General features: G+C 40.8%; 1 protein-coding gene across 2 annotated transcripts; it reads right to left on the bottom strand.

Moving 5' to 3' along the window:
• Nucleotides 1-40,431: 40,431 nt before the first annotated feature.
• ist1 (IST1 factor associated with ESCRT-III) lies at nucleotides 40,432-58,589 on the bottom strand. Of its 2 annotated transcripts, none has more exons than XM_068049222.1 (10): nucleotides 58,498-58,589; nucleotides 55,349-55,462; nucleotides 54,865-55,045; nucleotides 53,370-53,457; nucleotides 50,753-50,836; nucleotides 49,471-49,581; nucleotides 48,146-48,295; nucleotides 46,483-46,590; nucleotides 43,078-43,129; nucleotides 40,432-42,958 (listed from the first exon to the last, which is right to left on the bottom strand). In XM_068049222.1, exons 2-10 carry the CDS (start codon nucleotides 55,434-55,436, stop codon nucleotides 42,747-42,749), a joined length of 1,074 nt encoding a protein of 357 aa, XP_067905323.1. In that variant the 5' UTR covers nucleotides 55,437-55,462; nucleotides 58,498-58,589; the 3' UTR covers nucleotides 40,432-42,746. The 2 variants fall into 2 exon arrangements, with proteins under 2 accessions (XP_067905323.1, XP_067905324.1); XM_068049223.1 differs by lacking the exon at nucleotides 53,370-53,457 and adding an exon at nucleotides 53,219-53,306.
• Nucleotides 58,590-69,226: the final 10,637 nt, after the last annotated feature.

The following is a 69,226-nucleotide window of genomic DNA, read 5'->3' as shown; positions in this document are numbered from 1 at the left end:
AGTAACAAAGCCAAATCAAAGTCCAACATAAGTCTTAATTTACAAAAATTGTGCCAAACTACTTCCCATTGCTGTGCTCCCTATAAGTGCCTAGATGTGCTTTTATAATACCCTGCCTAGTTCTATGTATAGGTGCCACCTGAGAGTTAGGTTCATGAGAAGTGACTGGCTGCTGCTCTTGAGATGGAAGTGGTCCTCTGATGACAGCTGAGTTCTGGGATAGACCTGCTCTGGGCTGTACTTCTTGTGTGACTGCCTCTCATGTGCTCTTTGAGGGGCTAGGCCAGAGACATGACATGTGCTGCTATTCTGAGAAACAACAAACTCACATTAGTCAAGTCCAGCCATGCCAATGCTACCAGGCCCAGCTTCTGAATGACCATTGATCAATGGCCCAGCAGATCGCATGGCTCCCTCCAGATCCTACGGTATTTCAGTCATGTAACAGTTTTTTACATTTCAAGGTCAAAAAGCATTTAACTTTCATCATTAAAGTACTTCTCATGTGCAGAAAGTGTCTCAAAGTGCCATACAATTAGGAGGAGAATATGATGGAAAACAATCATATTCCAGATGGGAGCTGCTATGATCATAAGAAATAGGAGCAGGAGTAGGCCATACAGCTCATTGAGACTGCTCTGCCATTCAATAACATCATGGATGAACTTCTACACCAACTCCACTTTCCTTCCCTAATTCCCCTTTCCCTTGACTCACCTAGTGTCCAAAAATCCATCTATCTCCACCTTGAATAAACTCATCGACTGAGCATTCACAACCCTCTGGGGTAGAGAATTCCAAAGATCCACTATTCTCCGAGGGAAGAAATTCCTCCTCACCTCAATCCCAAATGGCCGATACCCAATCATGAGACTAGGCCCCTTAGTTCCAGACACCCCGGCCAGGGAAAACAGTCTTTCAGCATCTACCCTGTCAAGTCCTACAAGACTATTATACATTTCAATGAGATTATCTCTCATGCTTCTAAACACCAGAGAATATAGGTCCATTATATTCAATCTTCCTCATAGGACAGCTCTTTCATCTCAGGAATCAATCTAGTGAATCTTCATTGCACCTCCTCTAAGCCAAGTATATCCTTCCTTAGGTACAGAGACCAAAACTGTATACACAGTCTCAACACAGCTCTATATAATTGCAGCAAGTCTTCCTCACTCTTATACTCCAACCCCCTTGCTATAAAGGCTAGCTTACCATTTGCCATTCTAATTGCTTGCTGTACCTGCATGTTAACTTTGTGATTCGTGTAAACAGACCTCAAAATCCTTCTGAACATTACTAAACTCTCACCTTTTAAAAATATACCGCTTTTCCATTCTTCCTACTAAAGTGGATAATTTCACATTTCCTCATTTTATACTCCATCTCCACTTCTTACCTAATCACCTAATCAGTCTAAATCCCTTTGCAGCCTCTTTGCATCCTCCTCACAGTTTACTTTCCCACCTGACTTTGCATCATTAACAAACTTGAATACGTTCTATTCAATCCCCTCATCTAAATCATTGACATAGATTGTAAATAGCTGAGGCCCAAACATTTATCATTCTGGCACTCACCCACTCCTTGCCATCCCAAAAATAAGCCATTTATTCCTACTTTCTTTTTTCTGTCCATTAACCAAACCTCAATCCATGCTAAAATTTTACCCACAATCCCATGAGGCCCAATTCATGTGTCACAATCTCTTATGTGGCACCTTATCGAATGCCTTCTGAAAATCCAAATATATTGCTCCCATTGGTTCCTCCTTATCTGCCCTGCTAGTTATATTCTCAAAAAACTAATAGATTTGTCAAACCCACTTTCTCTTCCATAAAACCATGTTGACTTTACCCAATCATATTGCGATTTTGTAAGTGCTCTGTTACCATGTCCTTAATAATCAATTTTTGCATTTTCCCTCTAACTGATGTCTGGCGAACTGGCCTATTGTTCTCTGTTTTCTCTCTCCCTCCTTGTTTAAACAATGGGGTTACATATGCTACCTTCCAATCCACAAAGACCGTTCTAGGGCTCACGCAACAATCAGGGAAATAGTCATGTGTTGCATAAGTTCTCTGCTTTGCAGCAAATAAGGAAAAACTGCACGTTTATAGTAAAAGCAAAATAATAGTGTTGGGTTCACTATTTTCTGCAATATTATCAGAAAAGCAGGGTGAGCTTGGATAATCATATGTGAAATGTTAAGGATTTTGCAGGGTTTGTATTTTCTTTAAGGCCCAGGATTTAAGACAATCTGACTTTAATTGATATGAAAATGCACCAGATGATTTCACTTTAGTATTTTGGATTAAAAACTGCCTGACTTAATCTTCAGTGTTATTCATTTTTGCTAGGGCCCAAGAAATGTGTCTTGCAGTTGCACAGTTTAAATCATAGATGGCACAGTGATACTGTGGCAATGTGTATTGTAATGAACATGTACATAAAACAAATGGTGACCTCCTTGGATCAATCAATGTGAACTGGTTCTATGCTGTACAGTAAAAAACACTTCACATTTCCTTCGACCGTACTCAGTTGGGCCTATATATACCTCCAGTCTCACACTATGCGATTGGCTCTTAATACCCTCTGAAATGGCTTGCAAGGCACTTAGTTGCAAAAACAATCCTATCACTATCATGACAGCACCATCACCACAATGGCTGCAGTGGTTCAATCAGGTGCACCACCACCTTTTCAGGACCATTATGAAAGGCCACTAAATAAGCCCTTGTCATATCCTATGAACAAATTTAAGAAAGCTCAAGGGCCAATCAATGTTAATTTCTTAGACTAACTTTGTTTCCTGTTGACAGGTATGCTCATAACACTTATTGATAATGGATAATAACTAATTCACCGATTTCATGCTCCCCTCTTCTCCATCCCTTTCCAGACCTCTTTCTCTACCCAGTGTTAATTGTTTTAGAAACTGGATAAACATTTATATGAAGCCAGTAAATTACCATTATGACATTAAGTTAATGAAAAAGTTTGGTTGGTGTCAGTGGAAGAATGAGAGATCTGGATAAACTTCCAAATAGATGGAGGCATTTGAAAACATGGATGAGAATTTTAAAAATTGGGGCTTTGCTTAACTGGGAGCCAATGTAGGTCGGCAATCATGGGTGATGGGTCAACGGGATTTGGCGTGAGTAAGGAGACGGGCAGCGGAGTTTTGGATGAGCTTAAGTTTATAAATGGGGGAAAGATGGGAGGCTGGCCAGGAGTGTGTTGGAATAGTCAAGCCTAGAGGTAACAAAGGCATGGATGAGGGTTTCAGCAGCACATGAGCTGAGGCAGGGGCAGAGTCAGGCAATATTACGGAGGTGGAAATATGTGCTCATAGTGATGGCATAAATACATGGTTGAAAGCTCATCTTGGAATCACATATGACACTAAGGTTGTAATTAGTCTGGTTCAGCCCCAGACAGTTGGCAGGGAGAGGGGTGGAGTTGGTGGCTAGGAAACAGAGTTCATAGCAAAGACTGAAGACGATGGTTTCAGTCTTTCCAATATTTATTTGGAGGAAATTTCTGCTCATCCAGTACTGGATGTCGGACAAGTAGTGTGACAACTAGAAACAGTGGAGGCAAAAACAAAAAGTGCTGGAAATACTCGGCAGGTCTGGCAGCATCTGTGGAGAGAGAAGCAAAGTTAATGCTTCAGGTCTGTGACCTTTCATCAGAACCTGATGACTTGAAACATTAATTTTGCTTCTCTCTCCACAGATGCTGCCAGACCTGCTGAGTATTTCCAGCACTTTTTGTCTTTGTTTCAGATTTCCAGCATCTGCAGTATTTTGCTTTTATTAGACACAGTCGAGGGTTTGGGAGAGGTGGTGGTGAAGTAGATCTGGGTGTTGTTAGCATACATTTGGAACCTGACTTTTTTTTCAGATGATATCGCCAAGGGGCAGCATGTAGATGAGAAATAGGAGGGGACCAAGGATAGATCCTTGGCAGACACTTAGAGATATTATATTCTAATCTGAATAGAATGATATGAGCTCCCCAAATTTTCAGTACCTCAGATTTCTACGGATAGGATTAAATCCTAGGGTCCTGCTAATTAGTTTTTAATAAATCTATTTATGCCAGAACAAATTTAATTCATTGAGAGAGTATCACTAATCCATTCATTGTGTTCTACCCTGGAGCAGGTCTGAACTCACGCCTCATGCCTGAGATTCTTGAGCCACTTATTAGGGAATGGTAGTTGACGGTTTCCAATGCCTTCCAATGTTTTTAACTGCGCCTTCAGAGTACTTTCCCCTAAGTGCAATCAAGGCTAAAGAGCCCCAACTTCCCTTTATAATGAAGGGGGCACTTACACCAATTGGACACAAGTAACCTTGCTGGACTTCAATTTGTTCACTGGAGCTGTCTTGAGTGGAGACTGAACCCAATCATTTGACTCAGAGAGGGGGATTAGTACCACTGAAGCAGTGGTCACTCTTTTCAGATGCAAGTACCTGTTGGAGATCATCCTGATATTTAGGGATCTTATTCCAGTGTCCACTTGCTGAGGCTGTCTGCAGTGGGGATCAAACCCTGACTCAAAAGACATGAATGCTACCACTAAGTCAAAGGCTCACTCCTTATTGTTAATTATGAATTTATAATAAATAGCCTTTCTTTCCATTAAGAACTGTACATCATACATGCTCGATATCTGCCTGTCACAGACTCGCTAGTGGAAAAATAAAAAACAAAATTCAGGATAACTGTTATATTGTTATTTAATATGTAAAGGATTTGGAAACACTGATTGAAAGGCAATTCTTCTGAACTTGCAAGAGTTTTACAGTTTAAAATTTTAATTCTTGCTGACATCCAGAAAGTTGGGAACAACTTTAAATCTCAGGAAATATGAGTGAGTAGTCACACACAGGTGAATCAAAAGGACACAGGTATCAATGGTCCCAAATTAAACCAACTCAGTAAAATGCTACTTGCAGTTGGGTCCAGCTACTGTTCCCCAGCAAGTGGCTCAAGAATCTCATCTGTGAGGCTTGAGTTAGGACCTGCCTTAGGGCAGAACACAATGGATAGATTAGTGATACTATCTCAATAAATTAAAATAAATTGAATGTATATTCCTAGGAATGGCATAAATAGACTTATAAAAAATGTTTCAATTCATATATTTCCAAATTGTGAAATATTAGCCTCCCTTTTTATATTCCTGTTTATTATACCAATACCTGGCTGGTGGCTTCCTCTCGGGCCTCTTGACTTGTCACCAATGACAATCTGCAATTTGCCCTTCTCTCTATGGCGAAGCAATTCCTATTTACTTGACATTGCTTTCCACAGCTTGGCTGTGATTGCACAGAAAATCATGCGTGCAAACCTAATCCTACTAATGCCATGGCATGAGTTTATTTAGTGACAAAGCCAGATCATCAGACTGTCCCATATCAGAAATAATGTGAACTTTCAAATTCAAATCTTTTGTCTGATTGCTCAACCAGATTACATCACCTGGATAGATTTCAATGGAGCACTTTCAAAGGTTACTATTTGAAATTCTACACAGCACATTGGGAATCAGTGCCATGCTTGCTTCCTAGCCCAGACTGAACTGTTCATACTTTTAAAATTTGTCCAGTTTGAATCAATTTAATTCCCAAGGGTCACATTTGCCCATTCCATTAAGGTGAAACATAAGAATTATACCTGCTAACAAATGTTCCTGAAAAATAGATGTATTGCACTGTTTGGAAGTCTGAATCCAAACAATGGACAGAGATTCAAAAATATTCTGCATCTATAATGTGCATTTAGGTTTGTCCATTTAGTACTATGGAGGTATTGGTTGCTTACTATAGAGGAGCAGGACACGAGCAACACCGGCATGATGGCCAGAAGTCCCAGAAGATTGCTCCATGCTCTCGGCACTGAAGATGTAATCAAGTGTATCATGAAATTCAAATGCAGCAGATGCTAAAATTTAATGGTAGCTAGTGAAACCAGGAAAGCCAATCACATATCCCAGACTTGAGTCTATAATTGCAGTCTTGTAGAAATTTACAAACCTGGAAGTAATCACAAACATAATCAATTTAGATTTCCAATAGTTTTGAAAAATAAAGTTTTACTGTTAAATGCATCAATCGATATTGTCATACTGGAGTCTTTGGTCTGTCATGCAGGCCCCCACCTACCAAGAATGAGGCACATTAATTATGCCACATGGACATTAAATTTCAAATTGTTTCTGGGAAGAAGAGAAGGCCTGTTACAAGCAATTGCCAGGCCCCTGGCCGGAAAGACATTTTTGCATATTAGCAGAAAGTGCTGGAACAAAGGAGCTATCCCCTGCTCCCATACAATACACAGAACAGACCCGGTCAAACCAGTCAGTCATGTGACCACCCTGCTGGCCAACTTGGGAAGTTTTAAATTGTAGAGACAGTGTTTGATCTGATAGAAAGCTCTTTGCTCCTGGACTGGAAAAGACCTCCTCTCCTCATGTATGCTCCCATCTCTTTCTCATGGAACTCCACAACCCACTGAAGACTTATGAACCCCAAGAGAGAGAAAAGTCTCCTACAGTGAACAAGGTTTAAGAAGAATACTGGGCCCCAACGAAAAGCAAGACCGTACCTTCAATCAATGACTCTACAGCGAGCTCGAAGCACAGTAACAAAAAACCCTCCTCAGAGATTGTCTTCAACTTTTTCACTTTATTTTTTCTTCTGCTCTTTTCTGTTCCTATCTGCATGTGGGTATCGTGTATGCATGCTAGCGTGGGCACGTCATATATCGATAGGCGTTAACCGAATTAGAGTTTTTAAGTTTAAGTTTAATAAATTTCACTTTTCTTCTTTAAACCTAAGAAAGCCTGTTTGTGCTCATTTCTTTGCCTTATAATTGGACAGCGGTGAATAAGAATTCACCAAGGGGGAGCTCAAAACACAGTGTTTAAAAATAAAACCTTGTTACAATAAGACCAGGTGAAGGCTGAAAGAGGCCCCTAGACCTTTTTCTCACCTGTCGTAACAGGTCTTTAAAGGCTTAAGTCAGTATAATTATTATAGTCAATAAAAAATGGGCATAGAGTCACCATTGTGTCATGCCAGCTCAGAATGGCTCTGGTAGAGATGTAGGAGCATCTTGTGTCTTTTGGGTGTAAATGATCCTTTGACAATATTCAAAGAACAGTCTCCCAGTATCCTAGCCAACACTACACCCCAGACCAACCCAATCAAACACAGATTTACTGATTATTTGCTGTTTGTGAGATAAATTCACAGATTGGCTGCCACATTTGCCCACATAACAATAGTGAGTACACTTCAAAAGTGATTCCTGTTGGATGTAAAGCACTTTCAGATGTCCTGAGCATGTGACTAGGCACTATATAAATACAATTCTTTCGTTCCCTCTCTTTTCTTTCCTCTCTGCCTCATGGGCAATGGAGTGCTTTTGAAACATAGTGCTGGATTTTGTTCTGCCCCCAGGCATCAGGGTCCGTGGTGGGGGACCCTGAAGATGCCTCCGGGAGAGGGCCAGCACGCACCCTGATGCCTCTGGGAGAGGGCCCGGCCCGATATTACGGGTGGCGGCAAGGCCTCGTGGCTGCCCTCCCGCCCCCTCCGCTGCTTGGCAACGGGACCCCCATTTGAATATTTAAATAAATTAAAATGAATGAATAAATGATACTTACGCGACTGCCTCATGTCCCACTGCGATCTGCGGCCCGGTGGTCGGCACTCCTGTGCCTTCGGATCCCTGTCCGGGGAAACGATGCACCACACTGGTGAGGAAGGGGGAGGAGATAAGTTTCTCAGTGCAGGGGGTGGGGACGGAATGGGGTCAAAGTAACATCATTGGTGTAGGGGATCGTGGGAAGGGTCGGAGGTTAAAGTTTATGCAATTTGGAGGGGGGGGTGGGGGAAGGTCAGATGGACAAGGTAAGTGTTTTGGGGAGAGGGGGCAAATAATTAATTTAATTGTTATTTGTGGGAGGGAAAGGGGCAGAAGAAATGTATTTAATTATTTTTATTTACTTGAGCTTTAAATATTTAAATTTCCCAGTAGGGGTCAAAGCCCTTTAAAAATGGCATCAGCGCCTGCGCACAGACAGCTGACGCCATTGCCCGGACAGACAGCCAGTCCCCTCGACGAGATTGGGGGGTGGGGGCGGCCCCCCCCAAGTGTTTAAGTCAGCTACCGCATGGAAGATTGGGGAGGTTCTGTGACATGTGCCACTGTTTTTTTTCACCCACCACTGACATCAGTGGTGGGCACGGAAGATTCAGCCCATAGTCATTGTTGAAAAGAGCGAGAGGTTCTAACTCTCACAAAATGCATTGGGTTAAATAAATATCAGTAAATATAACAAGTACAGTAGAGGCTTGTGCAGAAGTAGAAGAATGATTTCACATCATTGTGCTTGTAAATTTAGCAGAGACCATGTTCAAAGTGCAACGCCTTGCACAATTTCTTTGAGAAGCAAGTAACAAATTGATGCATCATATTAAATTGTTGTCATAACTCTTGATATTAATCGTAGCATAATGCATTAAATTTAGTAGATGGTTGTCATTTAGATAACTCTTAGCGCGCAAATCAGGGACTTTGCCTGATTAATAGTGTAGTTACCGGGAAAAAAAAGGCATGAGAGTTTAATAGACTGCTTATGCGAATTGGAGCTTAAGGTAAGAAAAGCAGAAAAGGTTGCAATAACACAGAGTTGATGCCATAGAAGTGAATGGAAAATGGATAGTCTTAATCAGAAATACTGCCATATTTATCTTAACAAGTGTTTTTCCACATTTAGCCTGGTTGACATAGAAACGAGTAGTTTCTCAGGTACTTGGTAACAGACTTAAAAATAAGAGATTTAAAACTGGAGCATTTTGGAGCCAATTTCTAAGATGAATGGCTTCCATTAGTACCAGTGAGTAAACAGATATCATTCGCAACCCATTCTCCAGATACAGTTCAAGGAACTTCTATTTATTCAGGCTGAGTCGATAGTAATTACTTTCTGCCCCATACACATTTAAATTGTGGAGTGGCATTAAATCCTTGAAGTAGGTTAAAACATTGCTTAAAGTACAATTTTAAAACATGACTCCAGCTGCTACTTTCTTCTTAATCAGAAATGAAATTTATCTTTTTGAAAAGAAATATATTTGGACTTTTTGCTCTAGACCTGGAGTTTACACTCACTCCAACCTATGTTAGGGCAGAAGTGTAAAATGCTTCATCTCTAATGGGTCATATTGCCTGCCAAAAAATAATTCTGGCACAGACCCAGGTAGTAAAACCTTATGTCCCCTGATTTCTATACATCTTCTACAAGAAGTGGGGCATAAGCATTTGATTAACAACCCAGTTACCTGTCCCAATTTTACAGGTAGTCCTTTATAAGTCTAGTTCCAAGCACTGCTCGTTTTATTTACAGTCCAAATGCACTCCAGCTGCACAGGATAATAGTCATATCAATCAGGTTCCGCTTGCCCCAGAAGTACTTCAATCTTTTCTGTTTTAGGCATTTTCCCTGAAAGAGGACATAATACCTATAGTCTGAGTGAATCTGGATAGATTGGTAACAACCATTTCTGTTCACTATCTCTGTATTGGGTTAAATAGCACTTCAAATTATTTTTTTCATTTTTCTTTTAACATGCTACATTCTTAAATGTATCTAAATTCAATTGTTTTCTGCAGTTACGATTGTTGTGTTTTATAACTGTAGGATTAATATCACGATAATGTCTTTAGTCAAAAATATGGCAAACCCTCTGATGGTTCAGCTGGTTAATAAAACGTTTAGTTGAACAATATTAGACCAGGGAGGTTCCATCTTGGTGCTGAAGTATCTGATCTCAGTTGGGGTACTAATAGGAATGTTACAATTAGCCTTAGTTCCCTTGTGTTGGGAGGGGAGAATTGGCCAGGATCCTGATCACTATCCCGTGGTCTCTACTGGGTGGCACAGTGGCGCAGTGGCTAGCACCGCAGCCTCACAGCTCCAGCGACCCATGTTCGGTTCTGGGTACTGCCTGTACGGAGTTTGCAAGTTCTCCCTGTAACCGTGTGGGTTTCCTCCGGGTGCTCCAGTTTCCTCCCACATGCCAAAGACTTGCGGGTTGATTGGTAAATTGGCCATTGTTAAAAAAAAAATTTGCCCCTAATATAGGTAGGTGGTAGGAGAATTGAGGGAAGGTGGGGATGTGAGAGGGAAAAAATGGGATTAATGTAGGATTAGTATAAATGGGTGGTTGACAGTTGGTGCAGACTTGTTGGGCTGAAGGACCTGTTTCAGTGCTGTATCTCTCCATGGTTCTATATCCCCACAGCAGGTGTGGACTGTATTGAGATCAGCTCCACAATTAAGTAGCCAGTTGGTACTCACTGTCAAGACTGACACATGAATACTTTGGTGAGGTGCTAGAGGATGATTGGGACCACAGCCCAGCAAGGAGTAAATGATTTCAGGAGAGAATTGGTTAAGAAAGGGATTAGAAACTTATATTTAGTTATAAAATAGCTCTCTCTCAGTTTCTGATTAACAGTTGAGATTATGAAAAACTGTAGTTTGCCATTAGATACCGTAAATACAGTATTTTACAATGTGGAGTAGAGACATCTAGTGGTAGTAAAAGTGTAGGAACATAGGAGCAGGAGTAGGCCATTCAGGCCATCGAGCCTGCCCCACCATTCAATATGATCATGGCTGATCATCCACTTCAATGCCTTTTTCCCACACTATCCTCTTATCTCCTTGTGTCATTTGTATTTAGAAATCTGTCAATCTCTGGTTTAAACATATTCAATAACTGAGCTTCCACAGCCCTCTGGAGTAGAGAATTCCAAAGATTCACAACCCTCTGAGTATAGAAATTTCTCCTCATCTCTGTCCTAAGTGGATCCCCTCCTTATTTTGAAATTGTGTCCCCTGGTTCCAGACTCCCCAACCAGGGGAAACATCTTACTGTCATCTATCCTGTCTATCCCTTTAAGTATTTTGTAGGTTTCAATGAGATCACCTCTCATTCTTCGAATCTCTAGAGAATACAGGCCCAGTTTCTGGACACAAAACTGCACACAATACTCCAAGTGTGGTCTAACCAAGGTTCTATACAATTGAAGCAAGACTTCACTGCTCCTGTACTCAACTCCTCTTGCGATAAAGGCTAACATACCATTAGCCTTCCTAATTGCTTGCTGCACCTGCATGTTAGCTTTCAGTGACTTATTGACAAGGACACTCAGGTCCCTTTGTACAGCTACATTTTCTAATCTCTTCCATTTAAGAAATACTCTGCACATTTGTTCCTCCTACCAAAGTGGATAACCTCACATTTTTCCACATGTATTCCATCTGCCACGTTCTTGCCCACTCACTAAGTCTGTTCAAATTCCCTTGAAGCCGCTTTTCACCTTCTTCACAACACACATTCCCATCTAGTTTCCTGTCATCCGCGAACTTGGAAATATTAGATTTGGTCCCCATCCAAATAATTGATATACATTGTGAACAACTGGGGCCCAAGTACTGATCCCAGCAGTACCCCTGTAGTCACAGTCTGCCAACACGAGAACGACCCATTTATTCCTACTCTCTGCTTTCTGCCTGTTAATCAATCCTTAATGCAAGCCAGTATATTACCTCCTATTCCATGTGCTTTAATTTTGCTAACCAACCTCCTGAGGGGGACTTTATCAAAAGCCTTCTGAAAATCCAAGTATACCATGCCCACTGACTCCCTTTATCAATTCTGTTAGCAACATCCTCAAAAAACTCCAACAGGTTCGTCAAACATGATTTCCCATTCATAAATCCATGTTGACTATCCCCAATCAGATCATTATTATCCAAGTGTCGATTTATCACATCCTTTAGAATAGATTCTAGCATTTTCCCAATGACTGATGTAAGGCTAACAGGTCTGTAATTCCTTGTTTTCTCTCTCTCTCCCTTCTTAAATAGTGGGGTGACATTTGCAACCTTCCAATCTGCAGGAACCGCTCCAGAATCGATAGAATTTTGTAAGATGATCACCAAAGCATCCACCATCTCCATAGCTATCTCTTTCAACACTCTAGGATGTAGAATATTAGGTCCTGGGGACTTATCAACCTTCATCCCCATTAATTTCTCCAATACAACCTTCTTACCAATACTAATTTCCTTCAATTCCTCATTCCCCCAATCCCTTGGAACTCTAATTCTGGGAGATTTCTTGTATCTTCCTCAGTGAAGACAGACACAAAATTATCATTTAGCTTCTCTGCCATTTCTCTATTCCCCATTATAAATTCTCCTGACTCTGCTTGTAATGGAACCACATTTGTCTTAGCCAATCGTTTCCTTTTTACATACCTGTAGAAGCTTTTACAGAGCGTTTTTATATTTTTTGCTAGCTTACATTCATATTCTATTCTCCCTTACTTTATCAGTTTCTTCATCCTCCTTTGCTGTATTCTAAAATCCTCCCAATCCTCAGGTTTCCTACTATTTCTGGCAACTTTATAGGTCTTATCTTTTAATTTTATACAATCCTTAACTTCCTTTGTTCTCCATGTTTGGGGTTTTTGTGCCTTGGAGGAATGTATAGTTGCTGTAAAGTATGTAATGTTTCTTGAAAGTCTATCCCTTGCCTATGTACTGTCATACTTCAATCCACCTCAGCCAATTTGCCCCTCATACCTTCATAATTTCCTTTGTTCAAACTTAACACCCTGGCTTCAGATTGAACTACCTCACTTTCAAACATAATGGAAAATTCTAAATATTATTATGGTCACTCATCCCTAAAGTTTCTTTCACAACAAGATTATTAATTAGCCCTTTCTCATTACATAAAACTAAAATAGCCTATTCTCTAGTCGGTTCCTCAACGTACTGCTCTGGAAAACCATCCCTAACACACTCCAGAAACCCGTTCTCCATTGCTCATTAGGTTTACCCAGTCTATATGCAGATTGAAGTCACGCATTACCCATGCCACATGCTACTCTAATCTCTGATTAATACCATGCCCCACACTGCCACTACTGTTTGGTGGCCTATAAACAACTCCTACCAATGTTTGCTGCTCCTTGTTATTTCTTAGCTCCACCCAAACAGATTTCACATTTTGTTCTTCCGATCTGAGATCCTCCCTTACAAATGTACTGATCCCATCCCTTATTATCAGCGCAACACCACCTCCTTTTCCTTTTTGCCTGTCCTTCCTAAATGTTGAATATCCTTGAATATTCAGTTCTCGGTCTTGGTCACCCTGTAGCCACGTTTCCGTAATAGCAATTAAATCATACCCATTTACCTTATTTGTGCCTTTAAATCATCTACCTTTTTGCGAATGCTGCATGCATTCAGGTAGAGTGCCCTTAACCTTGTCTTCTTGACATTATTCTGCATTCTAAGCCTAGTTGATGCTCTCCTTTGTTTCGCCTGCCTTCTAATGTCTCTTGCTACTTTTCTACCTCATGTTACCAGCTTTACTTCCTTCCAATTTGAGCTACTCCTCAGGTTCCCATCCCCTTGACAAGCTAGTTTAAACCCTCGCCGACAGTACTAGCAAATCTCCCTGTGAGGATATTAGTTCTGGTCCTGTTAAGGTGTAGCCCGTCCATCTTGTACAGGTCCCACCTGCCCCAGAACCGGTCCCAATGCCTCAGAAATCTGATTCCCTCCCTCCTACACCAATTCTCCAGCTATGTGTTCAATCGATCAATCTTCCTATTCCTATGCTCACTAGTACATGGCATTGGGAGTAATCCTGAGATTACTGCTTTGGATGTCCTGCTTTTTAATTTCCTTCCTAACTCCCTAAAGTCTGCTTTCAGGACCTCATCCCTCTTCCTACCTATGTCATTGGTACCAATGTGTACCACGACCTCTGGCTGTTCACCCTCCTTCAGAAGGATGTCCTGCAACCTCTCCATGACATCCTTGACCCTGGCACCAGGGAGGCAACACACCATCCTGGAGTCACATTTACTGCCACAGAAACGCCTGTCTGATCCCCTGACTATCGAATCCCCTATCACTATTGCTTTTCCACTCTTCTTCCTCCCCTCCTGGGCAGCTGAGCCACCCGTGGTGCCGCAGACTGCTCTGGCTGCACTCCCCTGAGGAACCATCTCTCTCACCAGTATCCAAAATGGAAAACCGATTAGCAAGGAAGATAGACTCAGGGGACTCCTGCCCTGCCTGCCTCCCTATATAGACCAGCCCGAAAATCCTGAATCATGACTTTGAGCATCAACACAACACTGTGAAACTAAGCCATGGGATAGTAGCGTACAAATGTTTAACACGCTCACCTAAATTGTCTTCCTCTGCTACTTTAGTTTAAAATAAATGGGTTAAAACCTCAGGTAAAATAGATGAATAAACTATTTCAGACAAACATATTAGATGTTAGTGTAGCAGCACCCCCATCACCACCACCCGTCCCTGGGCCCCAGCATAATTCCAGAGCTAACATTACTGTAACATGTTGTTTTCTGCAGCATGCTGTTTTAGGATTAACACTTAACATTTAAATCATCAGCAAAGGTCTAGCTTACCAATGTAATGAATATCTTGAACATTGTGTTGTATGTCATTGCCAAACAGTATAAGTCATGGTCTAATGCTTACTCTTCATTTTTGGTGTGGTGTGGTTCAAATGATAACTGATGATCGCTGAACATTTCACTGCAGTCAGTTCCCATCGTTTTGGGCTGTAGTGCTGTTTGTAAAACCCCATTTATTATTACTACTTCCATTCTGTAATTTCTGCAAAGCTGAAGTTTGTGTTGGTTCCCTTGCTGCATATTTGTCCTGTCTATAATATGAGGTATTTACCTATAACAGATAAGTAAGATTAGTAGGTGTTCCAAAGTCACAAACATGACTCTTATTGAATTATGCATACATATCTCACTAGCATGCAGTCGGTGCAAAGTTGCGTTTGTGACTTTGTTGCCCTGTGCACGACCTTTCCCATTCGGGAGGAGTGGTCTCTACAGACGAGCAATGCCAGAAACATATTTCTGGTCTGTATGAATGGGCTGGGAGTTCAGCCTGTCTGTAGCTAGACCAAAAACAGCAGATTTGACCTTGTTTCCACTGGTGACTGTTATTTACATTTGTCTTCGGCAGCACCTAATGATCAGAGGCTTCAGACAAAACTCCCTTTCTGGGTTCTGAAACATTCTCAACAGCTGCTGCCTGACCTGTTGCATATTTCCAGCAATTTCTGTTTTTATTCCATTTCAGGACAATCTAGGTGCCAGTTGTGTCTTTGGTATAACTACAATTCCTTTAAGTACTATCAGAACCACTTCTATAAAGTAATAAAACTTATCATCTCCATGACTAAACTGTTAATATTTTCCCTTCATGCTTCTACTTGTAACTCAGACTGATAAAACAGAGGGGTACATTTTAATTATTGGGTGGCCAATCAGCAGAGTGTGTTGGCCAACAGCCCTATGATTTTTGATCCAAGAGTTAGCTTTAATACCCTGATTCAAGTACAAAAGATCTACCAATTACCTCAGCAAAATAAATCTAGTCAATTGAACACCAAATGCCACATGAGATTGCAATGTCTCATCACCTCTGTGTAAACATTGAATTGAATTAAATGAATGATTAAACAATTTCCAACTCATTAACTAAATGTAGTTTATAGAAATCACAATCCAAGTGTAACATTTATTTATTCATGCACCCTTGCAGTTTCAAGTAAGATCAGAGACTTATCATTGTCTGTCCCTCGATTTGAGGATGATGTCTACTCAAGGTCGCTAGTTTCTGCTAAGAGTCTTCAGGTGACTGAACAGGTTAATTCTCAACTGACAGATCTTTGGGCACATGGGGCAGGATATCCCACAAGGTAGTAGGATCCGGAGTGCAGGAATTGCTTCCTTTTCTTTCCTTCTCTGCTTCCGTTCTGCCTCATCATTAAGGCGTTTGGACTCAAAGCATGATGCAGCTTGATGGACAGGTCACCACTTTGAACGATTGGTAGCAAGTTCCTCCCAGTCATCAATGTCAATGCTGTCGCGCTTCAAAGAGAGCTTCAGTGTCTTTGAAGCATTTTCTTTGTCCTCCTTGGAACACTGGCCATTTGAGAGTTGAGAAAACAGGACCGGGTAGGGGAGATGGTTTTCGGCCATCCGGACACGGTATCCAGTCCATCAAAGTTGGTTTTGCAGGAGTTTTGCCTGAATGCTTGTGGAGCTGGCTTCAAGAAGGACACTAGCATTTGTTTGACGGTCGTCACTTTGAATTCGGAGGATGCGGCAGAGACATTGCTGATGAAATTTCTCTAGTGCTCTTATGTGTCGCTGATACACTGTCCATGTCTCACTGCAGTACAGGAGTATGGTGACAACAACTGCTCTGTACACTAGGACTTTTGTTGACTTGCAGAGTTCTTTGTTGTCAAACATGTGCTGCTGTAGTTTGTAGAAGGCTGACCTGGCACAGCTGATCCTATGTTGAATCTCCTCATCAATGGTGGCCTTTTGAGAGAGGTGGCTGCCACGATATGGGAAGTGCTTAACATATTCCAAAGCCTCTCCTTCAACATATATGGGAGGTGGAATATTTGACTGACCAGGTGTGAGTTTTGTTTTGGCAAGTCTCTTGTATGCAGAAAGATATTTTGGGCATTACATTTTCAACTTGTGAATATTCACCTGCGTTTCTGACTTGTCAAATTTATACATGCTATACAAAATTAAAAATTCTCTCGCCTTTACAGCTTGCAAATCTGGTGCAGAGACTTACCGACAGTGACATATAGCTTCAACTTAAGTAACATCTACCCTCCATCACCACTGCCACTTGGCATATTAACTATTCACACAGTTTTTTTCAATGTAAAAATAGCAGCCCTGTTTTCAAATCAGAGAGCTGCTGCTGCTGAAACCAACTGATCCCAGTTGGCACAAGTGTCATCAATTCCCAGACAGAGCCCGATTTGTGGAATACTCTATCAAAACAAAACATTCCGGCAGAAGATTAGTATTGAAGCACATTGCACACAGTAAACACAATTCCCACTAACTCAATACAGACTGAATTATTTGCAGAAGCAAAGCCTGAGGACTAGGCCGTCCCATCCTACCAGATATGTGGAAAATGGTTTTCCCTTGTGTCATTATTATCAGCAGGTAACACACATTGAAAGTCAATTATTGATGAAAAGAGATGAGACACTAGAAGATGGAAATTGACCTACCTGATAATATCATATAAACATATCATGGGTTTGTATCAAATTCCTTTGCCATTTTAATGGAGGCATTAGAGAGGTTATTATCTCAGTTAAAATAACAGGCAAAGGAGTCTGATACCAACACATTGATACAATAATATCATCATATAGCACAATGTCCAGGATTCTACCACAAATTCAATACTTTCCATCTCCCTGCACAACTATATCATCAATAACAATGAATATGAAGACAATTTGCGCCCCGGTGATGGAAGAATAGTTCTGGTCCACATAGTGGTAGAGTCGGATGATCTTCATTTCCACATTGCCAAGGAAGACACCTGCAGAATGAAGTTTACAACTGAGGAGGATTTTCAGCAATACTGACGATATGGCCAAGTGTTAATGTACTGCTCAGCACCAACTATAAGGACTCAGTGACAAGTATTATAGCACTTCAGCAAAGACTTCCGGCTCCAACCTTTTTATTATAACGATTTCAAGAAACATTAGAGATTTGCCAAAGTTCTGGACTTTCAAGGGCATAGCACATAAGTTTTTGATCGCTGGACATTCACTTCCCATTCTAAAACCTTAAATGATTTAACTTTAAGATTCCATGGGTACAATTTAAATTAATCCATAGTATCCCGAAGGCAACAATTAAATAAGGAGTTATAAATATCAAAGGTTGAATTAAAAGTAAGTCATACATTCAGTTTTGGACTAAACAGTCTGGACCTTTAGAAATCCACAGACAACCCCACATAAAGGTGAACTAAAGCCTGCCTTTCTATACAATTGTTTACTTTCCCCAATCACTTCTGTGGCTTACAATGTGGAAGTGATCATAACTTTTCAGTGAATTTCCAATAATTAGAAAATTAATCTGATTCTACTCTGTATCCCACCTTATCCTGCCCACCTTTGGTTTTGGTTTGAGAAAAATTAGCAACCTGACCCTGCTGTGGGACATTGTCAGTTAGTATCCACCACTACAAGCCTAGCTTGGACATAATACAAAAATACAATACTCCAGGAGAATAGGGAAGTAAAACTGTTGTTAACATATGTTCTTATGGTTCTGGCATGAGTTAACTGTCATTGGTAACCCTGGCACTTGTGAACTCTTTAGACTATCTATTTATTGCTATATCTCATCATATAATTGCAAATAATCTGAAAATTATGACTTTTTAACTGCAATATCATGTTAGATGGCAGGTTTCATAAAAAGGCTTTCACAGGGTTGATTTACCTACAAAAAAAGCTTTTTTCATTTTTATTATCAAAGGAATACTTTGGGGATCCGTCTTAAGAAATCCTTGAGACGATGATCTGGTTGTCTCTCCTGGGGAATGGGGTCAGATGGCAGTAGCAGCTAGAGAAGATGAATCAGCATTTGAAAACACTTAGTTTGATATCAGAATGATGTTTAGTTTATTTGTTTTCCGATTTCAAGTGTAATGTTGCATCATTATTCAGACAAAAGTAATCTAATATCTATAACTTCTATCTATTCTCATATGTTTTAACTAAACAGAGGGCTAGTATTTAGTGTGTTCCTTAATTTATTTCCTTTTATTTTTACAGTCACTATATCCCCATTTTATAGTCTCTAGTAATGGAGATCCACTAAAAAAACTATTGAGTTAATGACTGTGTGCTGTCTCGAGACCAAGCCTTGAATTACATTGGGACCTGGGGCATATGCCCATAGCAAGTCAACCAGGAGTGCATAAGGAGGGGGGGTGGGGTGGGGGGAGGGGCGAGGGAGGGGGTAGTGGGGGGAAGTTTTGGGCAGGACCAGAACTGCTGTCTCCAGATAGAAGAGGAGCTGTTGCCAGTTTTTAATGGGCCTTTAGATAAGCAGTAGTTAGGTCCACCCTATACGACCCCTGATATCATAAGGATATGGAGCTGGTGTGACTGTTTCCCCTTGTGAAAATTCTATGGCTCCCACCTCCTTTCCATCCAGAAACCTGCATACCAGGAAGAAACCAGCATCCAGGTCATTGTTGGGGAAGAAGTGGGGCCCACCTGCGTGACCATGTCAGGGTCACGGCTTTGAAAGCACCAGGTCTCATTCTGGAAATTTCTTCTTGCTTCTTCTTACAAAGGTGGCTGGTCACTGAAATAGTTACACCTTTTGGACAAGGGCCTATAAACTATTTTCCCCAGGAAAACTCTGCTTCTTTTCAAATAGTACTATTGGATCTTTTATGTCCAAGGTGGGGCCTTAGGTTTAACAACTTGGTTGAAAGACAGTGGGCTGAAATTTGGTGGGAAAAAAATGGCGGCCCCCAAGCGGGCCGCTCGTCGCGGAGCTGCTGTGATATTCAGCATGGTGACTCATTAACATGCCCGGGTCACGCTGCCCCCCCCCCCTCAATGACGCTGTGCATCAGCTGACATGTCAGCAGGTGCTGGTGCTGGTGCTATATTTAAACAGCAGCCAGCCCTGCATTCATTACAACTCTAGATTTAAACCATGCTTCTGCTGCAGAACACTGAAGAATCTCCCCATAAACTTCTTCAGACCAAGGCCCCTGCAACTTTAACACGATGGCAGAGGCGCGATCCAGGGTGGCCCCAGAGTTCAGCGATGCCTCCCTGCTCAGTCTCCTCCAGGCTGTACATGTAAGGCGGGAGGTCCTTTTCCCCAGTGATGGTAAGAAGAGGCCCTCCCGCCTGATCAAGCAAGCCTGGGTGGAGGTGGCAGAGGAGGTTATTAGCCGTGGGGCCATCCGCCAGGACTGGGTGCAGTGCTGCAAGAGGGTGAACGATCTCTTGCGCTGCACAAGGTAAGTGGCACTTTGTTGCATGGCGCCGCTGAGCCTGGGTGTCCCCACACAGAGTGGCAAATGTGTGCCACTGCCATGCCAAAGACAGGGAGGTCAGGCAGGGGGGAATGATGCTACATGAATGGCTGCATTTATGAAAGAACTCACCCTTGCCTGCTGCTCAGAGCATGGCAATTACAAGACAGGCTCAGTCAGTAATACAGACTGAGCTTCCACCACCTTTGGGTTCAGCACCCTGTTGTGACATGTGTCGTGTTGCTGCTCAGCAATGCTCAATATCTGCCTCTTGCTCCTCCAGGTTAAGAGGGTCCACAATGCGTATGAGGCAACCAGGATTGTTGGAGATGTTCCAGACATACGCCCGCTTACAAAGGCTGAGGAGGAGGCCCTGGAGCTAGCAGCCATTCATGTGGAATGTTCCATTGTGGAAATGGAGCTCGGGGTCCTGGGTGAACAGACTGCCATTTGACATTCACAGTGATTACTTGGAAAATCTTATTGTTTGAGACAATGCTGTCATAATCGTTACATGCGCACCATAAAGACTGGCAGTGTGCTCTTCACATTGTATCTTGCAGGTCGCCACTCCAGATCTGACCTGCAGGTCCTGAAGTCCTCCCGCACCTCTGAGGAAGAGACATCCTCAGAGGACACAGCATCCCATGACACTCCCGCACCTACCACCAGCACAGATACAGTCACCTCAGTGGGAGTTGGCCTGAGACTGGGTCACAAGCTGGTGAGAGCACTGAACAGGTGCCCGAGCAGCTGACTGAGGCTGAAACAGCCAAGTCCCCTGACAGTCAGAGGGCTGTCGGTGCCCAGGCCCATGCTAAGCACCAGGCTACTGATGACACTCTGTTGTCGACAGTACAGGGCTGGAGCTGCAGCAACAATCATGGCAACATCTGGTGGAGATGCCACAGGCCATGCACGGCCTTGAGCGGACAATGGGGGAGTCCATCCAGGCCGTGACAGCTGCCAGGTCCCAGGCATTTGAACACATGGCTTTATCCATGGAGAGGACGGCGGCCCTCCTGGAGAGCCAGATTCTGATGCTACGTGCTGACCTGAAAACCCTCGCCGCAGCCATTAGATGCACACCGCAGTGGCAAGGTGAGAGAGGGACCAGGGGCAAGGAGACTGTCCCTGCTCCTTGTCCTTCCCAGGAAAGCAGTGAGGTTCCAATGAGCCTTGAGATGGAGAAGGAGAGCCTGCATGCCATATCTGGGGTCCGTCCTCAAGGTGATTCCAATGTGGACACTGGCCCCTCTTCCCCTCCACTGGTGAGTCAAGCTCCAGCAGCCACGACTTTGAGGACAGGTCTGCATTGACGCAGGAGTCCCCCAACCATCAGAGGCCCTCCAGGCTGCCTAAATCATCCACAGCCAAAGGGCACCCTGATCAGCAGCCTTTCTCCAGTCAAGCTGCTAGCGCAGAAGTGGCACTGCGAAGGAGCACCCACAAACATCTTAAAAAAACACCACAAATGGGTCTGCACAGGTGACACTGCAATGTATAATGTAAACTCACTAAATGTGTTTCACTAACATGTGTATTGTTTTTGAGTGACGTGTGCCCGCATGTACCAATCATGTCTCCTCCCATTACATAATTGGCGTGTCAGAACTGCCAATGTATAGAAATATCATTGCCATGCCAGTATTACTCATGTGCCTCTCCATGGATGCAGTCACATGGACACTGGCTCAGTCTGCTGCTGCCAGTAATGGTGGAGACAAAGATGTAACAGATATGGGCGGCTGCACAATAGGTGAACAAGGGTGTTGTGTGGCGTGCAGAGCACATGGTAGACTTCAGGGTCTGGAGAAGCGTTGATCAATAAGGCGTTGTCGTGCATCCCTTGCTCGATGCTCGCCCTGTATTCGCTACCTGGATGCTCTCCATCCTCCCATGCGCATTTCCTGCTGCAAGCCCTCTGCATCCTCATCGTCCAAGGAGGAGTCCTGCTCATGTCTCTCCTCATCCTACAAGGCCTCCCCACTATTTAGTACAAAGTTGTGCAGAGCACAGTAAACAGCAACTATATGAGCTACCCTTTCTGGTGTGTACTGCAGGGTCCCACCCGATCTAACCAGGCAGCAGAAGCGCATCTTCAGCATGCCGATCACTTGCTCAATGGTGGCTCTTGTTACGCCATGGTAGGCGTTGTATCTCTCCTCTGCATCACTGGTGGAGTTTCTCAGTGGTATCAGGAGCCATGTCTGCAAGGGGTAGCCCTTGTCTCCAAGAAGCCACCCCTCCATCTGATCCAGTTCAGTGAACAGCAAAGGGACCCAGTACTGGCACAGGATGAAGGAGTCATGGCAGCTGCCTGGAAAGCGGGCACAGACTTGCATAAAGCGCTTACAGTGATCACATACCAGTTGCACGGTGAGCGAGTGGAAGCCCTTTTGGTTGAGGTATGCAGCTGGTCACCCAGCAGGAGTTTTGATGGCTACATGTGTGCAGTCTATGACCCCTTGCACCTGTGGGAATCCCATGATGGAGCCAAATCTGATGGCCTTCTAAGCCTGACTCCCAAGGTCGGTCCTGAAGTGGACATAGTCACCGGCCCTCCGGAACAGGGCATCGGTGACCTCCCTGATGCAGTGGTGCAATGTTGACTGTGTGACCCCCACATACGTCTCCAATGGGTCTCTCGTCTTGTACATGAAGATTCTGAAGGGCTGCAGGTGCCATAGAACCATACCCCATCAAGAATCAGCACCGTCAGGGAGGAAAAAAAATCATAAAATGTATAAAGGAACTTCAAAAGACATTTGCTGAAGACCTTACCTCCCACAAAGCAATGAAAATTAGAACATTTGAAACTGGGGAAAAGGTCATTAAATAGACTCAAATTAAGCCAATCAAAAACAGAAAAGCTGTAAATGGGCATATTAAAACTCTAGGGTACAAGTGTAATTAACACAATTCCATCAGGAATCCCCCCTTTGGCTCTTACTAGTCACGCTTTCATAATTGACCTAGATAAGGGGATTAAAAGCAAGATTTCTAAACTTGCCAATGACCATGTAATTGTGTGGGAATCAGCATGCACAGTAGGAACAGGAACTGTATTCTTCAATGGGTTTCAGAGAGGCTTAACTCTTAAATTGAGGTTTGTCTGGCAGTATTGCAAATGGAAACTATACCTTACTCTTTAAAATTACCTCAACAATTTATTGACAAATTCCTGCACCAGGTGTCCAAGACCACATCCATGAGGTGAAATAATCCAACATGTAGCATGGTATTTGTTAACTCACAATGCAATCTCAGAAGAATTACATAAAGCAGATGGCTTGTACTCTGTAACCGAGCGATAATCGTTTCCACAAAGTTTTGGATTGTCATGAAACAACTATTTCTTTCTTTTTAACATAAGCCAAAATGCTACAGTAATGTTTTTGGTTTACGCACACAGATTTATACAATCGGGTCGCAATTATCTTATCCTTCCCAGAATTCATTGCATGAAAAAGGAACAATGTTATTCCCCAGTCTGGTTAAAAATGTAACTGTTACCAACTGCATTCCTGTACATGGAGATGTAAATAGTTCAGAGCAAATAGAGGATTCTGTTTGGAATAAATAATGAAAGGAAAAAAGTTATATTTCTTGCAATTCAGATTCGTGCAAGGCATTCTGTAATGGGTAAAATACAGTAAGTGTAATCGCACATTGTATGATCACACTGGATCATGGTCAACATGAAAAAGGACTGATATGGGCTAGGGTTTGAAGATGGCACAGCAACATGTGATGACCATAAGCCAAAATGATTATTGCCAGAAGCCTGCAGGTATGGTATTTCTCGGTCCACAATTGAAGTCCTATACAAACAGAATACTTCATCTCTACTTTTTAAAATTGAAGTATTAATTACCAGGTTGCAGTTTTGCTCTCTGTTCCTAACTTAACTACAAAACCACCTCCTCGGTAAACAGCAAGCTTTTCCCAAACTGGATATCTATTTATATAATAAAAGCAAAATACTGCGGATGCTGGAAATCTGAAACAAAAACAAGAAATGCTGGATTCACTCAGCAGGTCTGGCAGCATCTGTGGAAAGAGAAGCAGAGTTAACGTTTCGGGTCAGTGACCCTTCTTCGGAACTGACAAATATTAGAAAAGTCACAGATTATAAACAAGTGAGGTGGGGGTTGGGCAAGAGATAACAAAGGAGAAGGTGCAGATTGGACCAGGCCACATAGCTGACCAAAAGGTCACGGAGCAAAGGCAAACAATATGTTAATGGTGTGTTGAAAGACAAAGCATTAGTACAGATTAGGTGTGAATATACTGAATATTGAACAGCAGCAAGTGCAAACCTGAAGAAAAACAACCTGAAAAAAACAGTGGGTAAGCAAACTGAACAAACTAAGATGAAATGAAATAAATGCAAAAAAAGATTGTAAAAAATGTAAAAAGGAATGTAAAAAAAAGGAAGAAAAAATAACTAAAAATGACTAAAAATGAAAGTAAAGTGGGGGGCTGTCATGCTCTGAAATTATTGAACTCAATGTTCAGTCCAGCAGGCTGTAGTGTGCCTAATCGGTAGATGAGATGCTGTTCCTCGAGCTTGCGTTGATGTTCACTGGAACACTGCAGCAATCCCAGGACAGAGATGTGAGCATGAGAGCAGGGGGGAGTGTTGAAATGGCAAGCAACCGGAAGCTCAGGGTCCTGCTTGCGGACTGAGCGGAGATGTTCCGCAAAGCGGTCACCCAGTCTGCGCTTGGTCTCCCCAATGTAGAGGAGACCACACTGTGAGCAGCGAATACAGTATACTACATTGAAAGAAGTACAAGTAAATCGCTGTTTCACCTGAAAGGAGTGTTTGGGGCCTGGGATAGTGAGGAGAGAGGAGGTAAATGGGCAGGTATTACACCTCCTGCGATTGCAAGGGAAGGTGCCCTGGGACGGGGACGAGGTGGTGGGGGTAATGGAGGAGTGGACCAGGGTGTCGCGGAGGGAACGATCCCTTCGGAATGCTGACAGGGGAAGGGAGGGGAAGATGTGACTGGTAGTGGCATCACGCTGGAGGTGGCAAAAATGGCGGAGGATGATCCTTTGGATATGGAGGCTGGTGGGATGAAAAGTGAGGACAAGGGGAACCCTGTCACGGTTCTGGGAGGGAGGGGAAGGGGTGAGGGTAGAGGTGCGGGGAATGGGTCGGACACGGTTGAGGGCCCTGTCAACCACAGTGGGGGGGGAATCCTCGGTTGAGGAAAAAGGAGGTCATATCAGAAGCACTGTCATGGAAGGTAGCATCATCAGATCAGATGCGTCGGAGACGGAGAAACTGGGAGAATGGAATGGAGTCCTTACAGGAGGTAGGGTGTGAAGAAGTGTAGTCGAGGTAGCTGTGGGAGTCAGTGGGCTTATAATGGATATTGGTAGACAACCTATCCCCAGAGATGGAGACAGAGAAGTCGAGGAAGGGAAGGGAAGTGTCAGAGATGGACCATGTAAAGGTGAGAGAAGGGTGGAAATTGGAAGCAAAGTTGATAAAGTTTTCTAGTTCGGGGCGGGAGCAGGAAACGGCACCAATACAGTCATCAATGTACCGGAAAAAGAGTTGGGGGAGGGGGCCTGAGTAGGACTGGAACAAAGAATGCTCGACATATCCCACAAAAAGACAGGCATAACTAGGACCCATGCGGGTACCCATAGCGACACCTTTTACTTGAAGGAAATGCATGGAGTTGAAGGAGAAGTTGTTCAATGTGAGAACAAGTTCAGCCAGGCGGAGGAGGGTGTTGGTGGATGGGGACTGGTTGGGCCTCTGTTCCAGGAAGAAGTGGAGAGCCCTCAAACCATCCTGGTGGGGGATGGTGGTGTAGAGCGATTGGACGTCCATAGTGAAGAGGAGGCGGTTGGGACCAGGAAACTGGAAATTGTCAAAATGACGTAGGGCGTCAGAAGAGTCACGGATGTAGGTGGGAAGAGACTGCACCAGCGGAGAAAAGATAGCGTCTAGATAGGAAGAAATAAGTTCAGTGGGGCAGGAGCAGGCTGACACAATGGGTCTGCCGGGACAGTCCCGTTTGTGGATTTTGGGAAGGAGGTAGAAGCGGGCTGTCCGGGGTTGTGGGACTATGAGGTTGGAAGCCGTAGAGGGAAGATCTCCAGAGGAGATGAGGTCAGTGACAGTCCTTTGGACGGTGGCTTGATGTTCGGTGGTGGGGTCATGGTCCAGAGGGAGGTAGGAAGAGGTGTCTGTGAGTTGGCGTTGAGCTTCTGCAAGGTAGAGGTCAGTACGCCATACAACAACAGCACCACCCTTGTCTGCAGGTTTGATGACCATGTCGGGCTTAGACCTGAGAGAACAGAGAGCCTCAAGTTCAGAGGGGGACAGGTTAGAGTGAGTGAGGGGGGCAGAGAAATTGAGACGACCAATGTCTCGCCGACAGTTTTCAATGAAGAGATCAAGAGCGGGTAAGAGGCCAGGGGGAGGGGTCCAGGTAGAGGGAGAATGCTGGAGGCGGGTGAATGGGTCTGCTGGTCGGGGGGAGGACTCCTGGTCGAAGAAGTGAGCCCGGAGGCGGAGGGGACGGAAGAAGAGCTCAACGTCATGCCGAGCGCGAAATGAATAGAAATAAGATTTATCTTGTTTCTCATAGCCCCTTCTGAAGTAGGTACTAAATAATATCTTTGCTAATTATCATCTCTCTGGATGATTATTCCTTCTTTGCCTTAGTTTCATACCCATTCCTTTCCTCCTTCCATCAGCTTGGGTAGGTTCCTGGTACAATATCTCCAATTATAGTTTTAAGCTTGTTATTTTCAGTAAGACTTTTCTCTGTCTTGCCTCAGTTCTGAGGGTGCTAATCCACATAGCAATAGAATAGATCTGTAGTTTAGGAGTGCGTTTGAAAATCTTCATTCTTCTTTAATAGCGCTTTGATAGTTCTGACTCCTCTTTCAGCTTCACCATTAGATTGAGAATATCTATGGGAACTTGTAACGTGTACAAATCCACAGTTTTCTGTAAAGTGGTCATTTGCAAATTGTGGACAATTATCAGAACGATCTGGTCAGAAATGCCATGTGTTGCAAAGATCACTGTTAAAGCTCAAATCACTGCCTCAGTAGTCATTGTGTACAAACATTTGACTTTGATTCTCCTGGAAAATAATCAATAACAATTAAACATGAATAGATCCATCCCCAGTCGTTCCCACGGTCTGGTTGGAAATTGGGTCGAGACGAGGGGTTCCCTCTGGTCTGGTCTGTGCCATGAGAAATCATTTCTTCTACATCTGTCGATATTCTCGGCCACCACACAATCGACTGAGCCCGTGCTCAGCATTTTGTGATACCCATGTGGTCCTTGTGTATTTTGTCCGAGATATCTCTCCGGAATGCAACCAGAATTACCAGCTTCTTGTCATATACCAGCAAATCATCCACAATAGTTAAGGGCTTTCTGTACTCAAAGAAGATTTTTATCACTTTACCACTGGGACACTGCTGTGGCCAACCTTGCTTGCAATATTGGCGGTTACAGACGGATTCCTCATTTTGCATCTGAGTATGACGAATTTCTTGGAGCTTTTTTGAGCTTGCCCACCATTGTGTTGCAGTGAACTGAGAATATGACTCAGTCTCATTATTAACGTTAACATCCTGCTGTGTAGGCTGGTCAACAGTAGATCTGGACAATGCATCTGCTGACATTTGCAGCTTACCCTGTACATATACTGTTTCATTTGTGAATCTCATTAGCCTCAACTGGAATTTCTGGATTCTCAGAGGCATTCTTGGGAGTTCTTCTTCATCAAGTAAGGAAACTAAGGGTTTGTGGTCTGTCTCTATGTCAACCTTCAAGCCGATTATACAATCTGCAAATTTTTTACAAGTCCACATGACTGCAAGAGCTTCTTTATGACAGCGTACCTTGTCTCAGTCTCATACAATGCTCGAGACACATAATAAACTGGTCCACGACATCCACCTGGCTGTTCTTGAAAAAGGACTGCCCCCAACCCTGACAATGAGGCATCGGCTGCAATTGTGGTTAGTAGTGAGGGGTTATAACGCACTAAGATATCTGGCGAAATCAGCGTCTCCTTGATCATTTGAAATGCCTGCTCCTGATGAACATTCCAACACCATACTTGAGTTTTCCTTAATTGTTGTCTTAAGGGTTCAGTAACTTGTGCTAGATTGTCAACTGATTAACCATTCCAAGGAATCGTTGAAGACCTTGGACAGAAGTAGGAATTGGGAATTCACTAATGGCTCTCGTCTTTTGCGAGTCTGCCATTATGCCCTTACTTTTAACAATGTGCCCTAGGAAACAAATAGACATTTTCAGGAATTCACACTTTTCATTAAGCGTCAGGCCTTCTTCTTGTAGGTGATTCAAAATCACTCTAACCCTCAGGTCATGTTCTTCAAAAGATTTGCCATGAATTAAGATGTCATCCATATGGCATATTACTCCTTTAAGGCCCTGTAGAATGTTAGACATTGTTCTTTGGAATATTTCAGGAACTGATGTTGTACCAAATGGCAAACGATTAAAATAAAATCTTCCGAATGGAGTGATGAATATCGTCAGTAACCTTGACTCCTCGTTCAGCTGGACTTGCCAAAGCCACTATTTGCATCAAGCTTTGTGAAGAGTACTTTTAAATAACTTTGCCAAACATTCATCTACTGAGGACATTGGATGAATTTCTCGTGCAACAACCTTATTAAGTTGAGTTAAGTCTACACAAATGTGAAGAGTAGTTAGATTTAGAAACTGGAACCATTCCAGATCACCACTCTGTTGGCGTCATGACAGGATAGATGACACCCGTCCTGGTTATCTCTTCTAGCTGAAGTTGGACTTGCTTTATAGTGGATGTGGTCTCTTCCTAAGTGTGAAAAAACATACAGCTTTAGCATATTTTTGCAACATACTGCTATATTTGGTCTTAAGTCTTCCTAAACCAGTAAATAATTTCAGAAAGTCTTTTTGGATCCTGGATTCTTGCTGCTTCATTTCTTTCACTTTCTTGATAAGATGAAGGTCTATACAAGCTTTTCTACTTAAGAGAAAATTCTTGATTCTGTAGAACATACAGGGTTTCCAATATCTGCTTTTCCTTGTACTGGAGCATTGCCTGTAGCTTTCCCTTTACTTTCAGTTCTGTCCCTCCTGTACCGTGTAACTGAGTGTACATTGGTTGCAGGCAATGCGTTGATAACCACAGTTTGTTGTCTGATAAAACTCTTATGCTTGCTCCAGTGTCTAGTTTAAAGTTGGCGATATGTCCATTGACATATATATCTGCAGTCCATAATGCATGATTAGGGCCATTGATCTCACCAAGGAAGTTTTCTGATTTTTGTTCTGATGGAGATAGCTCAACTTCACTAATAGTTTTATGTCTGAAGACTTTTTCTATAGAACCTTTGGAAGTAGATATTTTACTTTGACACATCTTCCCAATATGGCCAACTTTCTTGCAGTGAAAGCATTGTTTGCAGGACACTGTTCGCGCCTGTGGGTTGTTTTGGTGCCACAGCGCTGGTAGGCTTTCATGATGTCTTGCACCTTCCCTCCCCAGTGTACCTTCTTTTCTGGTGCATCTTTTACAGTCTTGTGCTTAAGGAACTGTATGATCATTGGAGGTTTCCTGAACCAAGGTTTATCTGCATCTCTCAGGGTTGCTTTGTTTTGCTTTCAGACCTCTGCTTGCCTCACTAGTTGTATGGCTTTGTCTAGGGTGAAGTCTTCCTTAGACTGCTATAAATTTGATAAGGATTTATCAGCAATACCTACTACAATGCAGTCTCAAATTAATTCTGATATTAGGTCTCCATATTCGCATCCTTCTATTAGCTGGTAAAGGTCAAACAAAAACATTTATTGATTCACCTGGTTTCTGGGCCCTGCTGTTAAATTTGGCCCTTTCTAGAACCTTGTTGTTCCTCAGGTTGAACTACTTATCAAAGACTTTTAAGACTTCATCAAATTTATCTGATGTCTCATTAATGCATTGGCTTGCAATAACATCGTCTGCTACTGCCCCAATGGAGTACAGTAAAGTGTTGACTGGTTCTGATTCAGACTTATTGTCTAATTGAGAAGCAATTCGGTACCTCAAAAATCTTTTCCTCCACAGTGACCAGGTTTGAGTCTGATTTGGTCCTTCCCTGTGTTCAAACCTCTCCGATAGCGTATATTTAAGATCCTTGGCTTTTCTAAACTTTCTGGGTAGTTTTCTTTCTATTTTAAAATTTTCTTCCCGTACTGGAAGTTTTCCTGTGCTTCTCAGAGGTTTTCCTGTGCTTTTCAGCCTTGTGGTCGCCTTGTATAATGGCGCCGATCTTGTTAAGGGTTTTTGGTTTTTCCCAGTGCTACCTGCCTAGTGCACCATTAGAAACACTTTTGTAGGCTTTTTTAAGGGTTGCTCACCAGATCCCTGACCATTGCTTGGTTCTCTAACTCAAAACCCGTGATTCCTGGATTGGGGGTTTTTTCACAGATCCACAACACCTCTGTGGTGCAGCCTGAATGCCTCTGCAAGCCAACTCCCCAACTCTCCATTTCATCCATGGAGCAGCTCTGGAGCTCGTCGCAGCCTCTTCTCAAGTTCTGCAAGTTTGGCGCCTTTTCAGGTCTGTCAATCTTTCAAATTGGGTGTTGTATGGCAGTAATCACTGCTGTTCACTGTTGCCACCATGTTGTATGTTTGGGTTAGTCTGGCTTGCAGGGATTTCAGAGTAGTAAGGTTGAATCATAACTGTGTATTACATTTCAGGAACTATATACACTTTACTTAAACATGTCTAACTCCTCGGTTGGTTATGATGCTTCTTCTTCTTCTCCTCCTCAAGTCTCCTTCACAAGTGATCTCTTACATCATCACATTTGGTGGTGTTACTCACTGTCACAAACATTAACCCTTTCAAACCCTCATATAACTGTTATCTCTCATTTTAACTCTCCTCCCTCACTTTTGTGTCTCCCACCTCACTTTTGACTCACTCCTTCTTCACGTTTCTTTTTCTCTTACTTTTCAGTTTCTCTTTTGTTTTCATCACAAGTTTCCCTTTTACCCTACATCCAACAGCACTTGGAGTTGCTATGTGGGACATAGAATGAGGAAAATGAAGAAACCAGATAGTCTCCCAGTCATCTATAATGAAAGCAAGTTACATGTTTCATATAAACAAGATTTATTTTTATTTATTTATGTCTACAATACTCCATCCAAGATTAAAATACTATTAAAAATAAAGGAAAGCAATTTTGAAATGATAGAAATTTACTCACTGTTCTTGATGGTCAACATCAATATTATTTTGCTATCTCCTGTAAAAACTGTACATGAGAATTTTCCCAAGTTTGGAATGAGCTACCATTCCAGTGGGATGATGATGTGGAAAATTGAATAGACAGGCTGCACCTGAGAGTCTACACCAAGCATATTACACAGTGAATCGCAAAAGTATTTTTTAAAATCACACAAAGTATTGACACTAACAATAATTTATGGTAATTACTAGTTGCAGAAAATTCTAGGATCCAACAGGCATAAAATTAGCTTGCTTTACTCAGGCATAGTATTTGCAAAGATAAATACATGACAAAAAATTTGCTGTTATATGTCCGATTTATGTTATGTTTGTAAAGGTAGATTGGTATCTGAAATGGCACCAGGTCAGCACAAGTTTACACCACAGAAGAATGCCATTTGGATGATTGTGTCTGTGCCAGCTCTTCGCTAGAGCAATACCACTGCCCTGCTTTCTCCCCATAGCTTGTACCTTTCTGTTTCAAATGTTTACCTACTTTGTCCTATTCAAATGTGGCATTGATGGTATTTTAATAAGAATTAACCAAAATAGATGGAATAATAATTCTTTGTACCTGTTTAATTTTTATATTTTATATTTTGTTGCATTCTGTGCTCATTACAACAAGCTAGTTAGAATGGAGCACTTTCTCATTACAAACCCCACTATCAGTACCAAGCATTCTCCATTCATAAATAGCCAAAGCCAGTTGCACAGTGAAGCCTGCTCTTCTCTTCTCCAACTATGTCCAATTAACCTTAATCTCAAACCATATAACTGTGACATCACTATTTCCCACACGAGCCATCCTGTGGCATGTATGAATGAGACTGCAAATTCAGCGACTATTCCATACCCACTACGGATTATCTTGTCCTTATCACATTGCTACTTGTGGAATCTTGCTGCGGACAAATTAGCTGTTGCCTTTCCTACATTTGCATTTTGGAAGGTTTAATACAGGTGGGAAGTATACAGTAAATAGCAGACCCCTTAGGAGTATTGACAGGCAGAGAGATCTGGGCGTACAGGTCCACAGATCACTGAAAGTGTCAACGCAGATGGATAAGGTAGTCAAGAAGGCATACGACATGCTTGCCTTCATCGGTCAGGGCATAGAGTATAAAAATTGGCAAGTCATGCTGCAGCTGTACAGAACCTTGGTTAGGCTACACTTGGAATATTGCATACAATTCTGGTCGCCATACTACCAGAAGGAGGCTTTGGAGAGGGTACAGAAGAGGTTTACCAGGATGTTGCCTGGTCTGGAGGGCATTAGCTATGAGGAGAGGCTGGATAAACTCAGATTGTTTTCACTGGAACGACGGAGGTGGAGGGGCGACATGATAGAGGTTTACAAAGTTACGAGTGGCATGGACAGAGTGGATAGTCAGAAGCTTTTTCCCAGGTTGGAACAGTCAGTTACGAGGGGACATAGGTTTAAGGTGCGAGGGGCAAAGTTTAGAGGGGATGTGCGATGTAAGTTTTTTTACACAGAGGGTGGTGAGTGCCTGGAACCTGCTGCCGGGGGAGGTGATGGAAACAGGTACAATAGCGATGTTTAAGAGGCATCTTGACAAATACATGAATAGGATGGGAATAGAGGGATACGCACCCCGGAAGTGCAGAAGGTTTTAGTTTAGACAGGCATCAAGATCGGCGCAGGCTTGGAGGGCCGAATGGCCTGTTTCTGTGTTGTACTGTTTTTTGTTCTTTGTAGATTACAGCAGTAATGATACTTCAAAAGTAGTTAATTAGCTGTAAATGCTTTTGGGATGCCCTGAGGTCATGAAAGACGCTACATAAATGCAAGTCTTTTTACAAACTGGATGGGGACTGCTCAAATTCCAATCATGTAGGAATCATTTAGCTAGTAGATAAAGGAGACCTCCATCTCAACTCATCACAATCTGGTCTAGACTTGACCTAGAGGCGTTCTATTCTTCTGTGCCATATTGTTTGTTGCTGAATGGAATTCTGACATTAAGAGTCCCTTCCCCATTCATTTTCATTAGATCTTCTAACCGAGTATGGGATCGTAAAGTATTCATAGCAAATTCACAAATGAAAGGAAACACGTTATTGCAATAACTCGTGGCACACTTCAGGTATCCAGACAGCTTGTGAATAGTGGTACAATCTGCTGGAGAAGAGGATGATTGTCCAAATTCCCAGCTTTTATAGCTGATGGTAGATTCATCCATCCATCTAAGAGGTGAAAACAGAAATAAGTGAAAGGCTTCTTTTTAACAGAATGCATTACTTTTTCTGTTTTTAAGTTGTGTACAAGACTTTCAGAATGTTAAAACCCCTGAAAGCACGGTCAGCCTGAGGGGAGTTTCTCGGTGTTGGCAGAATACATTGAAAACAGTCAGAAATTGTGGCTGGACATTTCCCACTTTCTGACATACGTTTGTTATGTTAGCAACAGATTTCTGAAGCTATCAGGATGATGTGGAAAATGAAGGGTTAATAGGGTTCACACAGCTGAATTTGTTTTTGTCTTGCTGAACCTTTCCATCATGAGACCTTGTTTTGCTCATCTATTGTAAGAGACTTGCTTGTACAATGGAAGCATTGGGAAGGGCAAAATTGCAAAGAAGAATTGGTATAGTAAAGTGTGAAAAAGAAGTGTATAAGCAATAGTAAGATAACCAAATATAGGCATATGAATAACCAGCTGTATTAATTCTGCATAAAGTTGTTGTATAAATATCTCTGCTGTAACCAATGATTTTTCAAGAGACTTTGGCATGCTGAAGGCTCTCCCCTGCATGCTTGTAATATAGATTTTCTGAGTTCAGCTCACTCTTGACTCTAAAGTGGTTTTGTCCCACAAGAAGAAAATAACACTTAAGGCCATTTATTGGTGAACAGATTGCATTAAATTGAGTCATATTGCAGATGCCAATTATTTAAGGACCTGCAATGTCAACTATAAATTGAGATGAAAGTTGGAACTAATGCAATTAACATTTTGTCAAATATAGTAAGAGGGCAGCAACTTGAAATGTGTGTTCCTATTTTGACTACCATTATTTTGTTTGCACAATATTGTAGCAAATGGTAGTTTAGCTAAAATAGGCACAGGACTCCAAGAAGAAGGCTATGTATGAGGGAGAGGATCTGCAAGACCAGCATATTATATCTGGAAAAGCAATGAGGTAGGGAATTGCCTATCTCGATCATTGTATATTAAATGGAACTGTCTTCATTAATGTGTTTCGTAGACACCTGATATTTGTTGTCAACACAAAAACATGATGAAGTTCACATGAAAAAGTACATGATAACAGTTACATGACAATGTCATGAATGACATACAGCATTCTTGGCTTTTCCACTTCCCCAAGTGAAGGAAGCTTACCGAACATTTTTCAATAAGATAATGCTTTTTAATGTCACATGTTGTTGATTTTATTTAATTGCCTATAAGGAGGTTTAGTTGTCAAATTCATGACCACGCTTCAAGATGCACTGCTTTAATCATGAGTTCTACCAGAGCTATCACATATGAACAACACACAAGGAGAGTCATTTTCACCTTCAGTGTCTGGATGGTAAACTGGCCGGGCTGATTGCCTGTTTGTTACAGAACCCACCAAATTTTAATTTCCTTTCATTTAAATAGAAATAAAAATCAGGTGGGTTCTATAAAATGGCAACAATCCATTCTGAATATTTACCACTCAGATGATGGTGAAAATTATTCCAAATTATACTTATTACAAGGCCATAGTTTAAATCAAATTGTCCCAATATGTTGCAGCATTGGCAAATCAGAAAGAATGTTTTCAAACACTTTCATAAAGAAAAGTTCAAATAAATGCTTACATTTGTGTTTTTGTTTTTATTTAAATGATTTTACGGTAAATATAGGGGCACACAGTGGGATACCCACAATATATATTTGCAGTTTGAAAAGTCTATTGAGTAATTATTGTACAAAAAGCAACTACAAATTGATCAATCTATTAAAAATCCTTAAATGATAAACAATTCTCATTGCACCCAATCTAACAACTGCAGTAAACTTAAAAAACATCATTAGTCTATTACCGTGTCTGGCAGATTCTTCTCAACATTCACCAGAACAGGCATGCTTTTATCCAATGTAACAGCTATTGTTATTTTTATATCATTCTACACTGTTGTTAAATTGGTACTGAAGGCTATATCCTAACCATTAACTATTATTAAAATAATTTTGAGCTATAGATTTCTGTGAGTTAGATATATATTAATTTTTCCAGATTCACATTCTTTATGTTAACTAACCAAACATATAATTATCTTTTGTATATTGGGAGACAAAATTAAACTACAAATTAACTGTAAAAAAATGATTGCATTTCAGGAAATCTTCTTTCTCGTATAAAATACTGCATCATAGAAAATACCTATTAATATTTCACTATGAATTCCTGAGAAGAGAACTTTAATCATAAAAAATGGCAAAGTCTGTATATTTACCTCACAATAATATTATACTATTATAAAGAAAGTTAGAAATGTACCAATGTGAGAATTATTTATGGAATAAATTCAAATTGAAAAGAAACTAGAGAAAGTTATCAAGATTTTTTGTACAATATTTTGTTTCATTTTCCATAAATGTGGATATAACATCACATCGTTTAACATAGAATTAACAGCACATCAAACAGATCATTCGGCCCAGCAGGTCCATGCTGGTGCTTATGCTCCACACAAGTAATGATGTCACCAGCAACTTATACACTGTGAAGTAAATGACTAATCACATTCATAATCCCGGATAAGCAGGTTATTAGAACCTGTACGTGGTGTGTCAGACACAATAGATTTTAACATTTTTGTTTAAATACTTTATCCTTCTCCCTTTAATTTGCTAATTTTGTGACTATGCTGCTGATATATATTGTCCTTAAGTTTTCACTCCATGCTTGAATTCCATCTCTTACCTTCATCATTTGACTCAGGAATCAAATCATGTGTAGAATAAACCAGGGCAATCCACCTGTTCTCAATGTCTGCAATGTCACTTCTCAGAAATATATTTGTCACGATGTTCTCTATAAAGCAAGATGCCCACCACCTCCTTTGCACCATCCCTGGGTACTGGAGAAGTTCAGCTGCATTTTCATAAATTCATAGCATGAACTTTGGAACTCCTTCTGATTTTCCACGTTAGGTGGAAAAAAAGCATAAGAAGCAATAAAGAAAAACATTTGGAATGCCATACTTCAAATTTCAGCAAAGTACAAAGATCTGAAGTGATCTCACAAGCTTTATTTAAAAGCCACGTGTCCGCCCCCTTTAATGAATTAAAAAATAATTCATGCACGTCAGACTACAGTGACAGATCACATTTCTGAAATTAAAGTCCAAGATGTATTGCATATATTTTGTTTAGTTCTTCAGTGATCCCTGGTGTAAGAAGGCAGTGTTCCGAGGAGATGTTGGTAAAACTCAAGACTTTGCAGCCTTCAAAGGCAGTGAATGAGAGGGGAAGCAAATAGCATTTTATAAGATGCAAAAGGTTAATGCGGAACACAACTTCAAATTAAATCACATCTGTAAAACAAGGAGACATTTATCCAATCCAGTGAAAGGCAAGTTCAGGATTCATAGCATGAAGCACTCCTTCACACAAAGAGTGGTTGATAACTGGATCAATAGTAATGGCAAAAACACTGGAAGCATTCAGGAGGCAGTTGGATGCTGTGATACTGGAACTGTAGGTTTTCATGACATTTAACCAGATAAGGGAAATGGTGTCCCTCATTTCTGTTATCTCTACTTATCTGTATGTCATTCCTCATCAGCACTCTGTGATAATTCTAGAATGGTGAGGCAAAACCAGGATGATGGCATTAACCCTCAGCTTGCATTGCTGAATAAAGCAAGGCATCCTGGACCTCTCTTAGGAAACATCATTAGCATTGGCACAACAGCGCATTATAAAATTTTGCCCAAAATCAGAGACCGGGCAGTCCTAATGTAGCTGCAGGTTGGCTAAAAGTAGAACTTGATAGGAACTTACAGTTTAGCCCATCCAGACATTTACAGCCATGTTCATTACTCAGTCACACCATTTTCTTTTATGCCTGACTTGGAACCAAGGCCACATTCTTCTATTATCTGTTGATTTAATAATCTGTTTAGTTTTTGTAAGCTTCAAGTGAACCAGCATCTACACAGTAATTGACGTTTTGAATTACAGAAATCAACAATGGGTAACAGTGCCCTAGAGCGACAAGTTCAGTTATATTTTGATTTCACCTCTTGCTTCTTCCTCCTCCCATTAGCTTTTCTCGATTCATCACCACGAACTTCTGCATTTCCTTCTCAAGAATTCTGGGTTTCCTCCGGGTGCTCCGGTTTCCTCCCACAAGCCAAAAAGACTTGCAGGTTGGTAGGTAAATTGGCCATTATAAATTGTCACTAGTATAGGTAGATGGTAGGGAAATATAGGGACAGGTGGGGATGTTTGGTAGGAATATGGGATTAGTGTAGGATTAGAATAAATGGGTGGTTGATGGTCGGCACAGACTCGGTGGGCTGAAGGGCCTGTTTCAGTGCTGCATCTCTAAACTAAACTAAACTACAATAGCCCATTATTTTAATTGAAAACAGATCAATTCATATATCATTTTAACTTCATTGAGACCCACTACCAGTTTTACTGATGTTCATAAATGTGGGTTGTTACATGGACTGAATATCTCCGCCTGACATTGGCAGGTCAGGTAGCAAATAATTCATCACCCTCCTTACATAGATTAAATTACTAAAATTAACAAACCAACTATGAGGTGAATGGTTACTAGATGCATTACAACTCTATATTTGCCAATGGACTTAGTTGTACCCCAAGCTAACAGAATTGCATAGTTTCAATTAAGGTTCATTTTGGCTTTTGGAATATTTTCAAAGACTAAATTGTAATGGACTGACCGGTACCAGGAATTAGAAAATGGCCTCAGGACACAGGTTTAAATCCAGCACTGTCTGATGGAATGAAAGTCTTTTCCTTAGTTTTAATTGGGTTTAGGTGAAAGCAGTACTATCAATGCAATTTATTTTCCACATTTTCCTTGTACATCAAGCCATTACATATAGTTCCACCTGAATAAGCAGATGAGCATAGAACATCAGTATTGATAAACACTGCTAAAGCATTTAACATTTTGTTCAAAATTTCAAGTAATATAAGCATGGTATATGGGGAGAACTTCCAGAAAATACAGTGGGATAAAATACTTCATATATTATGCAATAAAAGAACAAAGCATAAAGAGATTATTATGCAAGAACATGATCAAGAGGCTTGGACAATAAGAATGAATAATGTGGAATTATTTAATTCCTGAAAGCATTGAAATCACTTCAGCAAAGGTGTGTTTTTCAGATGGGTTTTATTTTAAAGAATGTAAACTCTGAATTGCAGCTTCTTATACAAAAACATCCATTTCTCTAACTCCTCCCCTTCCAAACAGGAGTTCAGGTGCAGACGGTCAAACCATTTCTGTGGTTGTTGAAGGATATTGTCTATACTGAAGGATTAACAATTGTGCTAAATAACTGAAAGTGCCAAGAGATGAATGATAATCAGTTACAATTTAACAGTGGATTATCTTTTTCACCTGTTCATTTGTGAATGGGTAGAAAATCTAGTCCAATATAAGATTATTGGATTGAACAATAATTCATTGTTGTGAAGGTAATTTAGTGTGATCTATAAAGTGGATTTCAGAAGGCAGTATTGTAGAAATGGAATAAGCAGAACATTGCAGCACAAATAATACTGGCCTCTCATGCTTGTGAAAGTTCTAAGTCACAAAAATGATTTATCCTATTCAAGTCTGACAAAGAGGTTTGAGTCCTTTGATATTTAATTTACTTTCAAAGCTTCCTCACAATGTGCCACCTCAACCATACCTTTACACACCTCCGCATAACTTAACAAATCCTGCTCATTATCTAATCAGCCTTTTGTGGAGGAGAGTATAGGAAAGGTTTAAAGAAAAGCACTGCGCTCTGCATCAGTCATTTAGGAAAAAATATGGACTCATCTAAGAGCAGAAATGTTAAAACATGAAAAAGATTGATTATTTTTACAAATTTCCTTTTGCAAATATAAATCAAAATAAATACCACACATCCACACCATTGCTTCCAATATATCTTCCTTTTTCCTCAAGCGAGGAATCCCATCCACTGCAGGTTGATAGGGCCCTCAGCTGTGCACATCCTATTTCTCACATATCCTCACTGCCCGCCCCCCCAAATCCCATTTCTTCCCAGAACAACAGGGGCCTCCTCGTCCACTCCATCAGCTTCGACATTCAATGGATCACACTCCACCATCCCCAGCACAATACCACCAACAGACACATCTTCCTCTCCCCTCTTCTTTCAGCATTCCGAGGTTACCGTTACCTCTGCAACAGCCTGTTCCACTCTTCCACCACTTCTCTTCCCAGGCAGGCACAGGAGCTGTAACACCCACCCTTTCATCTCTAACCTTCCTTCCAGGAGAAACAGTGATTTACTAGTACTTCTTTCAATTCAGTATACTATATTCATTGCTCATGATGCAATCTCCAATACTTTGGAAAGACCTAACACCGATTGGGAGATCACTTTGCTGATCAGACGAGGTGAGATTGGCAGCATTATGCTACCAACTTTGAGAAAAGCAGGGTTGCAGTTCCAAATTCCTAGAGTGATCAATTACTGTTCAGATAGCAGTACTTTTTTTTTTGCAGTAAAAAGTCTGCAGCACCCTGCTTACTCCCCACAGTAACAAGATGACATTCTAAAGTTCTTGCCCCATGCCCTCCCATAATGCTAGAAAAATGCATGGGCAACTGCCCTCCATGCTAACCCCAGTCCCAGCATTTTGGGCAGTCTGTCCCAGGACAAACTGGTAAGGATAAGGAATTTCAGAACTCCATTATTTTAATCTGAAACTAGCTGACAGGGGATGGCAATTATCAGCAGCTCAAGCAAGAAAAACCAATACACAATTTTATATACAGCTTCAGTTAAAATTGCTACATAAATGTTCAGCTGCAGCTAGCAAGTGCAAGGAAAATTCTAGATGCCATTGAATTAACAGAACTGCAACAAACAGAAACCCTTAAAGTTGTTTTATTTAACAATGTTTAAACATACAATACAAACAAAATAATGTTTACCAAGTATGCACACATTTTTGTGTAAGAACCCCAACATGACTAATAAGGCCTCTGAAACATTGCTTAATTATGAACATAAGATTGAAAATCAACACATTACAAGGTGAAAATTCGGAGCAAACTTATTGAAAGTACAATTATTACGATGATTTACTATGAATAATTCAGTATTTCCACTGAAGTTAATAACTTAAGACTGCCACATGACTACTGGCTGTTTAATTTTTACTGTGTCCAGGCCTCATGTGCATTATATCAATCAGATGCATGCATGTATAAATCAACTCTAGAAAAATCAGAGTTCATTACTATTGCTGCTGTATCTAGTTAAGTTGGCAGCGAATATGAACCATTCTAGTTGGAGGAGAAAATTTACAATTCTAATAATCAATCATTTCAAACTGTTATAAAGGATGACAGTTTAGTTGCATTAAAAGATTTTTAATGACCAGATAGATGAATAGAATGTGCAAGACGGCACAGGAAGCTATGAAACCCTGGACACTAGTCTGTATGCCAAGTCTTGGCTATTTATATTTTTATACACACACGCACACACCATCTCAGACTGTGCAAGGAGTTAACATGGTTCTACTGTACTGTCCACCTATATTCAGCAGATTGCAACTCGTGATTACTGGAATTTTGAGACACAGTAACACAAGGGAACTCAAAAAGACAGTGTGAGCTTCTGTAGAAAGTAATGTATTTTCTCCTCCGTTTTATCCCCAGTAATCCCAGTGTTACACACCTTCTCCACCAAAAAGCACAGGCCACTGACTCCAAGAACCATTACCTTAGTAATGGGCTCACAACAATGAGTTACTCCATAATTTTCTGCGCCATTCACATATTTTTATATATATACACACACACATATTTTCGGTATGTCAGCCCAATCAGAAACTAAAAAACTCTATGTACAACTGCTTCTGCATGTTCCAGTTTTGGATGCTCCTCGTTGGGACAAAAGGCATGGAGAGTTTTGCAGCCCATTGCTGCTGGAAGGCAACAGCAATTGTACACCTTTGTGAAGTCAGAACTCCAGTCCATCCTCTTGGCAGTAGGGTGGGCAAAAAGCATACTACAAAACTGATCAGATTTGCATTCTCTGATATTCAAAAAAACTTTTAGATAACTAATTTGTGGAAACAACTGTTAATCTAGTTTAGAAAAGTAATTAAACATACCCAGTGTATGGAATCCAATGGTAAATAAAAACTTAATGATTTGTTGCTTTTGATTTTCCATTGGTATTTGAGCCATATATAGGTGGTGCATATGCTATTGTTAAAAAAAATTTTAAAAATGGAAGCAACTTGTGAGCAAGTTACTGTTTTAAGATTCTAGTCCTCAACCTGAAATTAGTAAATATGTCTGCAAGAGCTTCATCAGATTACCTAGGTCATAATTTTAAAATGGCCAAAAGTCTAATTTGTGCACCCTGAACCTTTGAAATTTTTTGAAGGTTTTTTTGTCGAATGAGAAAATTATGTATGTTAAGAAAGTGCAGTTGGAATGTTATTAAAGTTGACTCGTAGACATTCTTTCAAACATATCACTTCCTGTGCTGAAAGTTAAAATTTCATTTTAACATGACAAACAAAGTGACAATGTTACAGAAGCTTTATTATAGATCAGGTTTAAATTAGACTTTAAATAGTACAAGGATTCTCCATCAGTAAATAGGAAGGTGTAAGTTACTTCTTTTTGGAATATACAAGATATTTCATAAATAACTAGCTGAAAACAATATACCCTTTTACCAAGTGTTACTGACAATTGTGTTTTGTCAGGGCAGCTATTTTTCTTTCTCTTCTACAAGTCTCAGATCACATGCAATCTCACCACCACCAATATAACATACTGTCCATTCTTTCAACTCTTCCTGCCATTCCTGATCATTTGCAGCACCAAGAGAGGGTGAAAGGTAGACTCAAGCTAGTTTGTTGCTGAGTGTAGACTAACGAAGATCTGAGGTCATGGCAAAGACTGGATTTGAATCAATGCTCAACCATAAGCCCTGTTTTTTTTGCAAGATCCCCATAAGTATAACCAGGGCCTGGTTAGAATAATATCTGAAAGTAGAGTATACTGAGAGAAATCGAAATAATTTTTCAAGAAAGGAGTGTTATATTCCAGAAAACATAGCATCTGATTCAATTATAAAGCTTTCAGGTTCTAGCAGAGATACACCAGTGAATTTAGAATGACCCCATGAAGATTAAAGTACAGCTTTCTTCATTATTAAATTAAGTTTTCTTCTTCAAGTCCTCAAATCTACGAGACAGATCATCAAAATCAATATCTTCTGAAGCTGTGGAAGTGCCACCAACAGATGCTGTTGGTAAGGTGTCAGGCACAGACGGCAATTCTGGTATTGTCACGTTATCGTAAACAAAGCCGCATGAAGCAGGTGGTGGTCCTGGCATCTGCCGAGGTGCAGGAATTGGGACTGAAGGACCTATACAATACAAATAATAACATAAATTACAATGTAGTATCACATCTGCTAACATTAGTCTAAAAAACATCACAGTGAACTATATAAATAGTTTAAACCAAAAATCTGTATCGACTTACCAGGAAGCTTGGGAGAAGGCAAACGAGTGTCAGTACTTTTAACATCATCAATCTGTTAAACAACACCAATTATCAGTAATACAATTTAGTCAACTTTAACCACAGCAATGTCACTACCAACTGCAAGCTGTGAAGTGGTAAAGGGGAAGCACATGCTTGGAGGAAGGCCCTGGCCTACATAAACTGTCTTTGCAAGGGGAAGTTAATCTCAAAGCAGGCATGCTGCTTTGCAAAAGGACCTGGATTAAGCAGTTGATGTTAAGTCTAGAGTATTGCATTCTACGTAGTGATAGAAGCGCTGATCCAAATCATTCTTCTGTGGCAGACCTGTAATCCAATACCCAAGACAGGCAGTCGACAATACTCCAAGGCAACGGTTGAAAGATTAATCACCCAATCTGGTTCATTAATGGCACCTGACACTGGAGGGTCTTTCCACTCAATTGCAGGTAATCCCGACAGATAGGTTGGTCCCATCCAGATAAGCAGTGGGTTACAGCTCTGGTAAACTGCACAATTGTAGATGATTAAGCTCCAGCAGTACTCCTGAACACATATAGGGTCCCAAAGCCTTGGCTCGCCAAGCACATTTGTTCTAAGGCTCACTCCCTGCCCACCTGATCCTGTCCCCATCTAATGCCTGAACACTCAAACACATTTGCTGATCCCAATGTTTGTTGATAACAGTTATTGTTTCTACATAAGAAATAGAAGTGCAGAATATGTTTTAAATGGTGAAGTAATAGTAAATGTTGCTTTGCAGAGGGATTTGGGTGTCCTTGAATCGCAAAAAGTTAACATTCACTTACAACAAACAAGAAAGCAAATTGTATTTTAGCCTTTATTCCAAGGGGGTTGGAATACAAAAGCAAGGAAGTCTTGCTGCAATTATACAGACCACGCCTGGAGTACAGTGTACAATTTTTGTCCCTTTATCCAGGAAGGATATACTGCCTTAGAGGGAGTGCAACACAGGCTCACTTAATTGATTCCTGGGATTAAAAGGCTGTCCTACGAGGAGAGATCGAGCAGAATGGGCCTATAATCTCTGGAGTTTAAAAGAATGAGAGGTGATCTCATTGAGATATCTTCTCTGTTTCGGCATGCCCATCTCCCTTCTAAAACAATTACCATCATTCCCGTCCTCAAAATGCCAACAACTGATCAGCCTACCCTCTCTACTTCTGTAAATTTCTCCAGCCTCACATCCTGTCCCGTGCTTTCCAATCTCCTCCTTCCACCTTCAGTAATGGAGCCTTTAACCTCTTCAACTTTCCTCCCAAAATCCTTCATCCAGCCTTCAGAACACCACACTTCAAATAAGCTTTCAGTCACTTCTCTTTAACCACTTGGAAAAGTTCAGTGCTATTGTCTTTTCTCCCATGAAGCACCTTGGGATTTTTTCTATGTTAAAGGCCCTATATCAAATGCAAGTTGTTGCAAAGTCAATGTTAACTCAAAAAAACAGGCAATCACAATGCAACTTGTTTAACTGGGAATACTGGTTAAACTTCCAGTCAACATCTTTCGTTAACAGCAACTGCATAGAATTACATAGAAAGTACAGCACATTGGGCGGCACCGTGGCGCAGTGGTTAGCACCGCAGCCTCACAGCTCCAGGGACCCAGGTTCGATTCTGGGTACTGCCTGTGCGAAGTTTGCAAGTTCTCCCTGTGACCGCATGGGTTTGCGCTGGGTGCTCTGGTTTCCTCCCACCGCCAAAGACTTGCAGGTGATAGGTAAACTGGCTGTTGTAAATTGCCCCTAGTGTAGGTAGGTGGTAGGGAATATGGGATTACTGTAGGGGTAGTATAAATGGGTGGTTGTTGGTCGGCACAGACTCGGTGGGCCGAAGGGCCTGATCTCAAAAAAAAAGACAAACAGGTCACTCAGCCCAACTGGTCTATGCTGGTGTTTCTGCTCCACTTGAGTCTCCTTTCACCCTACTTCATCTAATTTTCTGTCATGCTACCAAAAAAATGAATGCCCAGGCAGAAAAACAACAGTGAGGGACATGCTAGCAGCTATATTGAAAGTGTTTTCCCAAAACTACCTACTGTGTAAAACTAACACCCATGTGACCACTTAATTCATCATCCATCTATTTAGTGGGCAAGTGTTAGTGTAATGTAGCGTATAATTTGAATGGCTGTATTAAGAACTATAAAAATATAAATTTAAGCCTATATGTGTTATTTAAACTCTAGATTTAAAAAAATTAAAATTCTAGAAAAAAATGGTTCACTGATAAATACTAGTAAAAAAAGGAGTCCTAATATTCTGTAACTTAATGTCAGACACAAAGATACAAGTTTACACAAAGCTAATGGCCAAACATGCCAACAAAGTAAATAAAGCACAGCTTTGGCTTTTCTGAATAAATCGCAAATCAAAAACATATTTAATAACACATTAATAAATTACCAGTTCAGTTTCAGCGGATTGTGCATTCTGAACACAAGTCAAGTTGAGAGATTATTTATTAAAGATTACACATATTCAGAGAATAAATCTGCAAATAACATATTTTTGACTTGTTACACAGGGAAGCCAGTGATTTCCTAAAAATGTTAATATTAATGGGGCCTCCAGAAAATGAGGCAAGCTGGTTAGTGAAACGATTTGCAGTATTCCTTTTGTGCATATATGTAAGTACTATTTCATAATCAGTGGGATTACATTTTACAACATATCAGTGCACTGGCCACAGCCTCCAGAAACTTTGGGGGAGATTTTTCAGCACCTTCTGTCAGTTAGATTTGTCCATGCACGTTTAGGTTTTTAATGTTTTGCATGGTTATTTGCTAAAAGTGCAAGCTAATAATTTTGCAGCGAAGTAAACAAAGCATGCAACTGTGTAGCTCCTTAACCAATCAGATTGAAGAATTGTGAAATTAACAACTCAAGGACCGAGAAAGAAGTATAAATTAGAGTGGGTGAATTCAATGTCACATCAGGTACAAAAAGAGAAATAAAGATAAGGAAAGACTGGATTGAGAGAGAAAGAGACAGAAAGGAAAGGAAACAATTATATTTTACATTTTTAAAAATCTCCAACAATTAAAACCTGAAGGCTTGAGACTCCACACTTATAATAGATAATTTTGAGTGCCAGAGGCAAAATGTCAAAGGTTTAAGTGGACCATGGGATACTGTGCAAATTAACATTTAAAATGTTTTGATGGTTACATCCCTTAGGCACAACAGAAGGAATACTGACTTTCTAACATCATGCAAGATTAAGATTATGAGCCAAAACAGCATGGCTGAGGTGCAATGGTGTTAGAAGTATTAATGTATGGCTGAAAGCGCTGGAAGTACAATTAAAACATCTTTCCTGATTATCCATTCTCCCCATTGGCCAGTCTGAGGTCAGTTCTTGCAAAAGAACCTCAGCAACTTACAGATTCGTATGTTGGTGGGTGCATTGGTATCGGAGGTGGGTTACCCCCCATGTTGGGTGGCTGGAAGTTGTTGAATGGCTGATAGGTGTCCACTGGCAGACTGTTATCCTAAGAGAAACAAAAAGACAAGATTCAAGTATTCAAATACCAAGCATACCACCCCTTCCAATACAACTTTGATCTGTTTTGCTGACTACCACAGCATCAGAATATCTGATGTCCGGATTATCAAATCAAGCAGGAGCACATAATTTGGCTTAAACTATTCTTATTTACTGGTAGGTGGGGGCATTATTTTTCCACCCCACCCATAAGAGAAGAAAACAAGGGATGTGCATCCTCATCGCAATCCTAAACCAACAATTTAGATAATACAGAATGCATTTGAATTGGAAGATATCCTTGAGAATAATTTTGCAAACCACATTTCAGTAGACACATCCAGCAGATTTAAGTCCAAGTTACGTAGAGTGAGATTTGGTGACATATTTGTCGTTGTACCACACCCATCCAGGAAACAGGGCAAGCTGGTCAGGAAATCAAGAGTTCTAATATGATCAGCCATATTCCATTCAAGTTGTCAGCCTAGCAGAGTAACTGAAGCATTACTTCACCAGAAATCACCAATGTTAAATATATGACAGATGATTAGTAGATGCTGCAGTGATAAATCACTGAAAGAATACATTTTAATGTTTAGCATGAAATATTAAAAATAAAACATTTAGTTTTATGCAAAAAAATTCAAACATGCCAAAAATTATCCAACCAAAAAAATCTAGTTGAAGTTAAAGAACAAGTAGCATTCTTATCTGTAGAAAGGACATCATTCATGCAATAGAAACACCTGTTTTATTAAGCCAGAGGATTTACAGCCTGAGCTTCATCAGAAGTTTCAGAAGTATGCACTTGAAGAAAATCCTTAACAATAAAGGTTATGACTGGATATAGTTTGTCAAATAACTTTCGGTAAACCCATTCAGGATTTTTTTTTTAAAAAACAGCCCACCCTGAGCATGTACTCCCAAATGAAAGACAATTAAGTTAACACAACTAGAACTAGAATCATAAAGACAGTATGATTCAAGTTATACTTTGCATATTTTGCATGATTATAATCATAATCAATGCTCTCTTGGCAAGCCTACCATTCTTCACTTCATCTCATGCAAAGCTCTGCTATCAACATCAAGTTCTGCTCACCCATCACCCATGGCCTTTCTGGCTCACATTGGCTCCCGGTCTCTCTTGCTCCAAGTTAAAAAATGTTTTAACACATTTAACTTCCCTCATGGCTTCACCCTTCCTATTGCCAAACTCTCTGTTGCTTGTGCATCTCCCGCTATTTGCTTCATAATTGGTGTCCATGTCTTCAACTGTCCAGAACGGAGAGGAATTTCCTCCTTAAACCCCTCCTTCCACCCTCTTCATGGTTAAGGCCCTCTTTAAAACCCCCCTATTTGATCAAGCTTTTGGTCACTCCTCCTAATATGTCCTCCTTTGTCTCACCAACCATTTTTGTCTGATTACATCTCTGTGAAGTGCCTTGAGACCTCTTTTTTTCATTAAAGGCACTACAAAAATGCAAGTTGTTGCTCTGGGCAGAAGTGAAATTGCAGACAGACTTAAAGTGTGAAATGTTTGCTGTTTAAAACATACTTACTAGTCCTTTTCTTGGAGGGTATGAGAATGGTACAGACATAATGCCTCCAGTGGGTGCTGTGAATCCTCCACTTCCTCCCCCACCAGGTCCACCCTTATCATCATTATCTACATCAATCAAATCTGCTTCCACTCCAACTGGAATTTCACCCTAGAAATAATAAAGAAAAGCCCTTCAATTAGTAAAGAATATAATTGTACCAAATAATAAAGCACCAAGATCCTAAAAATTTCAAAGTACACAGAAAGATAGGAAAAGGCAAGGTTTTTGAACACAAGGATCAGAATTTTAAAACTAAGGCATTGCCAGACTGGGAGCCAACATTGGTCCGTGAGAGCACAGGCATGTTGGATGAACAAGGCTTGGTATAAATTATGATAAAGGCAGCATAATTTTGGATAACTCAAGCTGATGGACAGCGGAAGATGGGAGACCAGTCAGAAGCTCACTAGAATAGTCGAGTCTGGAGGTAAGAAAAGAACAGATAATGTTTTCAACAGCAGATGAGCTGAGGGAGTGGTGGAGACACATGATATTATGGAGGTGGAAGCAGGAGGTCTTTGTGATGGAGAAGATATAAGGGTCAGCAGCTCAGTTCTGGGTCAAATAGGACTCAGAATTAGCCAACAGTCCAGTTCACCCTAAGACTGTGGCCAGCGAGGGGAATGGAATCGGTAGCTAGAGAATAGAGTTCATGGCAAGGGTTGAAAACAATTGCTTTGATCTTTCCATTATTTAATTGGAGGAAATTTCAGCTCATCCACAATTGGACGTTGGATAAGAAGTCTGACACACAGAGGCAGCAGAGCGATTGAGAGGTGGTGGTAAGGAAGAACTGAGTATCACCATACATGTGGAAGCTGACATTGTGTCTTCAGATGGTATTGCTGAGGGACAGTACGTAGATGGGAAAGAAGGGGCCAAGGATAGATAAGTAACGGTGTCGGGGCAAGAGGAGAAGCCATTGTAGGAGATTCACTGGCCACAACGGGATAGGCAAGGATAGTTAGCAAGGGTTTTCCCATTAGAAATGTTTACATCAAAAGGATATTAAAAAGCATGGCTCAATCATGACATTGAAAGGAAGGTTTTGGGGACAAGGAATTTGATATGTTTTTATATGTTTAATATGTTAATACAACTGACTAAATAATTAAGTAGTTCACCTTGATTTAAAAATAAACTACACTACACCGTAAGGATGATTATTCATCCTTATGGCTATTAATGAACTGGACAAGTGTGGATTGTAGCTTCAGGTCAGATTGCATCTTACAATTGCTACAGGAGGCAACACTAGTCAGATGAACCGTGCTTATACATACCATGACAACAGAATCAGGCTCATATGGAACATTGTAGTTCTTTGCTATCTCGATTAAGTATCTCTCCACTAGAATTTTGGGTGGGGCTTCAACACTTAGCTTCAGCATAAGCTGAAAAAAAATGCAATCAATGAGAAAACCATGCAAAAAGATGAAAGCATAGAAATTCCAGAGTAACTACCACAGCAGGTTATAAATAAATAGTGCAGAACAAAAGTTAATGACTATTACTAGATTAGTGCATCCAATAATCAGACCTTCTACATAAACAACTTCACACTGGTCTAATTTCACATGTACACCCTTTTTAAATGTAAAGGAAGATATGGTGAGTCATGATGACTTATTAAAACTTGCCATGTATATGAGGTAGCAATAATTATTAACTCATACACTGCAAATGGTAGAATCAGAATCAGTAGGGCGGCACAGTGGTTAGTACAGCAGCCTCACAGCTCTAGCAACCCGGGTTCGGTTCTGCGTACTGCCTGTGCGGAGTTTGCAAGTTCTCCCTGTGACTGTGTGGGTTTCCTCCGGGTGCTCCGGTTTCCTCCCACATGCCAAAGACTAGCGAGTTGATAGATAAATTGGCCATTGTAAAAAAAAAATTGCTCCTAGTGTAGGTAGGTGGTAGGAGAATTGAGGGAAGGTGGGGATGTGAGAGGGAAAATGGGATTAATGTAGGATTAGCATAAATGGGTGGTTGATGGTCGGCACGGACTAGGTGGGCCGAAGGGTCTGTTTCGGTGCTGTATCTCTTACGACTACAGTATTTCTCAGTTTCAAAAAGGCCCCGTTGTGAGAAAATCCTAGAGTAATTTAAATTAAAAATGTTAATTTTCGACAAATGAATTCAACTAAATTGAAATCTTCAAAATTAAAAAAGGACCCTGAAATGACTAACAGTAATTGGAATTTTATTCATTTAATTTTGCCACTAAATATTTAGTATTTTAATGACAATTATTCAGAGAATCATACATTTCTATGGAAGGATGATTTTGATAGGATAAATCGTCTATATCATCTATTATCTTTGCAGTAAGTTTCAATATCTATAACTTTAGGGGCATCATTCCATTCAGTGTTTCATGGATCAAGATCTTTTGCCCAGTCGTAGTTAAACAATGGCTCAATGCTGCATCAATCTAACTTTGAGGGGTTACAGCTTTTCAGACTTCCTTTCAGTTTGCATTCACATCTGTCAGAATTTGTATTTTGCAATAAAGAGGTAGACCATCTTCCTCTAAGCAAAGCATTTTTTAAATTAGACTACATTTACCCTCTCATTCACAGTCCCTATCTGGTTTGTTCTGCAAAGTTTTCCATACTCCTTGCTGTATTTGGCACACAGCTGATCTGAAACCTACAAAGAAAGAAAACAGGATAGTTATCAAATATTGCCATATAGATTTAAGCAAAGTCTCAGAAATCTTGGAAGGGAAAAGAAGTAAAATGAAATCTCATGGAGAACTTGGATTCTTAAGCAAATAGAAGAACAATTTAGTGTGCCTGAGGCTGTTTTCATTTTGAACCACTAATATGTTAGTAAAATATAAAGTGATTTTACACCATTACTTTGACAAAAATGTTAAATATTTCATATTGTGAAAATCTAGGTCAGTACATCAGTGGTGATAAATAAAAGAGTGCCAACTATGAAACTCAAACAGCACTGAGTTATCAAGATTCTTTTCTCATGTAGTAATAGCACAGCCATTAGTGCAATTTTTCCTTTTATTCTATGGGCAAGGTCAACCTTAAAAAGCCTAAATCAAACCTTTAAATAATACATGAACTTACCTGTTCCTACTTCCCAAAGTCTATTTGCCTCCATGGCTGGACAATCCCACCCAAGACAATCACATTGTACACTGCTATTGCTACTTGATTGTTCAAACTTTGCCCATGGTGGAACAATGAGGTAAAGGATCATCCACACAGATAGCCTGACCAAGACAGGAAAGATTACTACAGCAGGCCAGAGTGGAAGTGTCAACTGTGAGTAAATTTCAAAATTTTTCAACATTTACATTGTTTGTTGAAGCTGCCAATTTCTTTACCACCCAGGCCATACAGCTAATATTGCAGATCTATTCCCTGAAGCAGCTCTGTCGTAAAAACCCATTATTATCGTCTTCTAGTTGGAGTAAACCATTAGTGCTGGGCCTATGGACCCAACCCATCTAAACAGAGCAAGTTAATGAAGTGAATTATTTCCATAGGAATAATTTATAACAGCAATGGAAAGTGAAAACGATCCCTCTTCGACTGTAGAGTACTTTTTTTAAAAACAAATCCTATGGTATTAATTCTTAGATGGAACTGGTGACATTGCATTGATCTATTTCATTTGCTGGTATTTATGTCATCAGGCAAAATACAAACTTGAAAGCAAAGAACCACAGATATACAATCTGAAATGATCAAAAACAATGAAATTCCATTGTTAAAAAAGTAAATCTCACAACACAGCACGACGGCTCACACTAAGTTTAGGCTCAGGGTGAAATCACACCATTTTTAGCAATCAATTCATTATGCTTTTAGCTACTGCTGTCTATGCTACAAAATCCATCCTTCCAGACTATTCACTCATTTTCTTTTAGCACACAAGATTAAATCATTGAGCATGAAAAATGATACAGGCTTTGAAACCAACGCAAATAAACAGATCAACACAAATTGGTGGAGCAGGCTCAAGGGGCCGAGTGGCCTACTCCTGCTCCTAATTTGTAAAACAGAAAAGCCCAGTGTAATATCTTGGAGATATTAAGCCTGTTCTCCAAACCCTATCCCCATTTTTCATATCTAGGATCAAACATGGTAACTCATATGAATAATGATCATTTCTGGCAATATTTTGGAAACACTACACTCTGCTTTCAGTAAGAAAGTTTACGCATGGCAACATAAACCTGCAGTCCTCATAATACGCAGATTACAATAACGACTCTAAATGTGGTCAATAATATCTTCAATTTAAAATTGCTTGAGACTTGAGCCATCTAAAAATGTAATTAAAAAAAAAAAGTATTCTTCAGCTAACTGATCTCCCTCCACAAAAACTGAAGTATTTGCTCAGTAAATTACACAGTTTATTCAATGATCCTGTGCTCCTAGTAAGGTGCCTTGCTCACTAGCAGCATGGGTCAGAGAATCAGCACAAGAGCCCCAGCTCAGACCAACGTTCCCATTAAGCAAGGCTTCCTATGGGAGCACATGATCACTGAACCTACCCTTGTGACCCTTTCACTTGCACCTCCACATGCAAATCTGAAAACAAACTCCATTGTTAAGGTGTGTAGTCAAATATCAAAATTCAGCAAGGACTAGCATCAGGTCAGAATAGAAAGTATAAAGCAAAGTACAGAGCTTACTGCTTTCTACATATGCTCAGAGAAATTGAGAAATATGGTACAATTGCATAAAGATTACACCTTCCAAGAGTACTTGGGTTGTGGTTGCTAACACAAGTCAATCTAAACAAGCTAACATCACACAAGCACTATCGCTTTTAAGCTAAAAAGTAAAACAAAATAAATAATGCATACAATACTTGATAGTTTACATAAACTATCAAGAGCGACAAATCTGGTTATAAATATTTTCTAATGCTCTACTTATAATCACTAACTGACAACTTAGCACCAACATCTCACATCAAACTTGGCATGCAGAATACATGCAAAATAGCAGCAGGATATTGTAGCCTCACTATCTCCACCACCATTCACTAGCTACTTACTATTTTCAACTCTGTTACTTCATTTTGTAACCTTAGGGCAGCCCAGATTAGTGTTGAGACTGCCTCTTCCAGACCTGGGTCCAGTTCCCTGAGTGAAAAGGGGCAGATGAAGACCATAAATCAGCTATAATCCACTTAAACAAATACTTACAACTCTGAGTTCAGCTACTTCATTCTGTAGTCGTGGGGCAGCCCAAATTAGAGTGGAAATAGACTCACTGAGACCTGGGTCAAGTTCCCTAAACGCATGGGGAGAAAAAGGTAGATTACAAATAAAACATATCATGTAGCATTTGCAGTAGACTTTTCAGCTTATCTAGTTTCTGCAATGCTTTCGACCACATCTTTTTTTTTTAAAGTCAGTCAGTTGCTCGCCATGAGCGTCTAGTCCACCAAAATCAAACTACAGAGAAATGTGCACTCACTTGTGGCGTTTTTGTTTTCCCAATATGAAATATACACTGTCTTCCAGTAGGGATATACCCTAGTTACCCAAATCCAGAGTGCTTAGGTGAAGATTAGCAAAGGCAATGCTTAGGGCCTATTCCCAACTGTATGTGGGTCCAGGGGTTATACCAGTTAAAACTGCAGATTACCATGCTATTCTCTGGGAACAGCTTGTAAGATTACCAAGAGTCAAGTGGGAAGAACCCCAGACTCACTGGCATTTCTACCCTTTCAGGTGCCATTACTGAGCCAGACTAGCTAGTCAATCGTTAATTTTACCCTGGATCTATCTGGTTAAAATTTAGGATAACTGAGTTTACTCGAGTGCTAACCCTGTTTAGTTTCCATTCCCCCACCAATTCCCCACTCACCTCCATCCCCCTTGCTCTCATCCAAAACAGAACAGTCAATAGCTGATTGTCAGACAACTTAAAAGTTGTATGTGCTTCTAAACAGAAGCAAATTTTAATTTTGACAGAAAATAGATCGATGAATCCCAACATAATAGCGCCTTGTCCAGGCAAATAAGGGATAGTGGTAAATATGAATATGCAACTAAATGCAATATAATTTACTAACTTAACATTGTGCACAACTTCTCTTAACCAATTCATTCAAATGTGTTAATTTCAGTGTTCAGAAACATTGGGATAATATTTAGATGCTTCACAGAGCAAGGCGATAGTGTTGAACACTACCACAAATCATTCCACGGATAAACCCTTTTTCTTAATTGTACTGCTTAAAGGATCCTTTTGTAGTTTCATTAGGGTTTCTTTTACGTAGCAAAATAGTGAATGGTGTGTCCTAAGGCATGAGTACAGTAACTATTGTCTTTATTGTGGGTTACAGAGGCAGTTAATAGTATGTAATAGCTGTAGAGTGTTGGCAGAAGATGCACGTCAGCAACAATGCAGCATTTGCACCGATTTTCTTTCCTACCTTGTTCCTCTCCAACAAAATGGCTCTGTTACAAATTTAAAGTTAGTATCATGTGACTTTTCATCTTTCGGTTGAATGAAAATACTGACTTAATTAATAAAAAGTTCTCTCTACACTTTAACAAGATTTCTAATTCATAGAAACACACTAATATTTTGCTGTTTAGTCACATATGACATTAAGACCAGTGAAAAAACATGCACAACCAAAAGTCTGCAAGTTTTGTACAATAACAACGTTGTGTTGTATTTACATACTTCATTGATTGGATCATGCCAAAGCGTGCAAGCAACAAATCACAGTACAGCTCCAGAATCTCCATAGCTTCCACCAAGTAGTCCTCTCGAATGATGTGCTCAACACGGATTCGAGCCCTTTCATCCTTCCCTGTTGAAAGATAATCTGCAATTTCCTTCCTGGCTTTCTGCGCTAATTCAGCTGTAAGAGCAATCAAAGAATAATGAACAGGGCAACATTTTTCAATGGGAAAAAAGGCAATCTTCTGTATTAGTTTAACAGTTAACATTTTATGTAACAGGTAAATGAGCCACAGAATACAGTACCAAAGAGCTGGACCACTGAGCAGTAGGTAATTACCCACCAACAATTCGGCCTTAGTGGTCCAGCTTCATTGAGTACAGAAAATCTTTTATAAACTGTGATATTAAGACCACAAAGACAATGACCATTAATAATATCAACCAGAAAGCCTTTAGTAATTTCATTTAAAAAAATACTTACTTTTCTTTTTCTCCAGTAGCTTAAGCCTGTTGATGACAAGTCGTAGGTTGACCCGCAAACGTTCAGGTCTAAATCCTGATCGCAGCATCACTGGATCTTTAAAATTGAATCAACCTAGCAGAGATTTGAAAGAGTAAACTCTAAGCAACCAACTAATGAATGGAAAGGTTTCATCTAGGTTATAATATTCATCCTATTTCAAAATGACAGTCATTTATACCAGCTAGTAACTTATACCAAATGTAAAGTAAGAACATGTGTGTTGATTTCATCCTTCCCTCAAACACTATTGCCTGAATCCTGTACTCTCATCCTTGTTTACAAATTTTTCTAAGGCCTTATCCAACCCTATCTCTGCAAATTTGTTCAGTCCTAAACCCCATGCTGAATGTCACTTTCCTCTGATCTCAGCCTTTTGTACTTTCTGGAACTCCCTCCCTAAATCTCTCCATCTTTAACAAACTTCCCAAAACCCAATTATATTTTTTATTTTATATTTATATTTTTAAAAATTCTTCAATAAAGCCTACAATTGCCCCTCCTAGTCTCTCCATTCTTGGGTTGGCAGCCATATTCCTTATGCCCATTTGTAAAACACCTTGAAAAATGTTTTTATGTTAAAGGGACTATATTATTTTGTATAGAAATTATAACATGAAAAGAAGCCATTTAGCCCAACCAGTCTGTGTTGGTGTTTACCCTCCATGAGCAGTAGTCCTGATCTCATATCCATCTTTCCTTCAACCAGCTGTCTAATCTTTTCTTAAATACTAACACAGTTTCAATCACTAACTTTGCTGTGATAATTTTAAATACATGACCCCTGATTAGCCAACTCCCCAACAAGAAAAAAATTCTCTTTCCCTATTCACTATCAAAACTACAAAATCATCTTAGTCTTTTCTGTTTCAGTGGAAATTATCTAAGTACCTCAAATCTCTCCTCATAAATGTAGTTTCCCATCACTAGCATCAACCTAGTGACCATGTATAAAAGGATCTCCTTTCATAAAAAGGAGGGGGTTGTATTTGGCCCCACTCCTGACCACTGCATAATTCTAATTTGAATTTAGACAAATACTTTGTGTGCTCCACATTTAATGTAATTATATAGATCTTTTCAGCCAATTAAGCACTTTTTAAGTCACTGCTGTAATGTAGGAAACAGAGTAAATTTGAGCAATACAAGGTCCCAGAAACAGGAATGAAATAAATGACCTGCCTTAGGTGCTGGCTGAGATATAAATGTTGGCTAGGACACCAGGAGAACTATGGGATCTTTCATCTCCAAATGAAAGGGCAGACGAGGCCTCGGTTTAACATCTCGTCTGAAAGACAGTGCTTCTGACAGTACATTGAAGTGTCAGCCTAGATTTTGTGCTTAAGTCTTTGGAGTGGGGCATGAAACCCACAAATCTTCTGTCAAGAGTGGTACCACTGAGCCAAGGTTGACATCTGACAGGATCTCAGTACTGACCCAAACAACGAAGCTTTCGATATTTAATTATGTGAAGGAACCTCAACTTCACAGAATCGTTACAGCGGAGAAGGCAGCCATTTGGCCCACCGTGTCCACGCTAGCTCTCTGAAACAGCAACTCTCTCAGTTCCATTCCCCTGCCTTCTCCCCATAACCCTGCACATTCTTCCTTTTCATATAATTGTCTAATTCCCTTTTGAGTGCTTCAATTGAACAAACAACTCCTTTGTTCTCAGGCAGCACAATCCAGACCTTAACTACTCGCTGCGTGAAAAAGTTTTTCCTCAAGTCACTTCTGCTTCTCTTACCAAATACTTTAAAACTACCCTCTCGTTCGCGACCCTTTCACAAGTGGGAACAGTTTCTCTATCTTCTCTGTTCAGTCCCCTCATTATTTTGAATATCTCTATCAAATCATCTCTCAGCCTTCTCTTCTCCAAGGAAAACAGTCCTAACTTCTCCAATCTATCGTCATGACTGAAATTCCTCATCCCTAGAACCATTCTCATGAATCTTTTCTGTACTGTCTCCAATGCCGTCATGTCTTTCCTCAAGTGTGGCACCCAGAATTGGACGCAATACTCCAGCTGAGCCTGAACTAGTGTCTTACACAAGTTCATCATAACTTCCTTGCTCTTGTACTCTACGCCCCTATTAATAAAGCCTGTATGCTTTATTAACCATTCTCTCAACCTATCCTACCACCTTCAATGACATATGCACCTTGGTCCCCTCTGCTCCTGTACCCTTTATTCATATTGACTCTCCATGTTCTTCCTATCAAAATAAATCACCTCACATTTCTCTGCATTGAACTTCATCTGCCACCTGTCAGCCCACTCCACCAAATTGTCTATGTCCTTTTGAAGTTCTGCTCTATCCTCCTCACAGTTCACAATGCTTCCAAGTTTCATCTGCAAACTTTGAAATTGTGCCCTGTACACCAAGGTCTAGGTCATTAATATATATATGAAAAGCAAGGGTCCCAACATTGATCTTTGGGGAACTCCACTACAAACCTTTCTCCAGTCCAAAAAACATCCATTAACCACTACTCTCTGTTTCTATCATTCAGCCAATTTCGTATCCATGTTGCTACTGTCCCTTTTATCCCACGAGCTACAAGTTTGCTCACAAGTCTGTTGCATGGCACTGTATCAAACGCCTTTCGAAAGTCCATATATACATCAACAGCATTGCCCTCATCAACCCTCTCTTACCTCCTCAGAAAACTCCAGCAAGTTAATCAAACATAATTTTCCCTTAAGAAATCCTTGCTGGCTTTCCTTAATTAACTCACATTTGTCCAACTTAAAAACCTGTTTTACCAACAACCCTTACACTGATAAAAGAATGTACTTTCTCCAGCTCGATCGAGGCAATCACCAACGCCAAGCTCCTACAGTTCAAGTTTATCACCTATGCTGGGAAAAATCAGCTAAACTGGGTGTAACCCTGAAACTTTATTTAGAAGACAAAGGCTTCCTTGAGTTTTTAGTTTTAGGCCCTAAGAGCTCCTAGAGTATGGGAACACGGAAGTGAGTTCAGAAACATCAACAACCGTACGCAGGGAGGTCTCTGAGGCCGCGCTGCCGGGGCCTACAACCTGAGGCCCGAAGACACAGCGCTGCGCCCACGTTCTGGGCAGTGAAATACCCCCTCCTCACTCACCTGGCAAACCTCAGCTTTCAGTGCTTCACAATCACCACCGATCAAACTCCCCGTGACGTCACCAATCACGCGGCCCGTGACGTCATCGATCACCTGATCCAACCGCTACCGGAAGTGGCGTCAATGTCTCCAGGGAGTGCGCATGCTCAGGCAGGAATGTCATGATTCTTGTGTTGCTGGTTCACTCCCAGAGATCTGCATTCAGTGGTAACTTACATTACAGGGTGAATGTGTATTGTATTAAAAAGACCAAAAACGGGGCAAAAAATTTTAGCAAAATAGAATTTAATGCGCCCTTAGTGAGAAGGGTAGTTATTTTAATGTTAGTGCTGGTGTTAGGCACCAGGGCAGATACTTGGCGCAGTTCTACCCTCAATCCTTCTCCACCCTCACCTTCCACGTTCAACGATCAACTGTCATTTCCAGCGTGATGCTGTCACTGAACACATCTTCTCCTCACCGCTTTCTCTTTCAGCATTCCAAAAAGACTGTTCCCTCCGCAACACCCTCGTCCACTCCTCCATTCCTCCATCACCCCCTCCCCTTCCCACATCTTCCCATGCAAGCCCAGAAGATGCAACTTCTGTTCTTTCACCTCCTCCCCACTGTCAAGGGTAATCAGTATTTCGGAAGGATAGGCAGGAAGGAAAAGGAGTTGGTGTAGCTTTGATAGTAAAGGAAGAGATCAGTGCTGTAGTGAGAAACGATATAGGCACTGGAGATCAGGACATCGAGTCAGTCTGGGTAGAAATAAGACGTAGCAAAGGAAAGAAGTCCGTGGTGGGAGTAATCTATAGGTCCCCAAACAGCAGTGGGGCACAGTATAAACCAGGAAATACTGGGGGCTTGTAAGAAAGGTACGGCAATAATCGTGGGTGATTTTAATATGCATATAGACTGGATTAATCAAATTGGCAAAGGTAACCTTGAGGGAGAATTCATTGAATGTATTAGAAATTGTTTTTTGGAGCAGTATGTTGTGGAACCAACCTGGGAGCAGGCTATTCTAGATTTGGTATTGTGTAATGAGGTGGGATTAATTAATAATCTCATAGTTAAGGATCCTCTAGGAAAGAGTGATCACAGCATGCTAGAATTTCAAATTCAGTTTCAGGGTGAGAAACTGGAGTCCCACACAAGTGTTCTGGAGTTAAACAAAGGTAATTACATAGGCATGAGGACAGATTTGGCCCCAGAGGACTGGGTAGGACAGTTGATGAGCAGTGGCAGATGTTTAAGGAGATATTCAATTCCTCCCAACTAAAATATATTCCAGCGAGAAAGAAAGATTCTAAGAGGGGGAAAAACATCCATGGCTAAGCAAGGAAGTTAAGGATAACATAAAACCAAAAACTGAGGCATACCATATTGCAAAGGCCGATGGCAGGCTGGAAGATTGAGAAACTTTTAAAGATCAACAAAGGGTTACTAAAAAAGTAATAAAAAGAGCAAAGGTAAATTATGAAAGAAAACTAGCACAAGATATAAAAATGGATAGCAAAAGCTTCTATAAGTATATAAAAGGTAAGAGAGTAGCTAAAGTGAATGTTTGTCCCTTGGAGGATGGGACTGGCGAATTAATAGAGGGGAACACAGAAATGGCAGAGGCACTAAATCAGTATTTTGCCTCAGTGGAGTACACTAGTACCATCCCAATAGTAACAAGTAATGCAGAGGTTATAGGAAGAGAGGAACTTGGAAAAATCATCATCACTAGGGAAAAAGTACTGAGCAAACTATTGGGATTGAAGGCAGACATGTACCCAGAGCCTGTTAGCCTGCATCCTAGGGTCTTGAAGGAAGTGGTAGCGGAGATAGTGGATCCATTGGTTATAATATTTCAAAATTCTCTGGATGCGAGAAAGGTTCCAGTGGATTGGAAAAAATGTAATATAACGCCCTTATTCAAAAAGGGAGGGAGGGGGAAAGTAGGAAACTATAGACCAATTAGTTTAATATCTGTTGTGGGGAAATTGTTAGAATCTATTATTAAGGACATTTAGAAAGGCAAAACGCAATCCATCAGAGTCAGCATGGTTTTATGAAAGGTAAATTCTGTTTGACTAATTTGCTCGACTTCTTCGAAGCTGTGACAAGCAAAGTGGATAATGGGGATCCTGTAGATGTAGTATATCTGGACTTCCAGAAGGCATTTGATAAGGTGCCACACAAAAGGTTAATACACAAGGTAAGATCACATGGGGCTAGGGGCAATTTATTAGCTTGGATAGAGGATTGGCTAACCAACAGAAAACAGAGAGTCGGGATAAATGGGTCTTTTTCTGGTTGGTGAGATGTAACTAGTGGGGTGCCCAGGTTTCGGTCCTTGGGCCACAACTTGGGCAGCACCGTGGCGCAGTGGTTAGCACCGCAGCCTCACAGCTCCAGCGACCCAGGTTCAGTTCTGGGTACTGCCTGTGCGGAGTTTGCAAGTTCTCCCTGTGACCACGTGGGTTTCCGCCGGGTGCTCCGGTTTCCTCCCACAGCCAAAGACTTGCAGGTTGATAGGTAAATTGGCCATTATAAATTGCCCCTAGTGTAGGTAGGTGGTAGGACAATGGTGGGGATGTGGTAGGGAATATGGGATTAATGTAGGATTAGTATAATTGGGTGGTTGTTGGTTGGCACAGACTTGGTGGGCTGAAGGTCCTGTTTCAGTGCTGTATCTCTAAATAAAATTTACAAATAAATAAAATAAAAAACTATTTACAATCTATATCAATGACGTGGATGCAGGGATAGATGGTACTATAGCCAAATTTGCAGATGACATTAAAATAGGTGGGATAGTAAGTTGCAATAAAGAAATAAGAAATTTACAAATGGATACGGATAGTTTAGGTGAGTGGGCCAAAATTTGGCAGATGGAGTTTAACGTGGATAAGTGCGAGGTTATCCATTTTGGTTGGAAGAATAGAAAGGCAAATTATTATCTAAATGGAGAGAAACTCCAGAGTGCTTCGGTGCAGAGGGATCTGGGTGCCCTTGTGCATGAATCGCAGAAAGCTAGTATGCAGGTACAGCAGGTAATAAGGAAGGCAAATGGAATTTTGGCATTTATTGCTAAAGGAATAGAGTATAAAAATAGGGAAGTGTTGCTGAAACTCTACAAGGCATTAGTGAGACCATACCTGGAGTACTGCGTACAGTTTTGGTCCCTTTTCTTGAGGAGGGATGTAGTTGCATTGGAGGCAGTTCAGAGGAGGTTCAATCTAGTGAGGGGTTTGTCTTATGAAGAGAGATTGAGCAGTTTAGGCCTTAACTCTCTAGAGTTTAGAAGAATGAGAGGAGATCTAATTGAGGTATATAAGATGAGTAAGGGGATTAACAAAGAGAGGATGTTTCCTCTTGTGGGGTAATCTAGAACGAGAGGTCATTGTTTTAAGATAAGGGGTAGCAGATTTAAAACAGAGATGAGGAGAAATTACTTCTGTCAAAGGGTCGTGAGTCTATGGAATTCACTACCCCAGGGTGCGGTGGATGCCACCACATTGAGTAAATTTAAGGAGGAGGTAGACAGATTTTTAATTAGTAATGGGTTGAAGGGTTATGGAGAACAGGCAGGAAAGTGGAGTTGAGGCCGAGATGAGATTAGTCATGATCGTATTCAATCGCGGGGCAGGCTCGAGGGGCTGAATTGCCTACTCCTGCTCCTAGTTCTTTTGTCAAGGGCCCCAAACCTTCCAGGTGAAGCAACAATTTATTTGTACTTTTAATTTAGTATACTATATTCACTGCTCAGGATGCAGTCTCCTCTACACTGGGGAGACCAAAGACAGATTGAGCAATAACGTTGCTGAATACCTTCATTCAGTCTGCAAGCGTTTGTGTACAATTCTGGATGCCACACTTCAGGAAGATGCCACACTTCAGGAAGATGTCAAGGCCCTGGAGAGGTTTGCCAGGATGATACAAGGAGTGAGGGAGTTCAGTTATGTGGAGAGATTGGAATATCTGGGATTGTTCTCCTTAAAGCAGAGAAGGTTAAGGAGAGAGCTAATGGAGGTAATCAAAGTTATGAGCAGTTTTCAGAGAGCAAGTGGGAAGAAACTATTTCCTTTGGCAAATGGGTTGGTAACTACAGGTCATAGATTTTAAATAATTGGCAAAAAAAATTCTAGAGGGGAAATGAGAAATTTCTTCGCACAGAGGGTTGTTAGAATCTAGAACCTGAAAATGGTGGAATCCAATTCCATAGCAACTTTCAAAGGACAATTGGACATGTACTTGAAGTGGACTAATTTGCAGGGCAATAGGGGAAAATCTGGCGATTGGGACTAATTGGATAGCTCTTTAGAAAGCCAGCATAGGCACAACTGGCAGAATGACCTCCTTCTGTGCTGTAAGATTCGATGATTATAAGTGCAACCCTAAGCTTCCGGTTGCTTGCCATTTCAATTCTCCGCCTCACTCTGACCTCTCTGTCCCTGACTTCCTACACTGCTCCAATGAAGCTCAGCAGAAGCTCAAGGAAAAGCACCTCTTTTGATTAGCAATTTGCAGCTTTTCAGGCTCAACACAGGGTTCAATAATTTTAAATCATAAATCAAGCCAAAAGACTTGCAGGTTGATAGGTAAATTGGCCATTATAAATTGTCACCAGTATAGGTAGGTGGTAGGGAAATATAGGGACAGGTGGGGATGTTTGTTGGGAATATGGGATTAGTGTAGGATTAGTATAAATGGGTGGTTGATGTTCGGCACAGACTCGGTGGGCCGAAGGGCCTGTTTCAGTGCTGTATCTCTAATCTAATCATAATCTCACTGTTCACATTTTTTTGGACAGCAGGTGCTGGTAATGATTCTGCTGTTGGCATTTCAGCTCCTCTAGAGCCATCTTTTGTTGCTTCATTTATCCCATTACCACCCCCTTTTGTCATTTAATCACTCCTGACTTCCAACCTATCTTTCCTCCCCCCTTTCCCAGCCTCTGTATTTGCTTAAAGCCTGTTACAGCTGTTATATTTTCCAGTTCTGATAGATCAACCTGGTTCTCTCTCCACAGATGCTGCCTGACCTGCTGAGTATTTCCAGTATCTTCTGTTTGACCAGATACTGAAAGATTAGGCACGTCCACGTTAGTCAAATGGTTTAGAAGGATGGGGCTTCAGATTCTGAGGGCATTAAGTTCTGGGTTCAATAGCATCTATACAGATAGCATGAGCTTCAGTAAACCAGATTAGTATCAATATACTGTCAAAATATCAAGCAGTATGGTAGGGTAATGGACAAAGTTTAAAATTATGAAGTGATGACATTATAAGCTAGAGATTTGAAGAAATGCACCCTATGACATATTGGAGACAACAGAAGCAGTGGCTGATAAATCAGAGTGGGGTAAAAGCAAAACTGATTGGAGGCAGCAGCAGAGGGGCTGATAAATGAGAGCGGGGAAAGAGCGGACCTGATTGGAGGCAGCAGCAGGGAGGCAACACACCATGCTGAACTCATGATGATTACAGAAATGCCTGTCTGTCCCCCTGACTATGGAATCTCCTATAATGACGGCATTTCTAATGTTTGCTGTTCCCTCCTGTGCAGTTACTTGCCCAATTGGTGCCATGGTCTTGACTGCACTCCCTCAAGGTGTTGTCACTCCCAGCAGTCTCCAAACTAGGACTGGGAAACTATAAAGTACTGTATTAAATTTACAACTGAGCCTTAATGAATTAAATTTCAATCAGGATAAGTATGACAGTAAGGACCATGGAAGGTCCGCACTTCCCCTGCTCTGATTTATCAGAACTGCTACTCCTGCATCCAGTCAGGTCTACCCTTCTATCACTCTGATTTGTCAGCAGCCGCTGCCTCAAATCAGTTCAATTCCTTCCCCACTCTGATTTTTCAGGCAGGAGGGAGAGCTTCAGATTCTTGGGACATTGGGACTAGTTCTAGTGTAGGAGGCACGTATTCAAAAGGGACAAATTGCAGCTAAACAGGACTAGGACCGATGGGTTCGCGGGGAGGTTCCCTCGTGCAGTTGGGGTGGATTTAAAATAAATTGGCAGTGGGGTGGGCACCAGCATATCCAAGTAGAAAAGAGGAATAAGGTGCATAAAGGAGTGTGTTCGATAGTATGAGAGAAGGAAGTAGTACCATATTAGATAGAAGCAGACTAAGAAAGACTACAAGGAATACAAAGAGAGGTTTACAATGTATTTACGTAAATGTACAAAGTGTGGTGAATAAGGTTGGTGAGCTACAAGTTGAGACCACCAACAAACCAAAATAATCAAATCCACTGACTGACCCCAATTTAGGAAACCAAAAACCAAACATCCAAGATTTCACTTTTATAAAATAAAAGCAAAATACTGCAGATGCTGGAAATCTGAAATAAAAACAAAGTGCTGCAAATAACTCAGCAGGTCTGGCAGCATCTGTGGAGAGAGAAACAGAGTTAATGTTTCGAGTCGGATATGACTCTTGTTCAGGTTCCCATCTTCTCCAAAAGCCTTGTGGTCAAACTGAAACCTATTCCCCCAGACACATGTCCTTGGTTAAAACAAACAACTTTTTTTTTCCCCTCAGTCACAGGACTGTTTGTTTGTTTGTCTAACCTGGATTTGATGCCCCCAAAACCCAAAAGCCTCCAGTCTCAATTTCAAATCAGGGAATGCATCAAAAAAACAGACACAAGCTATTTAGAACTCAGTCTACAAAGTCTGTATCACATAAGCATAAATAGATGTGTGGGAATGATATAATGGCAATAACGGAAATGTGGCTTAAAAATGGTGAGGACCATTAATATTCGAAGATGCAAAGTAGTCAGAAAAGATAGGGAAGAGAAAAAGGGAGGTAGGGTGGCAGTACTGATTAGGGAAGATATTGTAGTGTTGGAAAGGGAGGATGTCTTTGAGGGGGCAAATACAGCAGTCATTTGGCGAGAGTTGAGAAGCAAAAAAGGTATGATCACACTACTCGGGGTATTCTGTAGGTCTCCAAATAGTGAGAGAGAGATAAAGGAGCTAATTTACAGAGAGGTGATATTGGGGGACTTTTATTACCCAGATATTGATTATGAGAATGCTAAAGGGTAAGGAGGGGGAGGAATTTCTGAAATTCAAGAGAACCTCCTTAACCAGTATGTGTTCTTGGTCCAGCGAGGAAGGAGGCATTGCTGGATCTGGTGCTGGGGAATGTGGTGGGCCAAGTCAAGTATCTGTGGGAGAACACTTGGGCAAAAGTGATCATTGTATCATAAGGTTTAGATTAGTAATGGAGAAGAGCAAGGAACAATTTAAATTGAATTACTAAATTGGAAGAGGGCTAACTTAAGTGGGATGAGAGGGGATCTAGCCAGGATAAAATGGAACCAAAGATTGACAGGAAAAATTATAATGAAACAATGGGTGATCTTTAAGGAGGAGATGATGTTTCAGGTACAGGAATAGGTAAATTACAAAAAGGGTGACACGGAAGGGAACCAAAGCCAGGGCTCCTTGAATGATGAAACAGATAAAAAATATGATGAGACATAAAAAGGGGGTGTATGATGCATATCAGGTGAATTCTTCAAGCGAGAACTAGGCCAAATACAATAAGTTGAGAGAGGAAGTGAAGAGGAAAATAAGACTGGCAAAGAGAGAATATGAGAATATATTGGCAGTTAACATAAAAAGAACCCAAAAATCTTCTACTGGCTGGCATGTAAAAAGAAAGCAGGTAGTAAGAGGTGGTGTGGGACCTATGAGGGACAATGAGGGTGATTATATGCTTAGAGGCGCAGGGCATTGTGACAATACTTAATGCATACTTTGTGTTGTGTTTACCGAGGAAGAGGATGCTGACAAAATATTGGTAGAAGCAGAGAAGGTAGAGGTAATGGATGGGGTGAAAATTGATGGGCAGGATGTACTGGAAAGGCTGGCTATGCTTAGAGTGGATAAGTCACCTGGTCCAGATGACTTGCATCCCAGGTTGCTAAGGGAAGTGGAAGTGGAGTTTGCAGAAGGATGTGTCCTTCAATAATCTTTCAATATTCTTTAGATATGGGGGAGGTGCCAGAGGATTGGAGAATGGCAAATGTGACACCCTTATTCAAGAAAGGGTGTAAAGACATTCCTAGTAACGACAGGATGGTCAAATGTACATCAGTGATGGGTAAGGTTTTAGAAACAATCAGGGTACAAAGCAACAGGATTTTTTGATGAAGGGAAAGCAATGGATGTTGTCTATATGGATTTTAAGAAAGCGTTTGACAAAGTGCCACATTAAATGCTGGTTACCGAAATTGAGGCTTATGGAAGAGGAGAGTCAGTGTCAGCTTGGATAAGAAATTCACTTAAGGACAGAAAACAACAAGTCATGGTAAATAGATGTTTTTCATATTGGAGAATGGCAGACAATGGTGTTAAGGTTAAGTGGTGTTAGGACCACTGCTTTTTTGATCTTGGAATATAGAGTAAAATTTCAACATTTGCCCATGATACCAAACCTAGAGGTGTGGCAGACTGTGAGGGTGATACCAATTGACTGCAACAGGACATAGATAGGCTAGCTGAGTGGGCAGACTAGTGGCAGCTGGAATTTAATACAGAGAAGTGTGAGGTGATGCATTTTGGCAGAAGGGATAGGGAGAGGCAATATAGACTAGATAGCACAGTTCTAAATAGTGTACACAGACAGAGGGGGTTCATGTGCATAGATCTTTGAAGGTGGCAAGATATATTGAGAGAGTAGATAGCAAAGCATATGGGATCTTGGGCTTCATAAATAGAGATATTGAGTACAAAGCAGGGAAGTTATGCTGAACCTTTATAAAGCCATGGTTCGGCCCCAACCAAAGTATTACATCCAGTTCTGGTCACCACACTTTAGGAAGGATATGAGGGTCCGTGAGAGGGTGCAGAGGAGATTTTTTTTTTTTATTCATTCACGATGTGGGCGTCGCTGGCCAGGCCAGCATTTATTGCCCATTCCTAATTGCCCTTGAGAAGGTGGTGGTGAGCTGCCTTCTTAAACCGCTGCAGTCCATGTGGGAGAAACACAGTAAAATAAAGTATACCTAAATGTTAAGATGCAGAGTGGAGAGACAAAGAGTTCCAGAGGTACAGATACACAGATTTTTAGAAGTAGAAAGGACCGTTAGAAAGCAAATGAGATTCTGAGTATTTTTATCTAGGGAAATTGAATACAAAAGAAAGATGGTGATGTTTAATTTGTACAAGACATTGGTTAGGTCACAGTTGGCGTATAGCATGCATTTCTAAGCACCCCATTATACGAAAGATATTAGACCTATATTGAATGGACTGTAAAGATTTACCAGGAAAGAGAGAGATTATGGTTATGACAAGAGACTCAAAAACCAGAGAAGGTTAAAGGTAATTTAACAGAAGGTTTCAAAATTTATAAAAGATTTTGAGTGTAAATAATGAAAGATTGCTTTCCAATGATTGGCGAATTGACAAGAGGACATAAATTTGAGGATTAAGCTTCTCTGTCACAAAAAACTGGATGATTTGGTTTACAGTCAAAATTAATAAAGTCAATGACACTAGCAGGTCAACATACCAGAAAGTATAGGATCATAGGGCAATTGTATACATACCTTTCGAATGCTGCCTCACCTACATGGTATTAAAGACTATACATTCATTTTTCTATGTAACAATTAATGGAGTTTTAATCTAAAAGCAATTATAAGACAAGTAAGTGAAGTCTGGGTGTATCTATGTTCAACCGACCAAGCAGGTATCACTTCCCCAAAACAATCACCGATCTCTTCCCAGTTCAGAGACACTCCTCGACCTATTATTCCCATATCATTTCATAAAGTTTGCTTCTGCAGTAAAGCAGCAGCATCAGGTATGAGCTGCAACAGCAATAAGATGTAGCAATACAATTAGCAACTATATAGTTTCTTTAAGATAGGAAAACATCCCATGGAACTTCACAGGAGAGTAATCAAACTAAACTTGGCACCAAGACAAAGAACGAGCTATTAGCATGGGTGTCTAAAACCTCGATCAAAACATATAGGAGAGAAGTTTGGGAAGGAATTCAAAAACTTAGGGCCTAGACAGCTAAAGATGTGGCCACCAATGGTTTGGCAAAGGAAGTGGGGGATTAAATAGAATTACATAGAATATACAGCACAGAAATAGACCATTTGGTCCAACTATTCTGGGTTGTGATTTCTACTCTACAAGAATCTCCTCCCATTCCATCTACCTCACCTCAGCCTTTCAGCATATCTTTCTATTCTCTCATGTACCTATCTAGTTTCCTTTTGAAAGCAGCTAAGATATTTGCCTCAAGCATTTACTCTGAGTAAAAACAAAAATCTCTCCATTGCTATATTTGGATTTAGTAATCACTAGTTTGTATTTTTGGCCCTTAGCATTGGATTCTTCCACAAGCAGAAGCATTGGAGTCGTAATTCATCTTGGATGGTGGCAAAATGGGCATATGGTATCAGCCAATTGTTATACACAATGCCTGATATTTAATTCTATTTACTGCAATGGAACTGAATATCAGATAATGCGTATAATGGGCAGCCGATTCGATACCTCCTGAGACAAATTTCTACCCCATATCTCCATAACTGTCTTGTCCAATCCATTTGCACTTTTAAAGATCTCTAAGTTTTGTCCTCTGAAGAAAAAAGCTCCAACCTGTTCACTTTTTCCTAATAGCTGTAATCTCTCAGTTTTGGTGTCATCCTTGTAATTCCTTTTTGCACTTTCTCCAGTGCTTCTATGTCCTTTTTATATAATAT

Source organism: Heterodontus francisci, chromosome 17, assembly GCF_036365525.1.
Source record: "Heterodontus francisci isolate sHetFra1 chromosome 17, sHetFra1.hap1, whole genome shotgun sequence".
NCBI lineage: Eukaryota > Metazoa > Chordata > Chondrichthyes > Heterodontiformes > Heterodontidae > Heterodontus > Heterodontus francisci.
The sequence above is the reverse complement of the archived record's forward strand: the minus strand, read 5'-3'. Positions and strand labels throughout refer to the sequence as shown.

What these genes read in the sequence shown, in the direction of transcription:
- ist1 (XM_068049222.1), bottom strand. Translation starts at nt 55,436, where the DNA reads ATGCTGCGATCAGGATTTAGACCTGAACGTTTGCGGGTCAACCTACGA. An exon ending in GCTACTGGAGAAAAAGAAAA is followed by an intron (nt 55,046 to 55,348) that starts GTAAGTATTTTT and finishes TTGCTCTTACAG; the next exon opens with CTGAATTAGCGCAGAAAGCC. An exon ending in TAGGGACTGTGAATGAGAGG is followed by an intron (nt 49,582 to 50,752) that starts GTAAATGTAGTC and finishes ATTTTTTTTCAG; the next exon opens with CTTATGCTGAAGCTAAGTGT.